Below are 72,089 nucleotides of genomic sequence, written 5' to 3' on the forward strand. Positions count from 1 at the left end.
CTTCTTTCTCCTGTTTTTTCTTTAGCAGATTTAAGCAGTTGGAACAGAATTGAACCCCTAACCCTGCCCTCTAACCCATGGTGTCCATGTCTTAAGTGGGCTGTTCTTCAGCTCCTATTCTGGGCTGAACTTGATTATGCAACATAACGCAGACCTCGCTCCAAGCGCTCTTCTGAACTCAGCAGCAGAGCTCTAGCTGGTAGTTGTACTGCTGATATGCAGCTCACATGGGTCGTAACAAGAAACTTTAAAGGGAGGTCGGGATGCGTAGAAGCCTGTGCTGTCGATCACTGAGCTGAGCCACCTCTGAACTCACTTTCACAAGGAACACAAACTTGTGTGGCGACGTCTTAATTGAGGGGCAGTTTGTGATCAATGGAACACGATTTTTACAATCCTTACATGTCCCTTTGCAAACAAAACACATTTTGCTTTTGTGATGCTGTTCTTGTCAGCCATTGGAGTTACTGTTGTTGTTGTCATTTCAAAAGCTAGTAACGAGAGCAAAATGTGACACACCTGACCTTTCTCAGTATGATAACTGAGACAGATGTGCACGCTTCCTGTGAGCTGAGTGCATGCCATGAACAGGGCAAATTGTTGTTTGGTCTGTACACTGCAAAAAATATCCATCTCTGCAAAGTCACTGAATTTGGTTTAGGATTTTGAAATGAAAAATAAAAAGATAAATTATTAGATTAATTATTATTTTTAGTTTTCCATTATTCAGAATCTGAACTAAATTCACTCACTTGTTTGGAGGGATTTTGTTCTTTCTTTGCAGTGCAGAGCAACGCAAAGTTCTCGTTTCTCTTAACATCCCCCCCTGCTTCAACTAAAAAAACCTTAAAAAATATAGTTACTAAGCACATCTTTCTAGAAGAGTATATGCATTTGATTGCAATTTTCTTTTTGTAAACTGTTGATAAAGACATTAAGGACAATGACAAATAATTAAGATAAATCCATGTACATAAATGTATATAATCAAAAAGTGCAGAGTAAATGTAACGGGTGAATTTCTATTTTTAACACTGACTAGATAATGTGAAAAAAATCTTTTGCTTTCTTCTTTCTCTGTTGGTTTGATGAAAATGTGTTTCATCGTGTTGTTTCTTTTTCAAATCTAATAAGACATTTGTTTCGTAGTTTCTTAAAAAAAAGAATTGGTCCCACTTGTGTTGTGCACACTTGTTGCATGGAGAGTAGCCTTCTTGTTTTCTTATAGTGACGTTGGTGAGCATGTCAGTGTGTGTGAGACTGTGGGGTTCCCTTAACATTGAAAAAACACAATTAATAATTAAGGATCCAGTTGTTATCATGACAGAGCTTGATATTTCTGCAGTGGACCTCATCACTAAAAAAAGTCAGTGATTTGTGACATTTAGTTAGGTTTGGGTCAGAAAATATTTTTACACTCAAGCTATAGAAAGTTTCAGGTCAGACAGGGCTAAAAATATAATATGTTTTTGGTTATTTTGGATTTGATTGTCGCTTTTATACTCTCGATATTATGATGATGAAAAGTAACAAAAGTAGTAATTTCACACACAAGAAACCACCTGTGGAATTCCAGTTTCCACATTTAAAATATGCTAATGAGTATTTGATATCCAACCATTGAAGGAGTAAAAGTTTGCCACAGAATGTTCAAAATGTTTGTACTTAATTAGATGGATCCCTCGCCCCTTTAAATCTAAGAACATTCACCCCACTTAGTACATGTTTGTGTCATTATGTACCTGAAAATGATGATCCATAGTTCTACAAGCACACTGATCAGCTCTGGTGACCATTATAGCAGCAGAATTGGTGTTTTATACACAGAAACAAACACACTGAAACCTCCAGTGTCACACTGAGGACAGTCAGTCTTTACACCTCAGAGCCTGTTGACGATGACCCAGACAAAGAGTTGTTGCAGGGAGACTGATGCATGTGTTCATGTTTTTCCTGCTTCCTGTTGTTTTTTTGCGGTTTGTGCGAGCTTGTTTTCCCTCGGTATTCTTCTAAATATTCTGTTCATGTATAAAGCAGGAATGTTCATCAGACGGTGAAACATTTAAAATAATTGTATCCCCCTGTGAGACCTTGGTGGGATGTGGTTCACGTCTGAGGGTGACGTCACTGACTGTGTCCGTCTGCGTGCGAGTGCCTCGACTCACCTCGAATCACTTCCTCTGCAAATCAGAAACTTTAGGTATTTTCTATTGAATGCAGTAACTTATGGGCCAGTACTATATTTACTCAGTGCAATGCAGTTATCATTATAATAATACAATTATTAATAATATTTTTTTCTCTTTTTTGTATTTGTACAGAACAAATGTGTAAAGATCAGTGAGGAAAACGTGAGCTTTTTGATACTGTGACTCATAGTGTTTAAAAGTCAGTTTCTCCCTGTACAGTTGTGATTATTTCCCCCTTCCTCCCTTCTTCTTTTATAGAATAAAAAATGTTTTTGGTGCAATTTAATGCCTGGTGTCTCTGTGTTGTTTATTATGTTGGTGATGTCTCATCCAGAATCCAGTGGTTCATCAGTGTTATGCAAGAAGCCAAATGATTATTTAATAACAAGTAGAAGTAGATGTATTATTATTATTATTATTTGAATATGTGACTTAATCTAAGCATCTTATATTTACAGAAGCAGCAGGGCAAGCAGAATATATGTGATATTATCAAAACATTTTTTAAGGAATATTAACAGGATTATTAAAAACAAAGTCCAGGTTGATTTTTGCTTATATTATGACGATGATTGTCAAGCTGACACATTAATATTTTGTTTTTTATTACACTGATAATACTACATTCTGTGCTGAAGCTTTATCTATTATTTATTTTTTATTAGTATAGGGAGCATTGCTCAGTGCCACACAACATATCATTTATAGCTTTAGCTTATTTGTAACACCCGTCTCTAGATCACAAACTCGACAAAAGGTGAAATAATAGGGCAGAAATCAACAAGAGAGAGCAGAAACAGCAATACAAAACAAATACAATAAACCCCCATAAAACAGGAAGCACAAAATTATTAATGGCATGACTCTGTTCAAAAACTGTTTCAGATTGAGTTTAAATGATCCACTGTTAGAGCGCATACCACTGAGGCTGAGACCTTGTCGACACAGACCCGGGTTTGTATCCGACACAAGGTCCCTTTGCTGCGTGTCTCCCCCTTAGATTTTCTCTTTCACTGTCAATAAAACAAAAAATAAATTAAATAAAAAATCTTAAACTGGATCCTGACGAGGATAATTTCTGCTGCAACTCTCAACTCTTTAAATCAAGACTGAATACTTTTCTGTTTGCCACTGCCTTTCAGTAATTCTGCACTGTAACTTTTACTCCTTTGATATTTTATTTAAAAACAATATTTTATCAGCTCGCTTTCAACTTTGAAATTTTATATTTGAATGTACTTTTATCTGTTCGTTTTTAGTCTCAAATTTTTATATTTGAATGTCATTTTATATATGTCCCTTTTAAACGCTTTTAATGTTTTGTATAAAGCACTTTGAATTGCCCTGTTGTTGAAAGGTGCTATACAAATAAATTTGCCTTGCCTAAGTTCTCTAGGAATTCCACATGTTGATCCCTCCAACAGAAACAGCTGTTTGTCCGAATGAGGAGTTACATAAGGCCACCTTACAACCTTACCTTAGCACCTGGGGACCCCCGATATGTAGGCATAATAATTATTCAATAAAATAAGCTAAATGTAACACAGCACACAGACTACATGTGAGACTGAGGGAGTAAAGTTAGTGTCGTCTGACACATTACACTTATTGCGAAATCTACCACAAGAGGGAGCACAGGAACAGAGAATGGGTTCCACCAGTGACAACTCAGAGCCAAAAACATCCAACTCAGTAGAGAAAGCAGTGTCTGCATGGTTACAGATGCAGCTTGAGTCCTAATAATAGTAATATGAATAATCTAAATTTAAATGAAATAATTAAATGAATAAATAATTAAATTACTGATATTTTAGCACAAGGAAAAGTTTTCATTGGATTCTTCATTTGCAATTCAAACTAAAAGAAATTATTGAGATCAAACTGGGTTAATCAATAAAATAGTTGCAGAATGAAGTGCATGAACAAAGTCATAAAAGCCTCTTATTGTGTGTGTGTGTGTGTGTGTGTGTGTGTGTGTGTGTGTGTGTGTGTGTGTGTGTGTGTGTGTGTGGCCTCTGAATGAAACCCTCTCTTTGCCGTTTGCTCTAAATGGGTTTATTAGCCTCCTGCAGTCATGGTCAGGCCAATCATTAACACACACAGCGCCAGTCATTGCATTCATACAGATGGAGATGGAGACAGACACACAAAACACACAAAAAAACACAAAACTGTTGTTATAATTCATAACCGGTTTGCTGCCATCCTAACTGCCTTGTTCTTTTTTGCCACAAAACCGGTCCAGAAAGTTTAGTGCCTCCCACACAGAGGATCACTCGTTTGCAAGTCAGAGTCTTCATTTGAAATATTAGATGTTCGTAATAGAGTTTAAGAGCAGGATTCATATGATTTCATGAAACTGTGAAATAATTATGGACACACACAGTATATTTAACATGTTTTGCATCAACCAATCAAATCCAACTTTATTACAATAGCTGAATTTGTACAACCACCAATGACAACTCCCTCTAATCCTACAACCCACTCACTGTGACTCAGTGAACGTGAACCCTAACCACACACAGGCTCACTGACAAACTAATAGGTAATGAGAATTAAACTGAATTTTCAAAGTAACGAAACAAGCCTCTGAGCTTTGGAGTCAGAAGTAACTACCTTGAGCTCCACCTTTTAGCCTATGTTGGTTTAAATTCTGAAAAATCATGGTAAATTAGCTACATATTTGCATTGTTATTATTGATACACAGACTGCTATCACTGGATTACTTTTGACACTGAAAAACCTACTTCTCACTTAACAATTAAATTGTCATAATGAGTGCATGGTATAAATCATTTGTTTCAGCCCTTCTTCAATACAGTGTGATGTTCATTTTGTAAATCATGGTCTTGTTTAGATGTTATGATTGAAAGGTCGCTACCACAGTACACCATGTTTTTTCACTGTTGACTAGAACATTTTGGTTCAGTGTTGAATGGAATTGGATTAAGAGACATTGAGGAGTTGTCTGTTCATTTAAACAATATGGTGACAGTCATAAGATAAGATAAAATAAGATTTTCCTTCATTAGTCCCACAACGGGGGTAATTTCAAGTATTACAGTAGCAGAGTGGATAGCAAGATAGAGAGGAGCTTCAATAAAAATAACAATAAATAGTAAACAAGCAATATAAACTAAAAATATAAAAAAAAGTATTGACAATTTAAACAAAAAGAACAGAGTCAACAGTTGAAGATCCAATCATTTGACAGTGAATATTGCCCATATAAATGAAATTAAAAAGTAACCTGAGTCAGAAATATTGTACAGTGTTTAAAGTGCAGTGATTGTCAATGTTACTGAGAACTGTGCTGATTGTAAAGTCTGACTGCTGCAGGAAGGAAGGACCTGCGGTAGCACTCCTTTATACACTTTGGGAGCAGCAATCTGTCGCTGAAGGAGCTCTCCAGTGCTGACAAGATGGCCTGCAGGGGTTGGGGGTTGTTCTCCATCATGGGTGACAGCTTAGCCATCATCCTCCTCCCACCCACCACCTCCACTGAGTCGAGGGGGCATCCCAGGACAGCCTGTATAGTCTCTTCCTGTCCGCAGCACCGCTCCATAAGAATGGCTGATACCATAACAATATCATTAAAGGTCTTCAGGAGTCCCCCCTGCACTCAAATGTGTGCGCCTGCGGAAATCCACCACAAACTCTTTGGTTTCCTGTGCGTTGATCTGGAGTTGGCGTTGATCACTATGATGAGGCCGACGATGGCAACTGCCAAAATGCCAAACTTGAGGCTTCAAAGCAACAGTCCACAAACCAATGGGGGACGCCATGGTAACTACGTCAACTATTATTTTACAGTGTATGGTGTAGACTGGTTGCTGAAGAGGTGCAAGTTTGCTTCATGCACACATGCCGATGTGCAGTGAATGAAGTGCAGTCCCAAAGACACCAAACTGCTTGGGGTGCCATTCTATGACACAGCCCTCTCAAACAGTGGACATCACTGTGATGTCACACATTGGTTTGTGGAGTGCCCATTTGAAACATCTTGAGTTTGGTGTTACAGCTGTCGCCATCTTGCTTTGCATCCATCGGCATCATCGTTTTTTGAAAGAGACCATATTTGGACTGTGAAGGAGCAAGGAGTCATAATATGTCATAATGTCTAATCATACCCTGCTTTATCATTTATTTTCTTCTAAAGGTGACCATTATTTACACAATTAAGCTCATATTGTATTGAAGAAGACTTGAAAATACCAAGTGAAACCATAATCTTGCCACAAGAATTTTTTACTGTACGGTAATAAACCAAGTGAGATAGGATAGATAGGACTGGACATCTTTTGCAGCTGACAGTGTCAACCCCTGCTGGACTTTTAAAAGATTGCAGGCTTAAGGGCACTTCCCCATTTGCTACACTGCTCAGACTGGGAGGTTGCCGCCTGGTAGAGGCCTGTTTTATCACATTGTGCAGTTTGGGCCTGTATGTATGTAAAATTAAACAAGTGATTTTTTTTCCATTCGGGGATTAATAAATGATGCCTTATTTTGATAACATTTTTCCGCAGGTTAATTAACTTGCAAAAAGCTGGGGTCATGGGTGATACTTCTGTCAACATGACAAATAGCCAGTTTAGACAGACAGGAGTTACTCACAAGAAGCTTCTGCGCTGCCTGTGCAGTACAACCGCTATAGACCGGTTGTTTTGAGATCATAATACAATATATACTTTGTGGGTTTGGCGAGTCTTGTCCGAGCAGTTCTTTGCTAAACTGTAGATCCAGGAGAACAATACAGGTGATCTGCATGTCTGACTGACAAGTCACAGTCTGCAGGTGCTGTGGGTTGTTTTGACAGCTATCTTGGCTGGTTTCCCTTTTCCATCGTCTCATATGTCATCTCACGGCACAGCTTTTGTCAGCAACACTGTGTCCTAAATGTAAACGGTTAAACAACGCCTAAGCACAGTAATACCGGTCCAGCCATGTTGACAAAAGGATTCTCACCTTAAATGCACTTTGACATTGCAGAGTTAGCTTGTTGTGCCAGTTCTTCTTCTACTGTTATTTTAAATGTTCTTTCATCGCACGTGTTCCTGAAAAACGTATTGCTACTGCTGTTTGCTCTCATTAATCTTTCTTCTTATTTTTCTCAGCTGAGACCAAAAGTCACGAAAAATGGCATTCCTGTTGCTAGAAAATGTTTTGGCTTTGCACATTTCTGCAAACTACAGATACAATGACGCTAAACTTTTTTCGCCAGTCTTTTGAGAGTGTTACAGTCCACTGAAGGAGAAGGTCAATTTTTATTTACGTCTGTTAAGTTTAAAGTTAACTTGTAAATCAACTTAAGAAATACATCACATTTTAATGTCAGGAAACTTTGATATGTCAATCCGTTTTTGAAATTACACATTTTTTAGACGTGTGTCTTTAAAGGGAAACTTTGCTGTTCACCTGCCTGTACTGCCCATTCTGCAGTGACACAGAGTCGGTTGAAAATCAGCAACATTTTTATTTAATTCACTTTTACATAAATGCTCATAAATCAAAATCCCTTAAGCAATGTACCCAAACTTGCTGAACATGTTCAGATGCCAGCACCACACAAAAAGATTATCACATCAATCCAAAGTCCAAATCTGAAATGAGCTTTCAGTTTTGAAATCGAATCAATGGAAAAAATATTTTTCTTTTCAACAAACAAAAGAATCCTCCTTGTGTACCACATTGTTTAAATTGTATCTTTTGTCTTTGACATTGCTGAAATGAGAAACAAGCATCACAATCTGCTTGGAGCCTTTTTTAATAATTGTTTTGGAAACTTCATTCCCTACTTTTTGTTCTGTGTGTTTGAATGTATATTTCTTTTTCTTTTTTTTAACTTAAAGCAGAGTCCATCTATCCCTCAGTGAACAGCAGGTTGCATATTTGTCTACAGGCAAAAATGTCCTTTAACAACAAATTAAAGTTATTTTTAGAAATAAATTCTTGGAATTACAGACCCAGAACATTATGAAATATTTAAATAAATCACAAAATGGCCAGAATGTGAAAGAAAATTGGCATTTTTCCAAAGTTAAAATTGCTTGAGCTCAGTACAGTAACACAGCTGAATGTATTTTCACATACATTACACATGGTTTGTAACTTAAAAGAGGATTCATTAAAATTATGAAAGACAATTGGATGAACAACCAGTTGAAAGCACACATGTGAAGGCCAGGGGAGAAGAAAGGAGACAGGCTGACTGACACAGACTTATATAGATTTAGTCTCAGTCAGACCAGGTGATCTGAACTCTCTCTGACGACCCTCTCTGCCTGCAGGCTCTTGCAGGGAAGGAATTCTGCCCAAAGTGGGTCAACACAGTCATGTTTATGTAAAACTGGCTTGACAAAGGTTATCTTCCTTTAAATCCCCACTATTTATTCTATCAATCATATTATCAGTCCTGCATCCTCCAGCATGCCACAAATATCCGAGTGATCATCAGTTTGAGTGAATTTTCATCATTTGTTTGGTTTATAGGTTAAATACCTTGCACACACAGGTCTCTAGGTCGTCCTCAGACGAGCCTTCCATCTTTGCTTCCAGTTATCCCGATTCTCCATACATCTGGCCAGTTCGTCGGTACTTTGTGCTCCTGCATCGTCCTTGAGTACGTCCACATATGTTGGTGTGGGACGTCCCACAGACCGGCGCCCGTGCGTTGGTTCCCACAGCACAAGTTTGCTGGCTGACAGTTCTTGGTGCCTTTGGCAGTGTCCTGCTAGTTTCATTCTCCTAGCTGTTATTTTCTGGCTCAACCTTGGAATGCCCTTATATAGAGTCTTGTTGGTAACATGTGTACCCTTACTGCACACACAGGTGCTGTCACTCATTTCAGCTGATTAGATCTCTGCTCAGGTTAAAGTTGGCTAGCGTTATGATGGGAATTACATGAGGTCACTAAACTCTTTGTAAAGATATGTCATAAAGGAATAAAGTCTTGTCCTAACAAAATTAGTAGGACAGTGAGGGAGGTGTTAAATCTGGGCTCTGGGTGTGAAATGTGAAAAAGTTGGCTTATTTGAAAAACAAAAGGATGCAGTAAAAGCTTAAACAAACAAATTGTAATGCACATTACTGTTATTTTAATCACATATAGATGGAGCTACTATAGATATAGCATTCATGTCATGTTGCAACATTTGTATGATTTTTTGACGAAACCTTTTACTAGACAGTTCTTATCTACAAAAAAAAAAAAAAAATCAAAATAAAGGTTGCCGTTTTTAGCATGTACGTAACATTATGATATGAAAGTACTTAAGGTTAAGCAAAATTACAGGGTTAGGCTCAAAATTGTTGAACTACTGGACACTATGTTGGTGACCTAAACCAAAATTTCCAGTGAGACACCAAACCATAAACACTGATCTCCTCAGTCAAAGCCCTGGGTCTGTGCCATTCAACCTGCAGTTGGGGAGAGGACATGTGTTTTTGGGAAACTTACGAAATTCAGTAAGTCTTTACGTTCTTCAGTCCCAGCTCCCCAGAAAGATATTTACTTCCTCAGAGAGGGTTGCAGGCAGTTCTGCAGAATCAGTCAGGCAAGTTTTAACAGGAGTTGTACTGCTGCGACTGTGGAATGAGATGCGAGCCGGGCAGCCAGCTTCACCAGCCCCTCAGGTGAATTTTCAGGAGACTGAGGCCAAAGAAATGTACCTCAGCAGCAGATGAAATAAACACCTTATTGTAGATATACGGATGACTCATTCTCCTGCAGGGAACAGCCTGTCACACTGCTGTTGCAGGTCAGGCATGTCATCAGGACAGGTTGCTAAATTCTTTCGCAATCCATGTAGATATTGTGACATTTCTCTGGATAAGTGAACTCACTCTGTACTGTAGATTCACAGGAACTAGCACCAAACATATTTCTCAGTGATTCACATGTATAGATAACAGAGACTAACCCTTGCATGCACATTACGGGTTAACATTAGGGGCGTTGTCCCAGATGAAGAAGCTCCCTGCTTAAAGCATCTTGGCACAAACATAATGATTACTTTCCCTGCCAGCAAAATACAGTGGTGGACTCCACCCTCTCCACCTTTATACTTTTATTCTTCTTGCTTAATTGTTGACTCGTTTTCTCCTGTCAAACCAGCAGGTTCTTTTGTGTCACGCAGCCTCAGCAGAGCCGCACGCCGGCAAGGTTACCTTTCACCCGCCACGTCATGCAAACACAATCAGGTATCTTCAACCTGCTGAGCCATAACTGATCAGAGGAGTTCACCATGCAGGGGAATCATTAACTCTGTTTCCTCTATGTTTTTGTCAAAATTTTCAATGTTTTCTTTTTAATGTTTGACCCAAACTATTATCTCCTCACAGATATGTGAGGATTGCATGTTATCGCAATCGTGCAAATAAATCACGAGTCTGCAAGAAAATCTTATCTTTGGAAGGGTTTTTGCAGCCAAGACATATAGTGGTCAGGAGATAATTCCCTGTAGATTGCTATCTATGAGTATATTTCGATGAAGCCAGAGTGATTGTTAACCAAGACAATGTTGGCTATTTTGTTTCTATCAAGTTTGAATGAAGTGTGTCTTATGAACAGTTGTAATGTTATGTGTAAAGAGGATTTTCTCTCACCAAAAACTCTCTCTGATTTTGACCTAAAACTTAGGAAAAAAGCTTTATAAACAGTATTAAAAGTTGGAAACTAAATTTGCTCAAAGACCAAAAAAAGTAAGAAAACAATCTGCTATTATTTTATGAATCTTTTTATTATTATTTCATTGCAGCATCTGCACAAACAAAAAACAAAAATACACCATTGTTGTTCTTATCAATTTGTTTTTACATAAACTGATAAACTCTCTTATACTCAAGTATCAAAACTAAATTAAACAAGCATTCACATACAACCGATCTAAAATCCCATTAGTTAAAAAAATATTAATATTATAATAGGAAATAAAACCAAACAAATATTTACAAAGGCTTCTGTTGAGTCTAAAACTACAGTTATGTACACAGTGGGTGGTCAGCGCTCCCTCCTTGAGAGAGAGAGGAGAACTTGAATCTTAAAAAAGTAAAGTAAAAAAAAAATCATAGTGTAGAAATAAGAGGATGTGTTTCTGCCAAATGAATCAATCAATGCTTCACACATGATTTTATGGAGCAGGTGGGTGGAGCCTACAGCCTCAGCACAAGAACAACAGGGTCAGGCCTGTCAGCCCAAGCAGCGCCACCAATAGCCAATAAAACTAACAGTAGCAGTTTAACACTACAAATGTAGACATGGCTGCCCAACCTGCAGGCAAAGAGTTCTGCAACTGTAGTTCTTTCTTTAAACAGCTAGTGTTTTTGAGGTTGTATATATTACATTTTAATAATTAAAGAAAGGCCGAAAGATGCAGAGGTTGATGTTAAATTATTATTTGGTGCAATTTCAGCTTTGACTTTTTTGCCTGTAGGGGGGAAACTGACATGTCTACATCTGCAGGTCTAATGTGCTGCTGCTGTACGGTTCTTTTCCTAAACAGGTGTAGAACGATTACTATGAAAAAAATCCCTTTTGGAAATATGGCATGATAAACATTAAATCAGATTTTTTTTGAATTAGTTATCAGCTACTTGTTTCAAGGCAATGACACATTTTCTGCTCTTAAAGTCTATTGGAGCGGCTAAAAATGACAAGACATGACATTCCTAACACACACAGTTTTGTTCCTTTACATGGATCTCTGTACGCATCACTGGGGTGACAGATCTTGTGTTTTCCTGCTATTCTGACTCACAAAGTGCTAGAAACAGTAAGAAAGGGTGAGATCAGGTGTGGGTAAAAACTGATAAAATGGTTTAGAATCAAATATTAAACCACATTTAATTGCCAAGTATTTCACTGCTTCTGAATGGTGCAGACATTTCTGTAGACTGCATGTCATTGATCACTACACAAGCTCCACTGGAAGACATTTAAATTTCAGTTATTGCCCTGAGAAACTGGAAAATTTAAATTTGTTGTAAGTATACAGAGAAGCAGCTCACTTTGTTTAACAAGGAATCTCATACGGGGAACGTTTAGATTTACTAATCAACCTTTTAAGTGTTTGTTTGTTCTGATTATTCCAGTAATTCTATTTAAAAGTGAACAGGTAACTGAGGATGTTCAGGAAGAACAAAGATTGTGAAATTGACTGTTTCAGTTAATGGAAACTTGATTTGTACTGTGCAGCATTGTGAGCACGTACTTCATGCCCTTGGCAAGCGTACAAGCTATGCCATAGCACAAAAATGTGGGGGCATCCTGAGCTGGCAGAAAATCCTTCCTTTTTTTTTTTTTAAAGCCCCAAGCCAGAGCTGACAATTAATGTCACGCAATCAAGTGAATGTCAACCTGTCGTTCATGCAGTCAACAGGACTGACTCTGCAATCCTTGAGAGTGTGATTTAGCAGCCGCACCGTACATTAAAAACAATCAGGAGTGATTACATAACAGGTATATCCACCCATCTGTCTTTCTCCAGTTGAAGTGTTGAACAAATACAGAAGAAGAAAAAAAAACTGCAGAACTGCAAGCAAACCGCAAACTATCGTCAGAGGAGATTGGTCGCCCCGGCAACGGGTAATGTCATGGATACAAACATTGGCAAATTGCTCCTCTCTCTGAGCTCGACAGGTATTACCTGTGCTGAAACGAGCATAACTAGGCGATTATTAACTTTTTCCATGGAGAGTTCTATGATTGTGTCTGTTGATTATTTGTTTACTCTTTTTTTCTTTAAGGCCCTTAAAGGGAGATTATAACAAAAGGAGGTTTCAACATGGAATATTACTCATATTAAGATTTGATGTAAAAAAAAGAAGAAGAAAAGCTTGTCAAGTATAAATTTCAATACATTCGTTGTATTCTCACATATGCACACATATATAAACAAGTATTTACAAAGGCAGGACAGAGGGATATATATCACCTCTCCTTTAAAGTTCATACCTCAAAATGATAACAAAAAAAATGTTGACAGTGATGATGACAGCAGGAATACAAATAGTTCTTTTGTTGTCGTTTCAAAGAAGAAAGCGTTTCCATGATGTAATCGTAAGGAGTCCCAAATGCTTTGAAGGAGCCTGACACAACAGTTCATATGACTGTTACAATTGCAGTAATCAATGCATGTCAAGTGTGTGAGAATGTGGCTATTTATAGTTGGACGAGTGCATGTTTTATCAACACACCTCATCTGTTCAGTGATGAGAACAGATACCAAAATCATCTCTGAGTCCCTGGTAGATCATTGGCTCTGGTGTTGAGACTTCAGCAAATACGGTGTTAACTGACAGCAGATGACGGGTATTATCTCTGAAATATTGCATGTTATAGCCATGACAGCTCTGTTGCAACTGAATGGATCTACATTGTTTCAATAAGAAGTGAAACCAAATGTGCACAACAAATATTCTTATAAGATCATTCAAAACCTTGCCTTCAACTTCTCTATTCCCTTCTAATTCCCACTATTGAGTGCACTCCCTGTTGGCTTATGAGGGGTACACCACAGGTGATCCTCTGAGTCTGCCTCTTTTCACCTGCCACAAAGGAGTTCCTCCAGGACATCATAAAATAACTAAGACAGCTCACTCTATCTCCCTCAGACCCATCCATTGGACAGGAGCCCTGACCAACCAGTTGAGCAACATGGAAGTGATCATCACCACTATACCTGTGTTTGTGCCTACGATCATTCAAAGCACATCAGCACTGAACACCACGAGAAACTCAGTGCACAGAGATGATTTTGGTACTGAAACTGTTAGCTTTCATGCATGGATGCTGCTGTATTTGGGTCTGATGATGTGATGGATGTATATACAGGCATGTCTGTGTTAGTTCTGGTGACGCTTCATGTGCAGGGCCAGGTGGTCAGAGCGTGAGAAGCAGCGGCTGCAGGCAATGCACTTGAAGGGTTTGGCTCCGGTGTGTTTCCGGTAGTGTCTGGTGAGCTCATCCGATCGGGCGAAACGCCAGTCGCAGTTCTCCCATGTACAACGGTACGGCTTCTCGCCTGCAACAGAGAGGAGGTAAGAAGAAGGAGTTAGCAATTTACAAAAAACAGCAATACCCTGATTCATTCGGACAATTCTGCTATAGTGTTCTGTTGCTGGTCAGTGAGAAGCCTCACTACAGTAATTGTTTCTGCTCAAACACACCTCAACAACAGTTTATTAGATCCAGAAACCAAAGCAAGCTAACACCACAATGGATATGAAAGACGGAACAGTTTGGCAGGATCTTACTACAAAATGCAGATATAGTGATGCAAGCCTATCTCCAGATCTCAATAGTGACACTGTTGATAAAAATGTCCTTTCACAATAAAACCTTAATGTTGACAAACCTGAAAGTGTTCGTGAGAAAGTGTGTCTGTTACACAATGTGTGCAGCTGTATTTCAATCATATTTTAGACATTTTAAATGGCAGTTAGGAGTGTGGGCAAAGGAGTATACGCTTGTGGTTTTCACTGGTTCCTCCTGTAAAAGCATTCATTTCCATGAAGCTGAAAAGCGAGATAAAAATCATATGGAGCAACGTTGGAGACATTGGGCTCACCTATTGTGTCAGGTGCCACACACACACACACACACACACACACACACACACACACACACACACACACACACACACACACACACACTCATGTAACAAGCTGTCGTGGTTGTTTTGCTCAGTTAATATGTACAGTAACATAGTGATATGACATTAGAGAAAAATAATCAAAAATGTCTCAAAAGAGGACTAGGTAGCTTTGTTACAAAATTGCAGATATTGCAGAATAACGGTTTTTTTTTAATGCACCAAACACACAATGTTAATTTGTAAAAAAATAATTCTTAATTGTTAAATTCCTGAGAAGTGCAGTTCATGAGGGGTTGACAGCATTAACCACTGTCTCGCCATCACAGCTCAGTCATGGGGCGTGACTGCCTTTTCGTTTTTGTTGTTAATACCCCAAACAGAGACACATTTTTTTGACCTATGCAGTGACTGTTTGTGTTTTAATTGTGTGTGTGTGTGTGTGTGTGTGTGTTTGTGTGTGTGTGTGTGTGTGACTGACATATCTTGTTTGTGTGGTTATTAATTCATCATCAATGCCATCTGCATTTTCTCAAGAAGCAGCTATCTGACAAACTAAAATGTTATTTGAATTTATGACTCATGCATAACTGCCAATACGCTCGGGGTATTTCTTCTGTAACTACTGGAAAACTGCCTGTATGTTAGAAAATGCTGAGCTGAGCTCAGTGGAAACTTGGTAAAATCAGGATATGATTAAGACACACAGGACCTGGACCAACAAGTCCAACCAAATGGGTTGTTTACAAAGTCAGACTGTTTGAATGTTGATTTGGAAGCCACACTGATTAGATAAAGACACACCAAGAGTAATCGTTTCAGGTTTTGGCTTCATTAAAAGAACGCAGAATGCAGAAGGAAATGCATTAAAAAATAAAGCATATAATTTTGCTTTATAATGATAAGGTAGTGCTGGATTGGAAGAAAACAACCTGCGAAATGGAAATCCATCGCATTGAAAAATAACAAGCCAAGTAAATCTAACACGACACTTATCCTACCGCACCCAAACATTGACATTTCTCTGCTATGCCACAGCGTACTATTGCCAAACAGTGAGCTAATCATCAACAAAGAGAAAAGGCTCTGTTGAATAGGGTGGTATGCACACAACAGGAAAAAATGTCATCTTTCATAGCCGAGGTGGAAATTAATGTCTGAGAATCAATGCATGGCATGAGCACAAACAAAGCTGAAAAGAAGATAACTAATAATAAAACTCTGCTCAAGCCAAATTCCTTAAAATGTTTGGCACTTTTCAGACCAAATCAAATGTCATCTTAAAGTTAATAATTTCAGGATATAAAGGATTCAGTTTGTGTTTATCGTTTACGAATAAAATGTTATTTTTAATATTTTTTTTGTCTTGTAATGTATTTTATTGTAACTCAGTGTTCTCCATCTTTTTAAAGAAGCATGTTATATGTTGTTGCAACCTCTCTTTTGTCAGATGTTATCCCATAGATGTTTAATGCCATAAAATGTCGTTTCTAAATTGCGTCCTTGGCTGAGAATCCTAGAGGAAACTCTTTTACTTTATCAGCCAGTGTTGAGGGAGTGTGGCACTCTTTGGCTGTTTGGGTCATCAAGTGCTCATTACCAGCATGGGCCTCATTAGAGCTGATTAGATAGCCTTTGCAAATGACCATCAATCACTCAGTGTCAGCGACATCAGCGGAGCGAGGGGGTCCAAAGAGCACAGAGGGGTCAGGTGATAGATAGAAAGAAATATAAGTACTACAAGAACTATACAAGCATATAAGTACAACATAAAGTGAATTTAATACATTTTTTTAATTAAACGGCCTATTTCTGAATATCCCATCCTTAATAGTCCAACAACCATTAAAAACATGTAAAATGGATCTCCTTTATCCCAACACGATTAAACCTGAGAAGCCTTTTTTTCCCCTTTTAAATCCAACAAGCACCTAAACCCCACATCAGAGGCTCAGAGCACTCCAGTCTCCTATCAGAACAATATCCTGTTTCTAGAGTTAACCGCTCTTGATGTGTGTGTAGAGGTGGAGTACAAATGTCTCCATATAAAAGGCTGAGGCTCTCGAGCCGCAGGTGTGTTTGGTTTTGCTCTATAGCTGCACTGTCGGGGTCAAAAGCACAGCCGCCTCTCTTAGACTATTATCCCCGAGGGCTAGCAAACAAGCTGGTGAAATACGACACATACACACACAGAACAAACACTCTTGAGTGGTATATATTCCTAAACAAGCTGCCAAAAGGTCAGGTGAAAACCTACCCCTCTACCCATACATACTTTCCTTCAGTCTAAGGGAGAGAAATGGGTTTTGGAAAGATTTACCTGTTGGACAACTTATTACCTGTGAAGTGATAAGAACACTGAGAGAAGCATTGTGTTTGTGTTTGTGTGTGTGTGTGCGTGTGTGTGTGTGTGTGTGTGTGTGTGTGTGTGTGTGTGTGAGTGTGTTAAACACCAAAATCCTGTGTGAAATGTAGCTTTTTTTGCTCAATTTCAATCCTCATAAAACTGTAGATTTTGACCATAATTAAACTGTTTTTGGTCAGAAACTGTCTCTAAGACAGATGCATTTGATAATAGCTCCCTTGTGCTGTGACATGAAGGGAAAAAAACTAAGCTTTAATCATTTTTATCATGTGGTAAAATTGACAATATCTTTCTGATTGTCAGCAGTGTTGAAATTAAATGTAATGCTTATTTTCATTAAAATAAAATCTTGAATAAATTCATTTTTTAAGGAAAGGTGTAAAAAGGTTTATTTCTGACAACGGTATTGCACTCTTCACTCTGCACTCCCTTTTTTTCTTTTGAGCTTTGCACACTTTCTCTCAGTCTCAGTCATATTAATGATACTGGCGTCCTACTCGTCTAAAACTAAAAGGCATCAGCACTCAAAAGCCTATACAGGCATTCATACACAACAGACAGCAGCTGTTTGATCAGGTGGCTGATTAAAAATGGACAAACTATTATCTCTCTCTCTCTTTTCCTCAGACACACACAAACAGTAATGAGTACACGTATGAATACGTCATAAACCATAATGGACAAACACACAGTCTCTCAAACACAACAAAACATACACTCAGAAATGTACAGGCAGTGTAATAACACATCAGTCACTCAGGGACAAAAAAGCTCTTGTCACATGCTGATATGTTCTTTGTGAGGAACATATATATTGACTCTATAGGTAGCTTCGAGACTCTCGGACACCCTGAGCCTGCTTCATGAAAAAACTTAGTAAGTCATCAGTTATAACATTAGAATGAGGAGAAAATGAAGTTCAAATTAAGTGTGTATATAGAGAATCCATGCAGAAAAGTTGAATATAATACTAAAAAGATAATAAAAGGTACAAGTGAACACTAGTTTTCTATGTTTTTGTCCATATTTAATCACTTGCAGCTATTTGCTATGATATGGCACATTTAATCTATTTACAACTTTTAAAAGGAGTTGTTCTTACTCAAACTGCCTCAAAAACAAGTCAAACATTAAACATGATTTAATTTCCAAAATTTAACCATCTACGTCAAACCATTCATGACCTCAATGACTATAGACAGTCTTGTATAAAAAACAGGAGTATGATAATAACATTTTATAACCATCTTTACCTGGTTTTACTGAGTCAAAGAGCAAACACCTTCTGGCTCTCCATGGACGCCCATAAACTCTTTGTGGACCTCATAGCTTTATCAGCTCAGTTAGTGTTTGTAAAGAGGGCTGGAGGGTTCCCTAATCAGGCTGATAGCACTTTACTCTTTACACATACATGTACACACACACATACGCACACAAACACAATTACAAAAGTCAGCGTGCAGAGATCAAATGGCTGCTGAGGCCACGGTCAAGGTTGGACCCCCGTACCGGTGGGAGGAGCAGATTGAACTGTCAGTGACCGCAGATAGTGATACACTCCAACAACATGCACTTCAACAGATTCCAGGTAGTTAATGCCTTGATCAAAGAAACCTTGGCAATGGCTGCGCTTTTCCTTGACAACATCAAAGCTGATTCCTAGATTTAAATCAGTTTTTGGATGAAATGTTCAGATCCTTAACTTTGTAAAGCTAGAAATACAGTAACCTTAAAATACTTAAATAGCCTAAAAGTATAGTTACCTAAACATACACATGTATATTACCAAAATGTAATAAAAGGAAAAGTATCCATTGTGCAAAACATTTATCTTTGAGTGATTTGTAATTAATTGTGTTGTTGGATATTTGAATTAAATGCTGCAATTTGTCTGTTTATACATGAAAAGTACTTTATCTTACTTTATAAGCTCCTTATATGTTATCAATGTAAAATGTTAATCTGAAAAGCAATTATTGGCTTCACTACAGAGTGAAGAAGAGGCATGAAGTAAAATGAATCTGTAAAGTGAATGTTCTTAGTTACCCCCCCCTATGGATACTAACAGTGTCATAACAGCAACTATCTCCATCCTAATAATCAAGCTCTAACCTGTGTGTCATGCAGGCTGAGCATCAGCAATGATCCAGCATGCACCGTGTGGGATGCAGGGTACACATAGACAAGTCATGGTGCTAACACACAGATAAAGACATTTATATCAATCTCACGGTTTTAGTTTCCCTAACCGGTCTGTCTTTGACCTCTGGGAGGAAGTTGCAGCACCCTGGAGAAACTCAGGTTTTGAGAGGCTGATGAACATAAAAACCAGACACAGAAAGGTTTTCGATGAACCATCATCTCATCTCACTCTAAGCCACATAACAATTCCTAATTTGAGGCATAAATATCTACAATTGGAGTGAAACACCTACTGATCCTATGAAAAACCAGGTTGTGATCAAACATTATCAACTTTCGAAAACTAGGTTACTGTTAGTGAAAAATAATGAAAGTGATACTTACTGAAACACCCACACACCCACACCCACAACTTCCTGATACTATTGCCTTAAGGTAAAAAAAAAAAAAGTCATAGCTCACTTCCAGTGAGTTGAAACAAATAAATGAGGAATGATGTTTTACCACATTATAGAGTGTGGATTCAGCATGTAGATTATTACAAATTGACAGAATGACTATGGATTTAGAAATGCTCGACTGTTCAACAGGAACGTACACACACACACACACACACACACACACACACACACACACACAGACAGACAGGCATGTGCATGCTAGAGTGAAAATGATTAGTCATTTAATTGATCTACAGATTTTTTTTCTTTTTTTTAAAAGGACAGATTCACTGTTTTCCACTTTTCAAATGTGAAGATTTTCTGTTATAAAAATTTTTAACTGATGGTCTGACATAACAATTTCTATGTCAATTTGAGCTTTGGAATATAGTCATACGTATTATTATTCTGATATTTAAAAGACCAAATGATTAATTGAGTTGAGAAAAGCTATGTTAAGAATCTATGTGATGAATAATGATTAAAAAAAACATTATGTCTGGAGCCAGGCAATAAGAAAAGTTTTAATTTTAGTGTTATCTCTTATATTTGCTGTGGATAGAATACTGGCTGCAGCCTTCTGTATGAGTTGAAGGTGTGACCAGGCTTTACCACTCAAGTATGCAAACAGAGAGCTGCGTTAATCAATTCTGGAAAAGATAAAGCATGAATGACTTTCTTCAAGTCAGAGAATGAAAAATAAGCAAACACCTACATTTTAAAATGATTTGAAGTTGATGCAGGACAGGACTACTTAAATAATGCAGTTCCCTAGGTGTAAGTTTAGAGTCAAGGACTACGTTCAATGTAGGCTGCCGGTTACCAAATTCATCATAAATATAATATTAATTATGTGAGCAGAAAACCTCTATCTTCTTTGAGTTGGAGGAGAAATGTTATGGATACAGATGATTTGTCCTTAAGGAAGAACATTTGAAATTAAAGAGGGGACCTAGGACAGAGCCTTGAGGGACTCCACATTTAAGAGAATGCAGAATAACCCTTACACTTATGACAGTGAGCCGTCTCTGAGATAAGGAATAACCATGTTTAGACTAACAGTGAGAACAGCTGAATATCAATCCAAATCAGGTTTGTGCAGGCTATTTATTGACCGTAATGTGAGAAAAGCTAGTATATGACAGAAAATCTATGGCATGTCCACACACTGGTTAGTGTTTTGTTGATTTAGCTTGATTTGCCTGACGGTTTAGGACAGTGAGCTCAATGTTTCTTGCTCATGAGTCATCATCAACATAATGCAAAACAAGACTAGGCAAACCTGGTCTCAAGTGAAGCTTGATTCACTGAGTGACCAGAATGCGTAAACAAGCGCGTCTACTTTTCACACTAGCCCCTCACACTGCAGTCTGTTACATCTTTAAGTCAGGCTGCTGTGCATTTACCTAAACAAGGTGTCATTATCTACTGTGAGTCTTGTTGGAAACAATGGGATCTTCTTGAAACTGTTGCACATGTTCATTTCAATAATTTACACGCCATTTACATGGTAGTTTACATTTTCATTTAATTTGTCAGCATCATACTTGTAAAATGTCTCTACTCTCTGACTGCTTCATTGTATTGTTTTGTTTACTATTCTCACTGCATATTTTACAGCCTATTTGTCTTTTGTGGTGCTGTATCCTGCTGCAACAACCCAACTTCCCCACTGGGATCCATAAAGTGTCACCTTATCTTTTTATGACCGTAGAGAGATCTGTTTCTATTTGCACATTCATTCACATGTTCACTCTTTCTCTCCGTCGCTGTTTTCATGCTGGAGGATCTCTCCAGCTTTTATCGTTTGGAGTAAATCTCCAAAATCTGAGGCTGCTGGGAATCCACAGGTCTCATCTTACAGAAGGGAAACACATCGAAACCAGCCTTCCCCCATTCTGCAACCCCCCCACCTTCCTCCTCCTCCATCCTCTGAAAGGGGACTGAAAAGCAGGAGTAACTGGTTTGGCCGTAGTTTTAACAGCGTGTCTTCCCTATTTTTTTTCTCTTTCCTTCATCCTCCCCTCCTCCCTCCCTTCTTTGTTCTCTCTCTCTGGGGAAGCTCAGAGGACAGGTATGAGCATGTATAAACATGGTGGAGAATAAAACAAAAACTCTTGAGCAAACTAATGTTGTTTCTATGTTTATCTTCCTCTTCATTGTGTTCTTAACCTTTACCTTAATCTATTATAGTTACTGGGTGTATCGAAACTGGCAATGTGACAAAATATGCAACATACAAATAAATTAGCTGAAACTAACTGAACTCTGAGCTTGATGGATAAAGTTGTAAGATTGTGACATGATGGTCGCTGCTTTGACTCCCAGAGTTAGTTTGGAGATCAGGGCAGAAAGAGTGAATAATGTGATTTCACAGGGCAGCACACAAGTGTGAATTTGTCCAAGGTTGAACATAATCGGCATAATCATACAATTTGATTTCCTGGTCTATATTTTTACTCTGTGGAGCACACACACTTTGGCCAAATCACAACTTCAAATGCGAGCTTCTGTTTTGTTTTTTTAATCCTAGACGATATCCAGACTTTTTAAAAATCTGGAATGTACTTTTTTACTATTTCAAATCAGACAGCCATTGGTTAGTGACTGAACCTCTAATCAGTAACTCCAGTCACCTGTTCTAATTACTGGTGTAGGTGAATAAGGCCTAAAATCATCAAATGAGAACCAGTTCTAAATTGTCTGAACTGTACGCATCCAAGCGTCCTTTTATCAAAGCTGGCATTGGTTTTGTGACAGTTGCACATTACAAATGAGTTCAAACTCATGCATCTACTCTGCTAAAGTATTGCAACAACAAGGTGTCATGGTAGTGAGTAAGAAGCAAGAGAGGACGACTGAGCTGCTTATTGTCTGTAAAATTATAATTTCAAGCAAGTGTGGACACACCAGTAATATTGTGAAACAATGTTCTAGACAACATGTATTTGAGACTCCAACCAAGGGGAACATCCATTGCTGAGGGTAAATATCCTGTTATAACAAGATTAGCAGGCAGATTTTCCCTTAAGACTAAGAAAACCTAAATGAACATGAGTGCTGTGCAAACATTGTCTCATTTCAACTCCACTGTGTTCACACTCAGACATAATAAAATAATTACATTGATGGTGAAGACATGTGTGGGCCTTCCTTTTGTCCATATAGAAAATTAAACAGGTATCAATGTAATCGATAAAGATACAAAGTAATAAACATAATTCATAATGGGATTGACATGTTATCTATCTATTCCTTACTCGACTAATTCACATCAGCCGCTTTCATTTCTGCTTTGCCATCCAATCATACCAATTTTGCTAAAAATAGTCACTTTACTGAAGTATCTCTGACTGAATATGCAGGTATGCAGATAAAGAAGGTAGTCAAAGTTACCATTAGGCTGATAGTGACCAGTGATGTGTAATTATATGTCAACAACAAAGAAACAGTAGGATTTAGCAACATCTATTTCAAGTTCATCTACAGACAAGTGCTTTCTTACCTGTGTGTGTTCTTTGGTGTGCCTTCAGATGAGAGCTCTTTGTGTAAACTTTGGAGCAGCCTGAAAAGAAATCACAGAGAGAGATCATGAGCCAGGCTGACAGCTGCAATGTGCTCACCTGATGCAAAGATTATCTTGGCCATAAAGCTGTTATGCAAGGAGAAAATATGCTGTTTCTTGAGTTGTTTTTCAACTGTGACCCCTGAGAATGACATACCAGAGGCCAAACACAGGTACAACTCATTCACATATTCAGCAAATCAGGATCTTCCGTAAGATAACACAAATAGACCATTCCAAACAAGTAGTCTCGTACACTCCCAGTTAATTCAAATCTGGAAGGCTGAATATGAGATCAATGTTTTTGCAGTGTGATATCAAGTGTGCTAGCAACCTGGGAGAGAGGCAGTGTTTTACTGACAGATTTGCATTTGTGCATTTGCTTTGGGAGTGGAGTTTATTTTCACAACAGTGACATTAGTATAAAGCAATATGAACCAACTTGTTGGAGTGGTTATGTCGAAACTTGTTTTTCATTTGTTATTTTTGTAGCAAACTGTTAATAAAGCCCAAGAAATCTTGCAGTGCTCAAGTTTCTGATTGTGTTTGTGTTAAAAATGGAAGTCTACAGAAGTAGCGCTGCAGTATTTACTGCAGTATATGTATACTGCAGAGGCAAAGTGTAGCGATACCAATCTGGCAATGGCAATGGCTCCAATTTATGTTCTTCAGTTTGAGAGCTTAGAACCAGACAAACAAGAAGAGTTTTGTGTGCATGAAACACCCTTATCATCCATCATGGACACCTCATCAGCTGCACATTGAAAGGTCACAAGGTTTGTCTTCACAAGGGGGTTCTGCTCCTGATCATGCATAAAGTGTACATTTGTTACTGGGCCTGATGATACACTGTGTAAATGAAAGATGTTGCCAATAGAGTCAGTTACCTTAATTTCCGTGACACTGAATATCTGTTTAGTTTGTCACCAAAACCCTTGACACAAGTAGATTTATTAGATATATTTGAAGTTAGGCGGATATAAAACACAGACCTTGGTAATCACAGAAGTGGATCCTCCTCTTCTCAAGCTCTGGGTTGTTCCGCCTGTTGTATTTGGGACCCGTCAGGACACCCTGGCCATGTGTCATCAGCATGGCATGTGGGGACAACCCCGTCAACTTTATCCCTCCAAGACGCTGCTGGTATGGAGCCAGAAGTTGGGCGCTGAGCAGCTCTGCCTGACCGTCTGGGCTCCCTGGCTGAGAGTTTGGGGGTGAGGGTGGCAGGCTGTGGGGCGCTGTGTGGTGAGACGAGTTGCTCGGAGATGCTTGGTAGTAACCATGGTGCTGTTGTAGTTGGTGCTCTGCAATCATGTAGTTGTTGTTGCTTGTCTGCAATGCAACGTTGCCGAGGTTCAGCATGGTCCTGCCACTCGTGGAGGCATGTGCCGACGGACTGGTGTGGGACAGAGTCATGGTGAGGTCTGCACAGCTGGTGGTGGGCATGTGGTAGACCTGTGGCTGGGGGGCCGGGGGTCCAATGTGAAGCTCTGTGTCCAGATTTGGCTGCTGCTGCTGCTGCTGCTGGGACCCTGCAGACACATGGCTGACACATGAGCTCATGTCTGGTTTGATAAAAGCATTGTTGACCACAGGCGGCACACTGAAGACAGAGGTGAAATCTGGCAGGGCCTGGGTGGTGGTGGTGATGGGGATGGAGCAGGGCACCTCCAGCCCGGGCTCTATCTTGATCTGATGCGCTGTGAGAGTCTTGTTGTTCGGCCGATAGAGGCCTGTGCGGAGGTGAGTGGTGCTGGGAAGGATGACGTTGATGTTGAGACTGTAAGGGGCACTAGGTTTGTCCTCTGAGAAGTACTCATCGACTGTAGAGGCACTATCTCGTCTGTATTTCTTGTCCACTGTGTCAATCAGGTTACTCAAGAGGGGACTGTTGACATGGGGGAGGTATTTGTCCAACTCTAGTCGAATCTGTAAAGAAACAAATGAGAGACAAGGTTAAAGTAGGAGTTTGACATATCATTCTGTGAATCCCTGGAGACTAGGTGTATAACTAACTTGTAAAACCTGGTCTTCACTAAGTGAGGTCCCAAATATCTCACCAAGTATGAAGCCCTTCTCAGTCAGAAGGGAGCACACTGCCATGTAAACAGAACAACGAAGCCAACCAGTTCAAAAACACTGAGTTGTTCCAAGATTTCCGGCTGTTCAAACTCACAAATCCTAATGTATTTTATGTCACTGTGTGTATGATTTTTTTGCTGATTGGTGCAAAATGGCAACCTAAGAGAACTCTCGCCAAGGTTTAATGTACTTTCCACACCAAAGCATTGCATGTTAACATCCTGCTACACAGTACATCACTTTGGGTAAAAACATGTTAATACCAACCGATTTATTCATTTTAGGGTTTGAAAATTGAGTATTTGTTGAAGTGCTGTAATTATTTTGTGAGATTAATGTGCTGCAGATGGTGATGAGGTGGCTGTGACATGGCTCAGTTTCACTCAATGCACAGATATATATTAATATATATGTATATATAACTGAGGGGCAGGATAGAAGCAAGGACGGAGGGAAAGCAGGAGAGGAATTACAAAGCGAATGAAATTGCTTAAGAAAGTACTCAATAAAAGAAGTTCTAGAGAAGTTGGAACCAAAACTTCCTCCTCCATCCCTTCATTATTCTCCCCTCTCTCATACTTCACATTCCTGTTTCCCAGTGGAGCTCAATGCCCTGACAAAAAGCCAAAACCAGCATTAGAAGACAGACAGCTTAAGAGGGATTTCACCTTCATCCAGATGCACGGTTTGCATCAGTTCCTCATTTCTAAGTCTGGTTGCAGCTGAAAGTTGGAGCTGGGAATGACCCAAGTTAACCCTGGTATATTCCAGTACAATTTGGAAAACCATTATTTCACGGGCTGGGGGAAGTGGGGTTTGCTTTAGCCACTGTTAGTATGTTGTTATCAAGTGGTATTGCTATGTGATATTATGTGCATACAAACACCGTGGTAATATATCCACAGAAGTTGGACAGTACTGTGTGTATGAGTGATTTGATGAGACACAAATAAGACAGAAGTCGTAATAAGCGGTATAATACTACAATTTTCACTACTGTATGTATGGAGCAGCCATTTTGGATTTTCACATAGAATGTTAATAAAGACGGATGCAACACTCTGTTGGTCTTGTTAAAAACCAAAAACAGTCCAATCTCCTTTCAAACATCAAAATGGTTCAGATTTTTTTAAACTATAAATTTGTCAAGGGTTGAATTTAGTGGTTTAACCACCTTGCCAATTTAAAGTTATTTAAACCTGTCCAGTAACTTTAGACCTTTTTAAAATATGTTACTGCAACTTCATGAAGGCTGTATTTTCAGACATTAAACCAAACAGAATTGAAAACCATAAGAATCATGTTTTCTTATGTTACGGGAGATGCACCTGTCAAATAAATTTGACCTGATCTATTTCTGTGACAGGTGATAAACGTATGAAAACAGTGCATTTGTGGAAATATAGAGAAAAGTTTTTTTAAGCAACGAGACTGGACAGATGGAGGAGTGTAGAAGAAAATAAACTGCAGGTATTTTTCCGCTGTTTAAGCAGAAGGCATTATCTGATCTTAACTGGTGTGTGTGTCTGTGTATTTGTGTGGGTGTCATTCAGAGTCTGTGAAGCAGGGAGTCACTCCTTTAGAGGTGCATGAGGCATTACCCAAAGAAATGTGCTTCAGACCACACACACACACAGAAGTTCATACAAATGCATGTGCAACAAAAATGCACAAAAATACACAGACATGCATACGCACTTACACACTAACTTACTGACACATTCAGCTACACACAAGCACACAAAGTGCTTGTGTGTAGCTGAAGAGAGTTCCCTTCATGGGTGTGGCTGATGGAAGTGGTTTGATGCGTGAAGAAGACAAAGAAAAAAAGCAATCGGCCAAGCCAAAACAAAGGCTGAAGGCATGAAAAAGATGCAGCGAAACTTAAATACTGTCAGGTAAAAATAGACCTGCCAGACAAATCTGATCCTCACAGTGTCAACAGATACACAGCACTGGAGAGAGGTTTAAGGGTGGAAGGAGAGAAAGCAAAAAAACAGAACATAAGTGCTAAAATTTGAATTTTTAAATTGTGTGTATCACCAGCAACCCCCCCAAACCTAATAAACTATTCCACATATTCATTCTGCACTGGTTTTTCTGTGGTGAATAAAGCTATCTAATTACTGCTTTTTCATATTTTGCATTGATGTCTATTGTGTGTCTCTTTCGGGTTCTAAGTTTGTGTTGTCTCAGTGGAAGCTGAACTGTATGAACTGCACCAACTACAGAAACCATAACCCAGAGTGTACAATGGAGTCCCAGACTGAATCAAATGATTTGGGACAAATGACCTAATGAGGTGCTGATGTGCTCGAGGTCGAGTCCAGCAACGGAACAGGAGGCACAAAGCAGCAGAGAAGGTCTGTTTCATCACTATTATTCTGCAGTACTGCTTCAAGTGCCAAAACATGAACACACACACACACACACACACACGCACGCACGCACGCACGCACGCACGCACGCACGCACGCACGCACGCACGCACGCACGCACGCACGCACGCACGCACGCACGCATGCACGCCAGCCTCAAGGGTCTGCTCTTCATATGTTTTGTTTTGCGTTTGTGTGAAATAATATGTAAATGTTTTTTTGTAAGTGCATATTTATGTGCAGCATATGTCATGTGTTTTAATGTGTTTTTGATATTTTTGTGTCTCCTGTCATTGTTGGCTCAATAATTTTAAAGAGTTCTATTAATGTTCAGTCTGTAGGGCAGCCTGTTTGGAACAGGTATGATATTGGTTATCAATATTTGCAATACATACAGTTATGTAAATACTATGCAACAAATCTTTTTTTTAATCAGTTTTTAAGTTCAGTAGGAAAAAAAAAAGATAATTTGCACTTTTTTGTGATATTGCACATGCATGTGTCTCTGTCTGCACATTGTGTCTGCTTCAGTGTCTGTAAGTATTTGTGTGTGTGCTTATTTAGTTGTGCTGGTAGAATACGATAGATGTCCATCGCTCGTCGCTGGTGAACTCACACCACCTTGACATCAGTGCAATCTGAGTGCTTGGTGAAATTAAAGTCTTGGCTATTTACTGAGGAAAAAAAGAAAACAAAAACAGCCTCTCTGTTTCCTTCCCATTGAGGGCTCCTGTTTGTGTCCTTTCAGGACGGGACACAAACAGGCCCTGTGCTGCTGGGCTGCTGAGAGCTCTAAACCTTGGATGCCCTTGGTCACTTCCCCTGCCGGCCTGCTGCTGATCCCTCTTGCTGTCAACCTCTGGTCTCTGATTCGCTTGTATCGTTTCTCCCTATTGACATCTCCCTATTTAGCCTTTTTTCTATGCCGTACATGCAAAGAGGATATTGTGCAGAGAAACAGCCATTTTATCAACTCCATCGCATCGGTAATTGTGAATTTTAGAGCTAAAAGGGCAACAAAAAATAAAGTTATTGATCATTTAAAATTAGTCACTGCAAGTACCTCATTTTCCTTTTTCTTTCCAGAGAGAGAAACTAAAGTCTTTGGTCAGGACTTGCAGTCCAAGAAAAGCCTTGTAAGTGGTGTTACAATCTTTAAGACATTACACAAGAGGCACGGCAACCTCAAACGAAACTAGTTGATGAACTACAATTCAAAATGTCTTTGTATCCTATTATGTGCTGAAGAAGTAGAATATCTTTGAGCCAAGGCTTAGTTAATAATTGGAGAACAAGTACAACTGCTCCACTATGAATCCTTCTGCCTGATAACAAACAGTCTCTTATCAGTTCTGTTCAGGTTTATGGGATGGAGTGGGAGTTTCCACACGTCCAGTCAATATCACATCCATCCTTACAGAACCTTCATAGGTGTTAGCCTCACTTACTGCACAGCGAATTCAAAATCATATCCACTCATATCAGTGATTTAGATCTTTAAATTATGTTTTTTGCCCCTCATAATCCGTAATCTGTTTGCAGAGACTCTTATATGAGTCAATAATCAACAACATGGAGCATCTCGTCTGCTTTTGCGAACAAAGTTATATTATTGTTGACTGCAACTTATTTAAAAAAGACTGCACTTTGTTATACCACAACAGCATGAATTGAAAAAAACTCACAATGTTCAGTGGCTCCATAACTAAGTGAAATTTATTCACAAAGGTTCAACTGCATCTCCATAATTCCTGATACTTGTCACTTCTCCATGCTGTCAACAAACCTGTCTAACTAATAAGGGCTAAATAGATAGACTGGTGGATCTATACATATAAAAATTAAGTTTTTAAAATCTGTCAATAATAAATTGTCCTCGTGATTCAGTGAATTATCCATCTGCACTCTTTACAGCCTAACTTCTCTTCTTCTGTCTCTTCTGTCTGCCTTAATTGCAAAAAACCTTGTTCATATGACATATGTAATACAAATATTGATATTATTAACAATTTAGCATACAGAGAAGTCTAGAAAATACTCAACAGGTGGTTAAATCACGTTTACTCATACTAGCCCCATACTGATAAAGTCATCTTGACCCCTCTCCGCTTCTTCGGACTCAAAAGCCTTCAAGCTACAAGGTCTGCCATCTTCATCAGACCCCATTCACCTGCTAATTGCAAAACAACTGGCTGCGTCTGCACACTCATTTGCCTTTATTGCTCTTTGGAATGCAGAGAAACTGCTCGCCTTTGGATCTCCATAAAAAAACACAACAACAGAACTGATAGCAGCGGGGCCTCGCGGTCTGTGAATCAACAGAGCAGAAATCATGACAGGGTCATCAGAGCAAAACAAAACCTTTGAGACTGTGGTGATGTTTTATGGCCGCTGATTGAAACTGAGATTTGGAGGCATTGGCTTCTCAGGGCAGCGATGAGTAAAGACGAAAGCTAACTGCCGGGTGGCCAAAATGTACTTCAGCTCCTGTGGGATAGTCTGGTAAACTGAAAAGACACAAGTATATATTTTCATAACTTTTTCTAATACTTTGATGTGAAACATGTATTCACTTCCTACTTTTAATAAACTTGAGTACAAAGGCCAAACACTACATATAAATGAGGCCTTCAAGCTTTGTTGTCTTTAAATTTACTGGCTGGTGTTAAAGTTAAATATACACTGTTGCCCATAAAGTTGGAATAATTTTGATTTCAGACACAATCATTTGTTTATTCTTATTTAAATGCACCAGAAATCACTTTGAAGAGATTGATTAATACATTTTTGAGAAGATATACACTCTATCTGTCAAGAATAAATCACATTGTCACAATCATTTCATAGAAAGAGGTAAAAAAAATATTTCATTCCAACTTTATGAGCAACCATGTATAAGAGTTTGATGCTCATCAGGTGGCTGATTCTGTAGGCTGATAAAAAACAGATTTAAATGACTATATATCTATATATATATGTACATTTGCAGCCATTGGATCCCAACAATATGTATGCATTAAATCTCCATATATGTACACATACTGAATATGATTTATGTATGGGAACTGAGTTGGCTGATAGTGGACAGACATTTGTTGGTGTTCACCGTTTATTGGGTTGATGACTTTATGGAGCACGTTAGTTTCAGCTCTGTTACTTAATGAGCTGTAACATGAAATAACACCTCAGTCTACAAAGTGCCATTAATTACAGAATAGACACAAATCATTTTGGGACAGAATTCTTTGGAACTGAACTGCGACATCGTTATATTCAGGTTAACAGTTTGTCCAAACAATAACCTCTCTCACGTGTCATCCTATTTCTGTCTCTTATTTCTTGTCACTCTTTGTCCCATATTGTCCCACAAAACAGAAAAGGTCCTTCTCAAATTTAGCTTCAAGTAAGAGGGGGGTGGAGTGTCTGGGGGCATGTGTGGTCCTGGATCCAGAGTTCATCTTTTCTGATTTTAAATATCACAAGATAGCAAAGAAGGAGATATATATATATATATATGTATATATATATATATATATATATATATAAAGAGAGTGGAATAAAGACAAGGTGGGACTTCGTCTATCCGTTTAGAGATACTGAAAGTTTTTTTGTCTCCCCATAAAATGATTTCACCTTTTGTTTTTATTCAACAGAAAATTTTTCATTGTTTTTCCAGACGAATGAAAGGTAAACAGCGGTAGTCATTAAAGAGATTATGCAGCTGCCATAGATGAGTTTGCAGACCACAGGAATTAGGAAACAGTAGAATAAGACTGTCTGCGGGTGTCATGTGTTGTCTGGTACAAAACACAGCCGGGCATGATGGGTATGGATGACATCAGCAGACCAAACAATTTAAGCAGAGAACAGCATGAGTCAAGTGATGAATCTCTGCTCAGTTTCTGACTGATCTGCTTCTGAACTGACACTCAGCAGGAGGCTCAGATTGATCTATGGGTCTGCATATGCAACAAGCTGATATATATATACAAAGATGCCTGTTTATTAGCCAGAAGCCATTTAATGATGGAGGATCAACACAGCTGAACAAAACCTGAACAAAGATTTCATGTGCACAAAAGTCTTGTTTTTAACTAAAGGTGTTTACATGGTCCTGGGATTATATGACTTACTTAATAGTCAGGTAGGTTCATGTCTGGAGGGTTGTGAGGTAATCTGCACCACATAACTGAATAAAATAAAATAAAAACTTTGTTGCTCTTTACTGTTTTTAAGTATTGTCAGACAGCTTTAAGCTATTTTTTAAAGATACCAAATCAATGTTATCAGCAAAAAGAGAGACCAACACACAAACCTACGATTAAGAACTGTAAGTCTCCTTTTGCAACCTGATGATCAATAAATAAAGACAAGCTATTCTAAATAAGCTCTATCTTCCCAAATGTTTGACCCTAAGAACAAACAACAGAAATTATTCCTGTTTCATCCCATCACACTTTACCTATCCCTAACCAGGGTGGGATTGTGCGAGCTCAGACTTGTTGTCAGCAGACACTTGCTTAGATGCAAAGCAGCTGCGTGTGTTGTTCTGGAAGTCAAATCATTAGTCAAACCAAAACCATTTCAGCCTTCAGCAGCCTGAAAAATGTCTATTGGTAACAACATGAAAAACATAAGGGCATGTACAACAATTCACTAATGGAAGAAGGTCAGTCCGGTTATAACCATGACATCAGAGGCATAAACTCAAACAAAGTGAGGCCCCAGTACAATCCAAGCAAGTAAAAACATCTTGAAAACCAATCTAAACCATATCTGGGTATTGATCTTTAGGAATCATTAGGCATGACCGGCAACACGCTCTTGATCTGTACGCCATGAAGTTACTCTGTAACTTCCCCTGTCTATGCCCAGTCTAACAAGGAACCTTTTGGTGATTTAACAACAAAAGAATCTGGAAATAGGTTTCATATTAGTTACTTATTCTGCCATTACTGCTGAGGTACATGAGCAGTTTAAGTCCAATATAAAACATGCAAAGTTTTGACGAGCAATAAAACTTCAGTCATTGGCTGACAAATAGTTGAATAATCACTGTGGTCTCTAAACTCGTCAGGCACATTTTTTTTTTATACTATAAGTGGTTGAAGGCCACTGCTATGCTCATTAAAAAAAGGGTGTGTTTGCTTGCTGTGCTACATAACACACACAGAATAACTGAAAACACTTTCCAGATCAATGTCCTGTAACCAGAATTTTTTTAACTGGGCTACTGTACCTCACCCGTAAGTGACAAAAGGTCATTGCTCCACTGACTCAGAAGAAGCGTCTATCTACAATTACTGTTTTAAAGCTGCACTACAGCTGATATGTTTAAATTAACATCGGACAAATGTGTGATGCAAAAGGGGTTGCTCATAGTGAGTATTATTATCTGACTTTGCAGTTCCTCTCAACTCTACAGATGTTTTAGCATCTTTCAGCTCATTGTTTTGGTTAAGCAGCCAGCAACTTTAATGACAATTGACAGCTGATACAATACCCGCCCAGCACCAAATTGCAGACATAAAACTTAGTTACTAGCTGGTCAAAATTGTGGAGCATTCAGGAGCTAAAGAGTCAGATATTTGCTTTAAGAGTTGGTGGAGACCATAACAGAGCTAAACGAAGGTGATAATGTCAATACTGAGTTTATCGCTTGGTTTAAAAGAAACAAAAACACTTCACTCTTAAGGAAAGAAGCTGTGGAAACATCATAGGTGAAACAGATGTAACCAAAAGATCAGTGAGTTCATTCACTGACAGTTTTTTTTTACAAATTACTCAGCAGCAAAATAAACCTTTTGCACACACAAACACTGATTAAAAGGGTAAAGATAACAATACTGGAATGAACCAAAGGCCTACATGTGTTTGGGGCCTTTCACTGCTACTGTGACTTTCTCATGAGGTCGGTCTTTATCATCCTCCCCATTGCCTCGAGGCAGCCTATGGAGATGCGGGCCCTGCTCAGACAGGTCGGGCAACATACTGCTGTCACGACACCAGCTTAGTTAAGCGCTCTTTAAAACACCAACACAATGACACAAAGACATGTCTCAGAGGGGGAAAAAAGAAAGCGAAAAAAGACAAGAAGCAGCTTTTTTTTTTTTTTACCAGCAACTTTCTGTTGTGCTTAGCTTAAGTGCGAAACTCTGTGTTTTAAATAAATTTATAGTCAGGAAAAGAAAGAGGATGAAATAGACAGTAAGGTAGACAGAAAAAAGACAGACAGAGCAACCTGAGCGGTCTGTGAGCAATGTGTTTGAGAAACCATCTTAATGCACATTCATAGTAAATCAAGAGCACATAAGGTAAACCCTCTCTGGCTGCGGTTGGCTTTAATTTGCCTGAGGGGTAACTATTTCGCTTAACCTGACTTCTTTGTTCTTGACAAAGTCACGTTTTGCATAACATCAAGCACAGCGTGTTACAGCAATGAGAAACACGAGTAAAAGCAGTTGAATGTTGACTATTTTTTAAGCAAAATCTCAGATCAAAAGTGACATAAAGCATGTTGTTGCAGAGAGGCATTATCATGTGATGTTTTCATGTTTAAGTATTTACTTGTATATGGTGACAACTTGCTTTATGTGAAGCAACATGCTGACTATCAGAGGATTGTCATGCAACAAGACAACGTCTTTTTCTTATGATGCTTATGTCAATGATTGATAACTAAAACCTGAGCTGCTGTGTTTAGGCTTTCAGCTGCATTACATCGTGATTCATTGAAGCCCACAAGTGCACAAACCAGTTCATTTAGGCTATAAAATGCTTCTCCCCTGTTTATAACATGTCATTGTAGCCTACATTTATCTGCAAGGTACACTGTTTTGCATCACACAAAAGACAAAGGATGGAAACTAGAAGACAGAATCACTAAAACAGCAGAAGGACACGGATAATAGGCTGTGGCATTGTTGTACCAGTTTCAGCTTACTGTTTTAAAATGTAGGCACATATGTGCATTTATTTTCTACGGAGCACCCCAGGGGACACGGGGGGGAAAAAAAAGATGGGTGAAAAAAAAAAAAAAAAGATGGGTGAAAAAAAAAAAAAAAGATGGGTGAAAAAAAAAAGGACGGACTTTTGCGAGATCCCGAGATACTTTTGCGAGATCCCGAGATACTTTTGCGAGATCCCGAGATACTTTTGCGAGATCCCGAGATACTTTTGCGAGATCCTGAGATACTTTTGCGAGATCCCGAGATACTGATGAAAGAAGAGGAGCAATGGAGGAGGACTTGGAGAGCTTTTTGACTTCAAGATCGGTCCCAAAAGAGGACATAACTCGCATGAAGAGAGACAAGGTGAGCATAGTAATAGGCTAATATTATATAAATATTCATTCATATTCTTTAAAAATGAATTAATCAATGTAGCAACGCAGACCCCGAGTCAGTGACAGCTAGGGCTAATGTTTAAGATAATGCTCGCGCTCATTACTTCCCTGCTCTAACCAGTATGTATATTGTAGGCCTGGGCCGATAATCAATAAATCAATTAATCGCACGATAAATTAAATGAACTCAATAATTTTGCCGGCCTCGATATATCGCCATGCGCATGCGTGTTTGTTTTCCTCGTCTGTTGCCTCCAAGCAGGCTGGATGACAAGAGGGTTCACTCTGTGCTCGATCTCAGCACCTGGGCGCTTTTGTTCCATAGCAGAATGAGCGGAGTGAACCCTCCTGTCAGTCATCCAGTCTCTTTGTCTCTGTGGGGAAGGCTGGGCCGCTAGCATTGGCTACACACAGAGTGCAGCAGGTGAGCCTCGTGCGGAGCAACGCGAGGAAAAAAGATGATTGCAAAGCCAAATGCCACAGCCCCGGTGTGGGAATATGTCGGTTTCAAACCGAATGAAAACGGTGAGCCCATCAACACACGGACGAGCCTGTATGCCGAATTTGTTCAAAAGTGGTGGCAATTAATGTGCGATTAATTGATTTATTGATTATCGGCCCAGGCCTACAATATACATACTGGTTAGAGCAGGGAAGTAATGAGCGCGAGCATTATCTTAAACATTAGCCCTAGCTGTCACGGACTCGGGGTCTGCGTTGCTACATTGATTAATTAATTTTGAATGAATATGAATGAATATTTATATAATATTAGCCTAATACTATGCTCACCTTGTCTCTCTTCATGCGAGTTATGTCCTCTTTTGGGACCGATCTTGAAGTCAAAAAGCTCTCCAAGTCCTCCTCCATTGCTCCTCTTCTTTCGTCAGTATCTCGGGATCTCGCAAAAGTATCTCAGGATCTCGCAAAAGTATCTCGGGATCTCGCAAAAGTATCTCAGGATCTCGCAAAAGTATCTCGGGATCTCGCAAAAGTATCTCAGGATCTCGCAAAAGTCCATCCTTTTTTTTTCCTCACCCATCATTTTTTTTTTTCACCCATCTTTTTTTTTTCCCCGTGTCCCCTGGGGGGCTCCGTAATTTTCCTTTAACTGAAAACTAAAAAAATTTGAATCCAATTAAATGGAATTATAATCTATCATATAATCAGAATTTCTACAAAAGTGAATGGCATGGAAAAACAAGACATAAAGAAGTAACAATACTACTGGTTTGACTGCTGTATGATGAAGTGACGACAACAGAGATCAAAAGTAAGGATTGTCCAACTGTCCTGAGCATGAAAAATTCTACTTTGGGTGAGCAAATCAAGCAACTCACTTGCCTGATCGGGCAAATAAGAAAAAATGTATAATGGAAGTAACCACAACTGAGCCATTTCGTTTCCTTCTCTCTGTTGAGAGTTGCATGTGTAGTACCGACCAGGCACTTGTGAGAAAAAATAGCAGGATAGACAAAATTTATGAGACAAGCATTCCAGTTATCCTGGAAACAGGAGTTTAGTTGTGTGACGTTAGAGGATGTGGGCGAACCTCCAACAATGTATTTCACAGTTGCTGCAATTGTGAGAGCAAGGAGGATGAAACAGGATGGGTTATCAAAGACGAGTCAAGTACCTGGAACAAAAAAAGGCCATCTATGACACACTGTGTCCATGTCCTTGATTTTTACTTCTTTTTCCAATTTTTTTTTTTTACTTTAGAAGAGTAAACAATTAACTTTAGGCTTTGTTGTTATTTGATAAAACCTAGAAAATAAAACAATTTGTAAAGGTGCAAGTAAAAAGCGACTACGGGCAAGTAGATTTGTGACCCATATGCTCGACAAAGTGCAAATAGAGAAGACAACACATTTACACTAAACCCTGAAAACAAAGGAGAACACAAGACAAGATAAACTGCTGTTTCAATAGGTTAATAGCTTTGACTTCCGCATGATGCTTTGTGTGGAACATATCATAGGAGAAAACACATCATATCCACATTCACACTACCAGAATAGAAAAGCCAAAATAAAAAAGCTATGGAGCAGCAGATCAGCGTTAGCCTTCGGTCTCAGGGTCTGCCGCCTGTTTACCATAACACCTGGCAGGAGGCCAGACTCAGCACCATACTATGGCCTCTGGTTTCTGTTCATGCTCTGTTGTGACCATGCAGGGCCGACGTACAATTCACAGCCATTTAACTTTAATGCAGCTTTCATGCCTCTGCTGTGATCAGTGTTCATGTTTAACAAAGAAGATGGTCTTAAATCGCTGTTTATCCTTTCGTATTACCAATTTTTTGTTATTAATTCGGCACAATCCTCTCCTAAAACATGACACAAGCTACTTCCTGAAAAATCTCCAGGCACATGTCCGACATCAGAGCAACACGTATCCACTGATTATCAAATGAGGAATGCAGTAATGGATGGAGAAGAGGCCATTTTGCACAGTAGTCTAAAATTCCACCAGCTTCTTCACCATGTGATCAAATCCCATGACTGTAAAGCTTCCTCAGGCAGGGACGAACATCATAATGAGAGGAAACACACAGGAAAGCACATGTCCTCAGCTACTCTTAGACCAAACTTAATGTGTGTCTAATACTAATAAGAAAGACCACAATGGAATTACCTTCACAATGCATTAATATCAACACTGCAGGTATACAATGTGTGCTGGCGAATAAACTTCAAGAATTAACAAAGACAAAAAGCTTGTTGTTCTCATATACATGTTAACAGTGATAGAATCTATCAATTCAATAGCACAGCATTAAGAATAAATTAATCAATAAGTGTTTTTGTGAGTGTGACTAGCATATGAGTAGCTAAATCCTCAAGGACAACATAGTTACTTCAAACTAAATACACTAAAATCTATATTCCTCACATCATAGAACTACACGAGTTCTTCTACGAGTAGAAAATTAAAAAATATTCACATCTAGAAAATTGTGTATTGCAGATGTACCACTAGTTTCTTCAAACATTGTTTCCAGATGAACTTTACCTGCGTTTTCTAACATGTCAGGTGTCTGTGACGGACTTTAACCCTCTTGCCTGTACAGGTGAGCTGCTTCCTTTTACAGGTAAAAGCAGCCTTGTAGAAAAAAGTGCACAGCATGCAGCTCAGAGGTAATTCAATGGTTATAATGGCTTTGTGTACCCTTAAATTGACATATTATTTTGACTGAAGCAGCACCTGCAGCCACAATGTCTGTAAAAACAAAGTGAAGGTAGAAAATAGTGAACAGTGATTAAAACACCCAGGAAGGCCGGACCTCCGCTCTATACCGGGAGTCCGCCCGTCCTCAGCGGGTCAGCGCAGATTCTCACCCCGGGTTTGACGTCCTCAAACACGGATGCGTCCTCAGCGCCGTCCGCCCCCGGCATCCTGACCGGCTTCAGCTGCGTGAAAACCGCTCTTTCTTCCGTCGAATGCGGCGGATTCATGGCCAGTCCTACCCTCGCTGCCATTATAATTATACAAATATATCTTCTTGTGAATTTGGGTTATAAGTGCATAAAGAGTTACTGTTCAATGCGCCTCAATGAAGCTGGAAGCTACGTGGTTATTCCAAAGCCCTCCCCTCTCTTCTAGCGCACAGGTAGGTTTTTACCTGAGCTCAAGTATGGACCTGCTACCTGCAGGCGGCAGTCGACACAGAGGACAGCCAATAAAAACACAGGATGAGTGTTGTGGTCCAATCAGCTGCGTAAGGGAGGCGGGACTCACCTGAGAGACTCCAGGAAAGAAGGAAAACAACTAGAGGGCATCAGGCTCAGTTCTCTCTCTCTCTCTCTCTCTCTCTCTCTCTCTCTCTCTCTCTCTCTCTCTCTCTCTCTCTCTCTCTCTTATGTTATTTCTATGGTAATCACTGGCCAAATGATTTTGCTTTGGTCATATTTCTTTGGGATTTTTGCAATAGTGACATAAATTAGCCATTTTGATCGAGTTTACCTGAGGCCATGCGCACAGTTAAAACCCATTTAATTAAACAATAGGCTGTTGAAATAGTGGAATTAGCAGGTAAAATTGCAGCCCTATGTCCATATATTCCAATACAACAAATTCTAAATTACGGTTTGCGGAAAATTTATATTCTTCAAGATTATATTTGTTATGCCGTAAAAGGGGAGGATGTGGTGGATAAATGAGTCAGTCAAACATAGGGCATAGAAACCCACTGTTCATGTCCCACGTGAAACCAAACGTCAACGTTCAATAATATTAATTTAGGTATGTAATTTCAGTTACATAACAAACAAGCTTATTTTTACACAGACTATGATATTTTTGTAGTTTCTTAGTCTTGTGTCAATTCACACTGGTGACAACTTGTTTAAGATTGTGACTGTAATCCAAGAGAAAATAGAATGCAGTTCTGTTGTATAGGAACATAACTCTTAGAAGACAGTGTTTAAAATTCAGAACATAACTCTTAGAAGACAGTGTTTAAAATTCAGAAAATATCAGCCAATATATCCTGATGAACAGTGGATGTATTCCATTTTTCAAATCTGTATACTGTTGTAAATCCTAAGTAATTAAGTTTGATAATCACGTGTACTCATGGACACAGGAAACAATAAAAGGTTGCCAAAACTGCATTTAATTGCATGCTACAGCAGGTTCAGTAAATGATAAAGCTTTAGTCATGGTGAGTAACAGTAGCACACAGGAATTGTTTGATAGAAGTTTAATTAAAAAAAAATCCTGACACGTGTCATCAGAAAATTGTGTGTATTGTTTATGGCACATGCCACAAAGGCAGTCAAATAAACTTGTTTTTGAGGTGTGTAATATATGTCTAATATGTTTTTCAACGAGTCAATGCTTCCATAAGAGAGGTAAGAAAACATCTACTAAGCCATAAGGTTTTAATCACTGAGCCAGATCAATTTAATTTCCTTCATGGACTTTTTAAGAACAACTTTTTATTTTTATGATTTTACAGGATCAGTTGTCTGGGCAACTGCTCCTATGTGACCTAACACTAATGCGACAGGAGTTTCAGAGGCTTGGATCCAACTTAATGCAACAGGATCATTTTGAAGAAAATTACTGGGTTCATTAATGTGTGTCTGCCTTTTATTGTCTCCAGAACAATTTGTACATGCTTATTTATTTGACACAGTAATTAATTGTATTCTTCATTAAGCATTATTATTATTGTTTTGAAAAAAGACAACACGCCTTTATATGGGAAACAGAAAATGACTATTTGCGCACATATAGACTATAAGAGATATAAGAGATAAGAGGCACCTTCTTCAGTCAGCACTGACAGATGACACTTGCTTCAGCTGTTTCTGCCCTCTTCTCTTTCATCTTAAATATAAATTGATTAGGATTTATTCCTGACTAAATGTGTGGACTTAATTTACCAGTCTGCAGTCAGTCTGGAAGACTATAATGTAATCTTGCAAAGTTCCCTGCACTTTGGGTCAGTAAGGTAACCCTGAAAAATAGATATAGTTATTACATAGTTTTGTTTTGCATCTAAGAGTTTCCACATAACAAGGACATTATTTGTCAGGCTTATAAAAGGTGGTGATGGGTGTGTTAAACATGCTTGGAACATTTTGTCATTGCACGAGTAAAAACACCACTTAGGCGTTATCGACTGACCGTGTCGGTTTACTGCTGTCAAACCCGAGGCCAGTGTGTGATTATAAAGCGTGAGAAAATTCAGTACTGATGTGGACTATGTTTATACTGAATATAATAACATGATCTTTATGTGATCTGGTCTAGTTTGTCCCACTGGTTGGCCCGCATATTTGCAGAGTATTATTAAGCCACAGTAGAATGTCGCAAGCTTTGATAAAAGAGCTGCCACAATATCCTGTGCACGTTGAACAACTGTCAATGAGAGGAATTGCAGGAGGGCTAGTAGGCTTTTTAAAATAACAGCCAAGTATTACACAATAACCCATCAGGATATTCAACCCAGCAGGGGGATCCTGGCCTGTCTGCTCAGGCTGATGTTATTCTTTATTTTGCATACTGTCAATAAATCCCATGAAAAAACCAAAACCAACAATGTGTTAGTTCTACTGTCAATACTTTCTGACTTCTTACTGACTTCTGTGGTGCCTCAAGACTTTTGGTCCCTACCTCCCTTATTTATTTATTTCTAAACAAGACTAAAAGTTTACAGCCATGTTAGCAGCTTTGTGAGGCAGGTATTATTTTCTTATTAGCATTAAACACAAAGTATTAATAATTGGAACATTTTTAAATGCTCAACTTTATGTTGGCACTAAAGGAAAACCCAAGATGTAGGTTCCATCCTGGCCTGCAAATCTGTTGATTTGTTATTTAAGTCTCTTGAAAATAGCCGTTGACAACCGACAAATATTGTTTTAACCATGCAGCTGCAAGGGCTAAAAAGGCTAAATAATTGTCTTAGAATACTGGAGACAGGCACATAGTTAAATGTAGTGTGTTTTCAAAACAAAAGACAAAAGTTTAACAAGAGCTCGACAACATTGATTTGTCTTTTGTCTTTCAGGGAGAAGACAGGCTGGAGCCATAGAGCCAGATCTGCAGCTACATTTTCAATGATTAAGATATAATTGCAGGTCTTAAAATTGGTCGCAAAGCAAACATAATGACCAATGACTTTAACATGACACTCCACCCACAGTCTTTGAATATAAAGCACTCTCTAATGTTGCTGCAAGAATTTTATGTTTTTTATAAAAAGCTTAATCTACTTCTTCACTGTCCAACCATATTTACTGTATGCCCAGTGGAGACAAACCCAAAAGCGTCTTTCACTTGTTTATTAACTGATGAACATTCTGCTGTTTTAAATCAGCCGACTCCCAACTTGGCCTAAATCCAATCTTCAATGGAGAATTAACCGCAAACATATTTCATGTCATACAGACAGTACGTTCTATAACCACAGGGTGACACAGGTTTTAATAAGTGGTTCCAACTGACAAGATTATAATGACTAAAATATCAGACAGTCACTGTTACTTTGTTATGAATACATCTTAACAATTGACTGTATTCAGGATTTTTTTTTTAAATTCTAGTGGAGATCCCAAAGTTTCCAAAAGACCAAAGATATCAAACTGAATTTGAGTGAGATGTGTGCAAAATGATGCACAAATCATCTAGAATATTTATATTTGATGCAAATTAAATGAAAACAATAATTCTGATGAAGATGATGATGATGACGGAGAGGGTGAAATTATACAAACACACATGAGCCTTTTGTTCATGCAAATAACAATACTATTTTATCAACATACTCAAGGGGGGAATGGGTATTTAATTAAAAAGTGCACATGCACTTCGACATGTATACATGCACACAAGCGTTGCAAAGGTGGAATGTATTTATTGCTGCTGATGATTCTGCAAATTATTTGGAGTATTGCATCTTGAAGACAAGTAACCCATAAACCTGTCATGACAAACCCTGGAAGTATACAAACTCTTCCTTCAGGCGTGTTCTTCTGAGTTTCATGAAAAGATTTCTTCACTCTGTCCTGTATCACTCTATGATTAGCATTGATACAAAAAACATGCTTCCTAAATTATAGGAATTATATATATATATATTATATATATTATATGTCTCTGATGTACTGGACTAGAAACCTTATGTGTTATATATATATATATATATATATATATATATATATATATATGTACTCATTTGATTTTTAACGCCTTTTTACCTAATTGGAGGGGAAGTCATCTGAGGATGAAAGAGAAGACACTGGATACACTGCATTCCTCTCTGACTCTGTTTTTTTTAGAAGTGGCGTGTTGTTATTAGGCAGAGGGCAGATGAGGACACCGTTTCACACTCAGCGTTAACGCCCTCCAGATCTCGCTCACAAGACTTTAAATTAAAGAGAAACATGTAGGGTTTTTCCTGCCCCCTAATCCACACATCTGCAAGCAGCTGATATCGTTGTTGATGAATACAAACAACTAATGGATTGGCTTCAAATCTCACTTTTCAACAGAGCGGTTAAGATGCAGACAAAAATAAAAAACTATTAGAGAATCAAGCAGATGATCTCTTAAAATACATTCTAGGGAAATATAAGCAGCCTTTATTAATGCTTCAAACATTAAAAATCAGTTCCAGTGAATAAGAGCTGAAGTGAAGGTTGCATAAGGAGCACTTATGTTATTGTTTGATGGTTATCGATCAAAGGAGGAAGTTCCACTTGATGGTACACTGGATAAAAATGCATCGAGGTTCTGAAGAATTGTCTAAATTTCCTATTAGCTCATGCTGGTCACATGTGCTGCTGACACAAAATGTGTCAGGGTTTCTTTGGACAATGACTTACACGTTTCTCAACACATTCTTATTTGATCAATTCATTTTGTCCTGTAAGTATTTGGCATTTTTGCCACGCTGTAGAGACATGATTAGCATCTTAATGTGGCAGTCGTGGAGCTAATTAACTAGCCAAGGAGGTTATTCTGCTCAATTTTAAAAGTGTTAAAAGCTTGAATGATAGACTTTTGGTTGACTTCCCTGAATTGTAGGTTAGGTTAACTGGTGGCTCTTAATCACCACTGTGAATGTGAGTGACTAGTTGTGTGGCTGATTGGCAACCTGTCCATGGTGTGCTCAGCCTCTCACATAATGCGAGCCTGTGAGTAGAGGTGTGAATCACCAGCAGCCCCACGATACAATTTTATCCTGATACCCGAGTCACGATTTGATAATATTGCCATTTTAAGCATTTTGCGATACGATGACTATTGCGATACAATATATTGCGATTTACCTGTTTAACTTAATTTTGTGTCCACAAAATTAAATTTAATCCTGTATTGTTTTGTCAAATAAGAGAAAATTCTATCTATTCATCTCACTTCAGTCGTCAAACCCACAGACTGGCCAACAAAGTATTATCTGACATCAAACATGTATGGACAACAACAATTGCAGCATTTTCTTAAACTTTCCTCAACTTTAAGCTTCACTGCTCTGTATAGCTTCAATATGGCTGTGTCTGTGAAATAATGCCGCGACGAAGTCACATATCTAGGTTCCAGTGTCTTCTTTTTGTAGTTAAAACTCTTTCTAAAAGTCTTTGCAAGTTAAGAAAGTAATCAATTTTGTTATTTTCTTTGCACGTTCTGAATCGGGAGGCAGCCATGTATGTAAAGAGGAGACTTGTGGGAACCCAGAGAGCCTGTATTCATTGAGATAGCATGATGTCAGAGGTCACATGACCGCTTTGAAAATCACCATGAAACAAAAATAGCCTAACTTTGCAGTGTTATTTCGACAACTTCCCATCACAACATTCTCCAATATATTACTAAAAGTTAGCCCGCTATGGCCTCCGGAAAAAAATAAAAACGAAATACTGACATTCAAACGTTAAATATCGATACTTGGCGGCCATGAATCGGAATAATATTGCCACGAAAAATATGCTGTACTGATTTGCTGTATGCTGTATCGATTTTTTCCCCCACCTCTACTGGGAAAGTTCCAGTCTCTCACAACCATGCACAGGATAAATGGAAAGAATATGCATGATTTATGGAGTTAGATTCCACCATTGCTGACTTGTTACGTCGGTAGGCAACTGCCTGTTGGCTGCAGTCAGAATGTTTAAACTTTCCAGAAAAGACAGCATTAGGCCACGTGAATGAGTTTTGATGGCACAAATTGCATCAGAAAGTAAAATATTGGAACTGTCTGACAATTTCATACCAGCTGATTGTACCTCGACAGCATAACCACAGTGTAAACACAAGCCTTCAGGTGATTGACTACTCTAATGCTACATACTATAGTGTCTTTAACTCTAATACCAGCAGACAGGCCACACACCTTGAAAGTCCTTGTGCAACACACAGTGGCTCGCAGAGTGTTGTATGAATTGCTGTTGTGAAATTAGATCCACATTTATTTTCTCAGGGAAAGCCCTCAATCACGTGTGTCTTGTGTAGAGTACATTACTTAGCCACTGTCACACATCATTGCAAATAGATGATAGAGCAGATGAAAGGGACTGAATTTGTCATATCAAATCATATGCCGTTTTCACGAAGTGGAACGTTTTGAGAGCTTTCCAGAAAAAGGCTGTCAGACCTTAAAGCTACAAGACTTGTCCCTTTCCTAAATGTACAGGGAAAATGTGAGAGACGACAATAAGGAGAAAGAAATTAAACATAAAAGAACAGAACAGCAGTCAAATATCTGCATATTTAGAAGACACAATATTTACAATTAAAATGTGAAATTTGACATAAAATATGTTTCTTAAAACAGAAACAGGACCTATTTAATGCTACAAAAATAAAGAAATGTGTAATACATAAGTGGAGGGGCTTGAGAGGCTGGATTTATAGCATTTTACAACAAAATCCTTCTGGGGGTTCTGAGTTTCAGACAGTGGTCAGTCTTTTTTTTGGCTCCTGTTTGCTGAAGAGGAACCGCTGACTGATGCTATCTGCCTGTCTAGACATCACAGAGCCACCAGTATTAACCCCTACTGTGGGGACGTCTTCAGAGCCGTCCACAGATCAACTCTCTTATCTCCGTCTTTCTAACCATCGAGTGACAGCTCCTGAACATCTTCCACAGTGAAATGCTAACAATCTAACAGCTTCTTAGCATTAATTGTATAATGTCTGAAACAGAACTAACACCACCCTGACCACCTGCATCTTGATAGCAGTGGTAAAACAAATGACAGGTTTATTATTATTATTATTATTTTTTGTAAAAGTATTACAAGAAGATGCAGAGTGTGCAACAATTAGCCTCAGGTGTATGTAGACCCTCAATTACATCTCTGCTGTTGGACTTCAAAGACTGAGTGCAGACAGTGGGGGGAGAGAGTTACAGCTCACCATTAGACAAACTACATGTTTTCAGATGGGAGGACAAAAGTCTATAATGTTTTTGAGTGTGTTGTTGTGGCCACAGTTTAATGCTTAATTTAGGCCTGAAAGCTACAAAGATATTTCAGTCTGAAGCTGGGAGCCTATTTTAACCACCTGAGTTTTCTTCAATTTTCTTTTTTCCTTTGAGGCATTTTTCTTCCTTTTTTTGAGAGAGCTTAGTCTGAGGGACAGGGCTTTAGAATATAGTAATGGAGCGTAAAGGCAGACTGTCAGGCTTTCTGCAGTTTCTGAAAGTTAAATGTATCTGGCAGAGATTAAAAATAAAAAGAAATAACAAAAGTACCATCAAGAGCACATAAAGATTTAGATTTTTTCCCCTGAATGTCCTTAAGTTAGTACAGTTGAGTTAAAAAAAAAGCTGCAAAAGTACTCATTTAACTCAATCACCTGATGGAACTAATAATGGATGAAGGACAAAATACCAGATTATGTTTTATTTTTTTACCATCCATTTCCAGCATATAATACAGAATATGTATTTCTATTCATAGCAGTTAAGGTTAGGAAATGCTTGTGCTTATGTCAAATACACTATAGTGAGGATTAGGAACCTAAAACACCCAGTTAAGGTTGTGTCAAGATGCAAACTCTATGCTACATACACACCTAGCAAAGCTTTTCTTTGCATTGGCACTAAGCATATACCATACCCTTCAGAATAATCTGGTACATCAAAGAACTGGTAACCTGTTAAGAAATAAATGTGAACCAGCCCTTTTCCAATTAAGCGTATTTGTTTTGAGTAATGTTTGTCTAGTTGGTTTTTCATTTGTATGTTTTTTTTAATCATTCATGGGAAAAAGATATTGACTGGATTATCAGAGATTTCACAAAGGTAAGGAAATGAATCATGATGGTAATGGTCGTGTGTACAAGATAATCCTAGGTTTGTAAAAGTCACACAAGATGGTTAAGATTAGGATAGGTTGCCAGGCAGTGAGTCTATAGAGTTTTCATCACTTTTCCCAAATCACTGGTTACCCTCTCAACACTACTGAAAAAAATGTCAGTAAAGATGATGATGTCATTGTTAAGATAATGATGATTGTGATAATGATGATTATAGTAATGAGCAAATGGCTCTTTCCATTGCAGCAGTGTGTGGGTGGGTGTGATGAAACCAAATCTTCAGATTGGCTGTTTGGACTCAGAGGCCTCTTATTGACTGAGGGAGGAACCTGTGAACAGCCTCCGATTGTTCTAAGGAATGACGCCTCCAATACGGGCCTGTTTACCTTTCTTTAAGGTAAGAGCTTAAGCATTGATCCGAGTAAACTCAAAACTGCGATACTTCATTACGTCAGTTATCAGCAGTATGTACAGAGGTAAGACATTGTCAAGTTCAAGGTGGTGGGAGGAGGAGACGTGACAAAAGGAGGCACTGGAGGAGTTTTTTTCACAGGCAGAAGAAGAGAGGCCGGCGGAGATGTGAAACACAAACATATGAACATACAACAATGTTTGGAGCTTGTTCTACTACTACTACTACTACTACTGCTACTGCACATAACATTATTTTATTATTTCATAACAAGGTATGGTCTAAGACTGTGTTCCCCCCAAAAACAACCGCATGTGTCATTTGTACAACAGCTTAAAATTACCCATATTTATGATGAAAAAGGCCGTAGCAATTATGAAGTGGCCAAGGCAGACATGAGGCTATGGAGTGGAAAAGCAAAGGCAAAAGTGATGAAACAGAGTTTAAAGAACGACAAGATCCACTTAAACTGGTTGGGTCAAACCAGGACTTTTCCTCAGAAGACCTGCGTTCATGTCCTGTGTGAAACCAAAAGTCAACGTTTTTTGAAGTCACACAATTTTACTTCTACATGTAGCCCATCACATATGTAATTAGCTCACTGCTGGTAGTCCATTCATTTTACTTTACTATAATTGCCTTTTGGTAAGCCTAACCATGTACTTTTTCTTGCCCTTACTTACTTTAAGAAAGATGTCTTGTTGCCTAAACCTAACCAGTTGTGTTCTAACTGGGGCAGTTTCACAACATTAACAACATGTTTAAAACGGTGATCAGTTTGTTTATGTATGACGACATGTTGATCTCCTGCCTCCTGATCTCCCGTAAGGGCGTTTATTTAGGAAAATACTCCAGTAGATCGTACTTGAGGATAGGAACAATTAACGTCTGTGGTCTAATGGTCTGGAGAACTTGTTGTATAATATTAGTGTAATCTGGCTCACTACCAGGTTATTATACGCTGATGACACCTCACTTCCTGTGACGGCAAAGCGGGATTAGTCATTTTAGAGCTCTTATCTGGCGAGACACGGCAGTTCACTGATCACTGCTGCAATCGTTTTTATTGAATATGTTAACAGGAAAGTCAGACGGTTTATAGCCGTTATCATATCTGTCATAGTCTACTATACAACATTCTGTGGTGCCACTGGTGCCACATTACTCAGCATTGTGAAATAAATAAAATACCAGTGATCAATCAGTGATATCTAAAGCTTGAATATTATGATTATTATTATTATCTATGGCTACACAATATACCGAGTGGCAAACACAAACGGTGCCTGTTATATGAATTAATTTATTATAAACCCAAAAATGTTGTTTTTTCTCCTATACTGTCAATATACACAATGGTAATAACAGTGCTACATTTTGAATGAGTTATTGTAGAAAACTTACTAACTAATTTAAAAGCTGGATGTCTTTGCTTAGACATTACACTAAATTTATTTTATGAGCAGTTTGTAGTCTGGGGTGAAAAGTATGTAAGTTATGCTGTTAGCATTCAGTCAGCCTGTGAACTTGAAACACCATTATAACCATTTTCCAACATAAAGAGCACAGATACTTGCATTTCACTGACACTGATATGTCTTATCAGAAAGGGAAGTAAAGACTTTTATGGCCATGTATCACTGTAACTATGAGACTCATATATGTCAGCTATACATTGTATAATATGGGGAGGTGTGGGGAACATTGCTGGCACTGCAATTAACAACTAGCAATACTTTTTAGGACAAACTGTATCTAGAAAAATTTCAGCAGGTCTGTCCATATGATCCTACAGAAAATTGAGGCCAATTTCAGAAATTGACATGTAACAATGTGTGTTACAAAGGCAAAGTTGAGCAATTGTCACTGCTGTAAGACGATGTAAGTGAACATCTGAAAATGTGACTCCAGATTGAATATTTTGTGAAAAATCCACAGAAAAGTCTCCAAGAAAAATTTGGCAAAAGATAAAGGTTCCTATTTTATGGCTAAATATTTGCACACCACACTTAGTATAACCTATCATCATATCCCTCTTGCCAAACGCTTCAAGCAGCAAGAGAGAAAGCAAGAAATGTGTTTCGCAACCGCCAAGTTGCTGATAAATCTACAGGATGTGTTACCATATTTGGGTATCAGGAAGTCCTGGAATTCCTTCAGGTGAGATACCAGTGAGTTGATGACATCATCATGCAGAGGGAAGGAGGGGGTAAAGCAAACACTGAATGCTGTGTTATTTGTTTCCTGTAGTTTATAATCTGCTGAGGCAACCCACATCGTTCCAACACACTGTGTGATCGTGAAAGTATCGGCAATAGATTAATCACTCCAGTTAACCCCCTGAATACAGAAAGCTATATCATGTTACCCCTCTAACTGTCTGAGAGGGAGAAACCAAGAAACCAGCAGAGAGAGGTGGGCTGAGGTATTATTCAGTCTTTATTGTTGGTGTGTAGAGTGGAAAAATTCCACACAGGTTCATAAGACTTCCAACCCACTGAAATGTACTGCTTTTGTCTCTTGCTTTGTCCTATTTCTATGTGTCGTCCAATCAGTCATCTGGTTCTCTCAGCAACCCTAATTCACCACAAGTATGTGCAACAGGTTGGGGAAAGGCTTTCTGTGTGCCCCAATTTCTTATTTTGTGCAAGCAGTTAGTTTTTATGACATCATATTTACAACAGGAAAAATATAAGACGAGGTACAAGTTGACATTATCACTTTCACAATGTTAACGATAGTGAAAATAATTTCTGGATCTGTCCCTAGTGATTTGAATCCACTCCAAAATGTACTGGGCTCTTCCTTGGCCTTTGCTACAACTTTCCACCAAGTTTCATCCAAACTAGCAGAGTAGTCATTCAGTGCTGCTGCTCTCAGGCGTACAAACCCACTGAACCAAAATCTCAACCTTTTTTTAATTCCTTGGAATCATTTTGTAGTGTCATAAATGTAGTGAATCTTGTAAATATCAGTATCACCAGCTTCACAATACCTTAATTCCCAGTAGGGTTTATCACATATTTAAGATAATGAGGGAAGTAGATGGAGATACTGTAAATGATCTGAGTGGGCGCTTCAAGATGATAAGAGTCATAGAATATCTCCAAAGTAAAGCTTCCTCCTTCATAAAAATGGTATAAACCTGTTAACTGGTAATGAGTGTCAGTCATTCTGAATATGACTTGCTCTCAGGGATGTAGTGTCTGATTCCGGTCAGCCTGGGTATATATGTTACCTTTTCATGTTATAACAGCTCCTACACCCACATAATATTTACATTTACATTTGGTTATTAAGCAGACACTTTAATTCAAAGCAACTTACAGAAAAAACGGAAACAATCAAGGGGTAGTGCGATAAGAGCCATTAGTGCAGCAATAAGTGCTAGTGACGATTCTTTAAGGAATAGAATTGTTGTTTGGTGCTAGGAGAGAAGGTATTCTCTGAAGAGCTGGGTCTTCAGGAGTTTTTTTAAAGGTAGAGAGGGACGCCCCTGCTTTGGTAGGAACTGGTAGTGTTTTCCACCAGCAGTGAACAAGAAACGCACAGAATTTGGATTGCCTTGAACGAACGGGTGGCAGAGCCAGGCGCCGTTCATTGGAAGAGCGTAACGGTCGTGAAGTAGCATATGCTTGTATCAGGGCGTTCAAGGAGGTAATTGCGACATGTGACCTTTTTGGCTGGTTGGAGACCAGGTGCGGTTCAGGATCATCTGATGCAGGCTGGCAGGCACATCAGAAGGGCATTACAGTAGTCAAGTTTTGAGAAGGCGACAGCTTGTGTCAGGAGTTGAGTCACATGTTGAGTTAGATAAGGTCTGATTTTTCTGATGTTGCAAAGTGCAAAGTCACTATGTATATAATACAGTCACTATGGCTGCTATGAATGGGCAGAGCTGCAATACAGGGTAGAATATGTGATTCCATTTGCAAACAGTCCAATTTGTGTCATACATTCATAAGTTTGAACACTGCACGGTCGCATTAATGAGACAGGATTTCACATTCAGGAAAAGCCTACACACAAGTCTGTGTGTGACTGACTGACTGACTGACTGACATGAGCAGCACGTATGAGGATTCTATGATGCAATCCACACAATGTTGCGTTAAGTGAAGTGTAATCTGCATAGATAGCTGTTTAAATCACACAAATACCCTGCTGTATATGTTTTTAACTTATAAGCCTGCATGTTAATTGATAATCAAGACTTCCTGTCCGTCTGTGAGCTCCCCCTCACTCACTACAGTGGTGGTTGGTGAGAAAAGCCCAAAAATAGTAAAGCCTGTCAGAATTGACAAAAGACAACACAAGAGAACACAAAATATTTTTTTTGAAGAACAAAACTATAGTTTGTTTGAGTGAGGATTAATACAGATAATATAATGTATTTCCAAATAGTCTGTTCGGTTGTTGCTAACTGCACTGGCACAAAGTCTGAAAATACTTGCTTTACATTGCTTCTTTTTAAATTATCCTTCAGTAGTCTGCCAGATTCTGCATTTCACCCAAATTTTATAATTTACTACAGCACAGATGTACGGACCCACAAAATTGTTATGCATCTCTAAGTCTCTATCATTGCAAATTTTTTTTCGACCGTGTGTGTGTGTGTGTGTGTGTTCATTCATTCAGTGCTGTGATCAGATGTGTCCTCATTTCTCAAAAGCTGTTATTCATATTGGGTAACACAATACCAAATGTGACATTACTCAATACAAAAAATTTCAAACAAGTTTTTAGTGAGTGAACACAAGGGCCAACTGTAAAACACAATGTAAATATAGGTAAAACAGTAGAAGGTTTCCTGATTTGAGTCACAGACTGGCAGGAAACTTCTGGAGGAAAAGTAATGGAGGTGAATGATTCACCTTGAAACAAACACCATAAAATGCTTTTTGGCACGCATGCCCATTCATTGTAATGTTGGAGACAACTGGACATCTTCACAATCAGTTTCAGTTATATCATCACACACACACACACACACACACACACACGCACACGCACTTTACAGTGCTCCTGATCTCTCAGCATCGGGTTCGCAGTGTCAGGGTGTCACGGCAGTGTAACTTCACCCTGTCGTGACACTCTCAGTGTTTCAACAGGAGCACCACGGACCACAATGCAACAGTAAAACGATGCGCCATTGAATGGGTGACAGCCAAGTGGTGCTTCATTTACTGGCAGGCAAATCCCCGGAGACATGAGACGATCTGTGTGTGTGATAGAGGTTTGTGTTTGCAAAGAGACTAAGGAGGCAAAAGAACCCCACTCAGATTGTGCATTGTAGAAAAAGTTTGTGATGTGATTATCACACTGTGAGATCCTGTTGGTGCAGTCAGACAATGTTTCATCTCTGTGTGGAATTACAGATTGCTTTGTGTTTCGCAGGGTTCATTCTCAGCTCTTTCCATAGATGTGATGACTCTCTGGGTGGCCAAAGGGTTAAAGAAGCTAAAAGGTCACAAGGTTGGCTCCCAAACCACTCCAACCACCATGTTGTCTGCCAACAGGACCTTCAGTTGAGTTTTAAAAAGTGAAAAATAGGGGTCTGTTCAAACTGGCTGATCAAGCTGACCAATCCCACAAAAGTTCTGAGTGTGTGTTTCTTTAGAACCCATAAGTCATACAATAGCATTCTCATCCCAACTTGTCGGATATTTGATGTTTTTTCATGACCCTAGGTGTGTGATTCCAATGTATAGGGAATCCATTTGCTTTGGTTTTGAATGTATGGGAGGGTGTGTCACTTTCGCTAGTTACATGCATAGTGGCTTTCCAAAATAATCTTAAATCTTCACGGAATGGTTAACCTTAGGCAATAAAACCACTTGACTAAGGTTAGGGTAAAAGAACAAGGTTGGGCTTAAAAACAACGACTTCTAGACTAAACTACCAAATTAAGTTACGCAGGTTGACTCCGAATAACAACACTGACACAACACAAACACCAGTCTCCTGGGCCACAGTCCAGGGTTTGTTATATTACGTCATTTACTCAAATACATTCATTCTAATTGTGCTGTGGACAGGTTTACATTACAATCAATGGAAAGCCCAGTGTGTCTTTTACACATGACATGACAAAGTAAATGGTAAATGGTAACTTATATAGCACTTTTATCCAAAGCGCTTTACACTACACACTACGCTCATTCACCCCTTCACACACACATTCACCAAGGCCAAGAACGCAGCATCGGGAGCAATTTGGGGTTCAGTATCTTGCTTGACATGTAGGCTGCCATGGTCAGGGATCGAACCACCGACCTTTCAATCAGTAGGTGACCACTCTACCAACTGAACCACAGCCACCCCGCCCCAAAGTGTCAATATCTGATGGGTTAGGAGCGACACAAGGCTTTCATATCAACATTTCAGATCCAAGTTAGAGGGTCAAACATGAAAACCTCATCAGTTGTGTTTTCCCTGCTTAAGCCACATAGCGATTTCTTTTGGATACAACATTATTTTCCCCATGTCAAGTTAGTTGGAGGAGTGACAAGTGCCAATTTCGAAAGGCTCTAAAAATGCTTTAAACAAGCCGGTGGTGTGGATGGCCTTTAAGCTAATAATGGGTGACACATCATATGTCTTGCAAGCTGATTACCTACAGCAGTGTTTTGTGTTATATGATAAATTAACAGCCATTAATAATGAGTGAGATAATACGTTATGCTTGGTTGACTGTGAAACGGACACCAGACTCCCTGAACCTGCTGACAGACACATGTAGGTCACACCAATGAACAGAGACCCATTAAATAAACAGGAGGATATTTTTTCTGCAACACACACATACACACACACACACACAAATATATATTTATAGCATTATCTAAAGGTGAATGTAATGAAACTTTTTGAATCCCATCAGATAAATTTGTTGCACCTTATTGCCGTTTCAATCCAATATTTCTACAATAATGGAATTGGTAAAAAAAGTTATTTCATTATCTCTACAACCATGATCCAGGTTGCATTGTCTTTTAAAACTGACAGCCCTGAAGCTACACTTTTAAACAGACAATCCTGTGTCGCTCAACAGCTACTGTATTAAGGCGTTCATCCCAAAAAAAGTGTCATGGGATTGTAAAAAGATGAAATACAAAACTCTGATCGAATGATTCAGTTTAGTGCTGGGTGGAAACCACTGAGGGTCAAAGACAATCACAACTGTACAAGGGTTCCATTGGGACACAAAGTTCATTTAAGGACAACCACCGGAGGGAAACTGACGTCAAGTCTCATCCAGTCATTCATCCAATTCTGTTTTACATCATGGAGACAGGATGAAAAACAGAATGGTGCTATAAACAAACCACGTAAATGCCTCAGTATTGTATGTTACTCTGATAATTACCTATCATTTAATTATTATTTGCATATAAATGTAGGAGTTGCCTGAAGGAAGAGCCGAGTCGGAGACAATGCGGTTGCATGTTAGAACAAATGCTAGCGAAGAAAAAATTGGCTCAACACGTACCATCAGCAGCAAGCAGAGCACTTCCTCCATCTGCACCACAAACAGCATTCCAAGCTTTACTGCAGAATCCTGATTGGTTGAAGGACAGTCAGGTGATTGAATCAAACTATCAAACTGTTGATGTGTCTTGGCAACCGCAGCACAACCATGATCAAGTACAATAGCTGCAGGGCAGCGAGAAGATTTCAGAGAAATGTTTACATCCAGATGTGAATCTGTACTGTCAGAGTTTATCAATTAATTTAGAAATACAGATTGTAAGCACTGGATTCAACAAGTGGGCAACATAAAGCTGTGTAAAAAATACAGAATATAGATAATCATTAAAAAAAAAAAAAAAAGCAGAATCAACTGTGAGCAAAACATATTAGCCTCTTTCCTGATTAGGATTTGCTGTTTCCTTAGATTATGAAGTAGGCTACGCATGTTGAATTAATGGTAAGATTTGAGCCACAGCACAAATATATCAATGTTTGAGGACCAACAAGTCGCAGGAGATGTTGCTGTTCCAATAGCGGATAATATAAGCATATATGCCAGACGGGGGAGGTTTTGGTGGTTGATGGTAACTTTCTAACCTCCCCAGCAAACTCTCCTTTCATGGCTCTGCCTGCTGCAATTACATCTCTCGCCAAACTGCTCCAAGAAATTGGGAGTGGTTAAAGCATGACACACTGAGCCTTTGGGCAGAAAACAGACATCCATCTATATTTGCTCATGGGACAGGGTGTTCCTGCTAACTGGACGAGATACTATTTTGAGATTTATAAAAGCTGGCTTCTAAAAAGTAAATGGCATCACCAATTCAAAGGGGATATCAAGTTTTTAAAAAATTACAAGTTTGCAAGCAACGAGGTTGATGTTTAATCTCTCATATTATTTTGTCCTTTTTTGCTGAGCTGTCAGTGTCTGTTCAATGGCCAACATCATGTTGGGCTGATAATGACAAATACATTGACAAAATATTATATATAATATAATAGTCAATCAGTTTTCATATTCACCAGGAGAGTAGAGAGACAATAAGGATTTGCAATGTGCTATGCAGAGTAGAAATCCTCAGACCAGGAGCATGTTTGAAGACCTCACCTCACTTTTGCATGTACTGGTAGATAAGAGCAGCCAATCAAAGAAAGAGGAAACTGCCCAGAAAAAATGTGCAGTTAATACTACTTTCTACAACAGAATTCATTTCCTTCAACTTCATGTCTCATTTGCCTTTATTTAATGGATTCTGACAGCAGGCAGCTGCGCTCTTCCATCTCCCTTTTTGAGGCAGAGCAATCAGGCTGAGATTGTTCACAGGTGCTTCAACACACAGGTGAAAACAAGAGGTTTCATTTACAAAATACATAACAATGAAGCTAAACTCCTGCAATAAGGCAACAGACTTAAAAATAGAAATCTGTGAGTGAAGAATAGATTTCAATTTTCCACAGAAAATGGGGCCAATTTAGAGAAATAAATAATTCCAATACGCAGCAGGCATTAAGGTTATTTTGAGAGCATGAATTGACCGCTGTGTATCATTGAACTATTTTTCTCACCATGTGTCTTAACACCAAAAATAAGTAAATGTTAAGCTCATGAATATCACAAAAACAAACACAGATAGAAAACAGCATAAAATACTTTTGTATTACCTTTATTGTATTTTGTGTTTGTCCTGCTTTTTTATTATTTTTTATTTTTTACAAATGATATCCATCTCTTTTATTCTCTTTTAACTTTAAGCATATGTTCACTTATTTAATGCACTTAAAATTAAGAAATGTAATGACAAAAAAACTATGCATGATGCAGGGAAGAACAGACTAATAAAAAAAGAAAACCCAGCGCTGTTTTTATTAGATCCAATAGTACATTTTATTTACACATAGAAGATTTGAAATGTAAAGCATATCCAATCAAAAACCAAACTTGGAGCCTTGCCTTTAAAGATATCAGATTTTCACCTGAGGGAGATAATATAATTGGAAAAAACTATTGGAGTTTTATGGTATTTAGTACTGTTCTCAGATTTCAGACATGAGACGGAAAAGCAGTCTGTCAGCAAGTTTCAGTCACGTAGTGCTGCTGTAGGAGCAGAGTTTGACTGTTGCAGGATGTCAGAGAGGAGTTTTCCACTCACCCTTGTTCTTACTCAGGCAACATTCTTCTTTACGTCCGTTTAGTGGGCGTCAGATTGACTTCATCACTGACGTGGGGCAGCCTTTGAAACCATGCTGACTCACTCAGTAACGTGCTCACACGCGCCAGGAAACAATGCACATTTAATAGATCTGTATGGTTACGCATGTGGAGGAAATAACAGTGAGAGGAAGCAGGACAGAGAGAGAGAGACAAAAAAGATGAACATTTCCAAAAACTGACAAGACCAAATTCTAAAAGTCCCATTTTCTAAAACACAGAAACATACAGTTAAGCCATAAATGGAATGGAAAAAGAATGGAAAAGAAAACCCTTTGAATGCATTAAAGTGATGCTTCATTACTACATTCCATTTTTTAGTTGTTAGCCACAAGTAGCATTTTGTGATACATCCAACGGAAATGTCTAATTCAATTTAGGGATTTCGAAATGTTAGACATGTTGCTGCAGTTACAGGTAGTAAGATTAAATCAATCCAGGAGGCAGTTTGAGCACAGGGATTTTCAACAGTGTGAGACGCAGTTTTACATATTAGTAATCATGGAATCATTTATAGTGGGGCGGATTAGCTGAACAATCGTTCACTTTGTGATAAAAGCATGAAATTTGGTAGATGTGTTGGTGAATATGTTTCAAACAAATCTGGATATTGGGCCACCTCAAAAGCGCCCCCTAGTGGCCGTGGCAGGCATTTGTTATACAAATAAATCAATGATGAATAAAAACTGCCCTTTTAATAATACCAACTGGTGATGAATTGTATATTGTTGGAAAGCCTGATTAGTCACCTTTACAACGAGGTACAGCTTGTAAGGATCGTGCATTCATGGAATGAGCAACGGGGCTAAACGTGTGGGTAGCACCCCCCAAAAATGTGCATCCCCTGTGGGGCGGATTAGCTCAATAAATCACAAGAATTGTTTATTTTGTGATAGAAGCACACAATTTGGTGGATGTGTTGGTGGATATGTTTCAAACAAATCTGTATATTAGGCCACCGCAAATTCGCCCCCTAGTGGCCATAGCAGTCATTTTCTTCATTAAAATTACAAAAAATATTTAAATTATTTCTTAAAATATTTTAAAAATTTAAACTAAATATACAAATGTAAATTAAAAAATGTAAATACACATATTAAATTAACAAAAATCCAGTTAGACACTCTTTCAGTTATTTTTCCTGCCCCACCACAATCCGGCTAGCCATCGAGCTAGCTAGCAAATGAGCTAGCTAGCATTTGCTTTCTGGGACAAGCAGTGCAGTGGACTGTCCATCAGGGTATGTCTAAATATTTTATTTCACCTGTTATAATTATGAATAAAATATGCTATGAACATCATAAAGGCTAAAGAGTAAAACAATCATCATGGGCCTTGGCGGAAAAGTAAATTAGCAAGATAGCAAAAATAGGTACTTAAGCTAGCTAGTTAGCTTGGAACATGTATCAGTGGCTGTTGGGTGTGAAAGCTTAATAAGACACTGTTAAATGATGTCCTGTGGAATGTGGACATCCCTCTCTGCACACACACACACACACACACACACACACACACACTATATGTAATGTCTCCTTTGCCCATGTGGTTCTTTTTTTCTTTTTTTAAATGTATTTTATAACTCCATCACAGTTAGTCAGGCGGCTTAGGACCAGATTTGAGAAGAAAGGGGACACGCAAAAGCACCAAAATTTTTCCACATGCTCTCTATCACCAAAGGTTTCAACTTTTGGTAGGAGCCACTTCATCAAGATTGCAGATAGGAGACGGCAGCCATATAAGCCATAAGCCATAAGTCTATGAGAACCAAAATATAAAAGTCAAAAGTCAAAATATACATTTTCTGGGTCAAAGAATAATTTAAAGCTATTGAGAATATCACTGGATGACTCACTGTAAATAATTTCTTGATCAAGATCTGACATGAGATGAAAGCGTACCCTTTATTTTTTTGAGCAGTGTACATGGCAGCTAATCCACACTCTCCCGTGAACACTGATTCCAAACAGTTTCAACTCAGGATACCCTGCTGCAGCACTTGAAGCGAGTTGCCCAGTCTGAGTGAAAATGAACATATTTGATCAAATAATCATCTAGTGATATTCTCAATAGCTTTAAATGATTCCTGGACCCAGAAAATGTATATTTTGACACCAAGATTGACCTTCTAAGTGGCTTGGAAGATATAGCATTTCTCATAGACTTTATATGGCTGCCATCACCGCAATCTTGATGAAGTGGCTCCTACTAAAAATTGAAACCTATAATGATAGAGAGTATGTGGAAAAAATGTGGTGCTCTTGTCCGGCGTGTCCCCTTTATTTGGCTAAGCCGCCTGACTAAGTCACACACCTCAGTACAAGGATTTTGCCAGAAAGAGTAACCTGCTACAAGTAACCCTAGTAGAATTTTTAAAATGTATGATTTTTTTCTCTGTCTAAATGTGCTTTGTTTTTATTGTTGCAGGTCATACAATATATATATTTTTTTCTTTTTAAGGAGCAACAGAAGAATACAAGCCAAAGAGGAGGCCGTAGCCTGTGAATGGGAATATCAAGACCTAATAAAATGTTATACAAAGTTAATGTTCTTTTCTATTAGACTGTAATAAAGTTTTTGTCACTTTAACATGTCTCTAAATTATATTTGTGGTGCTGAAAACATGAAACAGCAGCTGTAGGGTAGGCAAAGCATTCCTCGCCAGTAACCACCGGCGGCCATTTTTAAAAATGGGCGCTTTTAAATGGCCATTTTTAAAAATGGCCGCCACAGCCATCAGAATTTTTTTTGCGATGGCCCAATATCCAGATTCATTAAACATGTATTCAGCAATGAGTGTACCAAATTTGATGCTTTTATCACAAAATGAACGATTGTTCAGCTAATCGGCCCCACTACACAGGGGATGCACATTTTTGGGGGTTGCTACCCACACGTTTAGCCCCGTTGCTCATTCCATGAATGCATGATCCTTCCAAGCTGTACCTCGTTGTAAAGGTGACTAATCAGGCTTTCCAACAATATACAATTCATCACCAGTTGGTATTATTAAAAGGGCAGTTTTTATTCATCATTGATTTATTTGTATAACAAATGCCTGCCACGGCCACTAGGGGGCGCTTTTGAGGTGGCCCAATATCCAGATTTGTTCGAAATATATTCACCAACACATCTACCAAATTTCATGCTTTTATCACAAAGTGAACGATTGTTGTAAAATATTGAGCTAATCCGCCCCACTATTATTCTTTGCTGTTAATGCTGTTTAAAGAAAATTACCAGGAATGGCTAAAAGCTTTAAAAATCATGAATGCACGCTCGCAGTGTTGTATTTCAAAGCAGCAAAAAAATGTAGGTGTCAAAGTTAAGGTAATAATAACAGATTCCTTTTACTGCCAAATAGACCAAAGTTATTTGCAGTTAGTGTCGATGTGAGCTATCACCAGAGTACATCTAGTCTTAAATACCATTTTCTAGCCAAACACACAGCTAATGCAGACAGTCTTGTTAGCGACGAAACATTTTTAGCAGCTCTACCAGTTGACACTGTGGAGGATGAGGGTTCGTGTAAAATAACCACTAAAGGATCAGAGATACACTACATGTATAAATCCTGCGCAAGTAGAGGAGGATGTAACTCAGCAATCACATCGTTACATCGTTGCTGGCTGTAACTCCAGTTCCATGAACACAGGCTCTATAAATGTTATTAGTTCATTTCCAATAATAAATCTACATACATTTTCATAAAGCAATCTTATATATAGCCTACCTGATGATATACTTGAAAAATCTCCCTTAAACAGATGAAACACATGTGATTGGACAACCGTAACAGAAATGCTTTTAGCAGTACTTTGATTGATGATACGTATGTGTGTGTGTGTGTGTGTGTGTGTGTGTGTGGGCTGTCTGCTTTGTCATTGCTGAGTTTCGTGTGTTTTCTCTGAGATTACAGCAACAAAAGCTCCGATATGGTGCAACCTTTGACCAGGTTCATTCTGACAGTTACTGTATGACACTGTGATGGATGGACGCTAAAGCTAACTGACTGTCCAAACAGGGACATTAACATCGATACACTCGATCATACCAACACACAAAAACACACAAAACCTTTTTTTCGTCACTTGTGAAAACACTGGGCCTCATTCACCAATATCTTCTTAAGAATCTTCTTAGATTCTTTCTTAAGTCCTTCTTAAAAAGATTTCTAAGAAGACCCTACGTCAGATTCATCAACGTGTTCTTAAGCCGCTGAATTGTTCTCAGCCGTGTTCTTAAATTGATGAATGCCATCTCCTCGTAAATTGAGCGCACGTGCCAGGTGAGTCTAATTAACATAGGATTAGCATAGGTAGCCGCCCATTAATGCCCATAAAAGTGCCCATAAGAAGGACTGCAGGGCCGTGTGTAGACGCCACACAGAGGAAACACCAACAGAATGCCTTAAGCAAAGCGTAAATCCGTTGGAGCACAGGTAAAAAGAAAAAAAAAACTTTAGCAGTTCAGAACTAGAAGTTCTGCTGCAGGAGAACACTCAGAGGAAGAAAGTTATATTTAGCAGCCTTAGTGGAGGTTGCACCAACACAAACAAAAAGGAGGCCTGGGAGGCAGTTACGCATGCAGTGGATGCATTAAAATGAACAAGACATTGAAGAAAACTATGTTCTAATAATTTTTTCCAGAACTGTATATACACTGCTCAAAAAAATAAAGGGAACACTTAAACAACACAATGTACAGTGTCCTTGAATGTGTGGGATCACTAATTGACGGCATGATTTCCAATTTGCTTGATTCATGTTAAAGCGTTGGCACATTTAATTTAATTAAAATGAAAAAAAAATGAAATGAATAAATAAATACATACATATGACGGAAATTTCACTGTAATGTATTTTATTGAACTTTACAAAAGAAGACAACACAACCATGCCAACATGTCAGCACTGAAATGTGCTTAAGAGTACTCCTGAGTGTTCGTAGGATTTGTCAGAGTTCAGTCACTTTAAATCTGGCTTGAATCTTTTCTGTAAGCAAACTGTCAAACATTCAGACTTTTTGAGTTCATACTACTTAGAAGACAATATAATCCGTCACATGTTGACAAAATAGATTACAGCGACATGTGCTTGTCATGTGTGAACACAGCCTGTAGGTTTGAACTGCTGTTCAGAGGCCTGCTCATCTCCTGTGAGTGGCTCACATCTCCCTCTGCTGATTGGAATAGATAATTTTGTTATAAAGAGACAGTACCACCTTTCTGAAAACAACAAATAGACAAAACTTTAAATGCAACAATATAACTGAAACATAAATGGGTAAAGGGGTTTAATTTCTTTGAAAATTAAGCATCTCCGAATCCAAAAGGATAAAGTACAACTGATAAAGGGATTGTTGATAAATTGATAACATTTATGTAAATTAAGGACCATTTTCAGAAATGTGGACTTGAGTAATTTTGACTTGAACTTGAGTAGAATCAAGTCACTGTTTTGATGACTTGCAACTTGACTTGGACTTGGAAGCTAAAGATTCACTTGACTTGACTTAAAACGTGATGATTACAAAGACTTGTCTGTTCATTTTATGTTTTCAGTGTCATATGAAATATTGAAAATTGTTGATAGCACAAGTATCTGTGTGACATTACCTGTTACTACAACAAATTTCTCAAGAATTGTCTGTGAGGGCTGTTGTTAACCAGATACAATCTGTTCTTTCACAACTCCGTAGCTAGCTCACGTAGGCGTGATTACAATTGATATCACCAATAAACACAATAAAAAGAATAAAAGGTTGGTATTGTAACACTATGTTTTGCAAACCACAATTATGTGAAAACCAATATCTAATTTATGATACGTTTCAGGGTCGCATCTTAAAATGTGAGTATTTAATGCTGCTTAAAATGGTTGTTATCTGTTCAATAATTATGTTTTATGTTGTGACTTGATTTGGGACTTGACTAGCATTAACTAAGGATTCAAACTGACTTGGCTTGACATTACCTGGAACTTGACTTGTCTTGTCCAAAACAAAATGACTTGTGACTTGCCTGTGACTTCGACTTTGATATTGTGCTCTGTAGATTATCCAGAGTAACACTATTGTTGGAGAGGGATGTTGCTTATCAATTCTAATGAAAATAATTTTTCAGATCTCTCAGATTCCTTCTTCAGATAATTTTCATCCAGGGTGAATAATGCAGATTGGAAAGCGAGATTTAGAGGAAGCAGTGCTCTCCCTCTCTCTATGTCTATATCTCTCTCTTGCTCTGTGTGTGTGTGTGTGTGTGTGTGTGTGTGTGTGTGTGCTTGAAATATATGTGGTTAAGAGATTGTACTGTTCTGATTCCACATACTGACGTTGCATTACTACGTCAGTCTGGGTTGGTCTGATTATTCTATTCTGTCATTGTTGTTTGGCCACATGAATGCATATTAATGATCACTACACACACAAACGCACATGCACACACACACACACACACACACACACTTCACAGGTTGAAGTGATGAGGTGTCAGATTTCCTCCTGCAACAAGGTCCTATGGTAAACAGATGTGAGCCGACCAAGATAGATCAATGCATGTGCGTGTTTTGTGTGAGTGTGTGTTTGCGTGTTTGTGTGTGTCAGCCGGATCAGAGATAATCAGAGCTGTCTAATGACCCCTCTGGAGAGACGTCAGTTAATCCCCTGCACCTCTGGGACACACTCACTCACTCACACACACACACACACACACACACACACACACACACACACACACACACACACACACACACACACACACTGTGCTTCCACACTTCCAGCCAGCTCTCATGGGTGTGTGTGTGGTTCTGGCCTGGGTGGGGTTATGAGAGTAGAGTGCTGATGCTGGTCAAAGGAGCTTCAGAGGAGATGAGTGTATGGAGGGGTGAGGGGAGAGGGGTGTGTGTGTGTGTGTGTGTGTGTCTTTGTAGATGCATTCACTGCCAAACAATTTTTCAAGGTTTTTCAAATTGATTTCTAATCTTTCAAGGAGATCGGTTTCAGTTCATGTCGGTCTTGTGGGAAAAACTATTTTCAGAGACACTGATTGATTGATTGAAAAGAGGAATCTATTAAAGAAGACATTTTGTCCCCTTTATATTTTTGTTGTTTAAGATAAGTGATTGTTGCATGGTACTTCATCTGTTGTGTTCGGGGACCTGCTGACATGTGATATTTGAGAATTAGCTAGTGAACAGTAATTGAAGGCAAAAGATAAACAATTGTTAAATCATCGTTTTCGCCCTGTCTAGGCTTGCTTATTATTGGTCCTCAACAGTAGGTTTACATTTTCAACAACATATGCAATGTTGTTCTTATCTTATGAGTGTTCTTGAATGCACCACAGTCAAAACTTACACAGCATGCAGACATCATCAGAAACCAGTGGCTGCCTTGGAGGATGGAAATCAATCCCATAAAACACTTAAATAACAAACAAAGTTCTGCTCTAGTCACTCCTGCTCATTGCATCAGATCTGGGATGTAATCCATGAGGTAGCGCTTTCTTTTTATATGCAACACTGAATTCAAAATGACCAAGTCAACAACCAAATGTCCATATAATTTTGATCATTAGACATCATGACATGAGGCATAATCACATGCATTTCCACTGTGTGTGTGTGTGTAAGTGATCTGATGAGGTGATGATTACATGAGTGACCCTCAGGGCTGCTCTGTGAAGCAAGGAAAGGCTGAGAGGCTTAGTGGCTTTAAAAGTGTGTGTGTGTGTGTGTGTGTGTGTGTGTGTGTGTGTGTGTGTGTGTGTGTGTGTGTGTGATTGAATGTATGTAACTCTATGTTGAATTATTGAATTGCACATTAAATGTGTCTTATTCTAGTACTTTCTACAGATGCAGTGCCACCAATAATACGGTAGCCTTTAATCCTGAATCAAAATCTCTCTCTAAATGCGTGTGTGTGTGTGTGTGTGTGTGTGTGTGTATTTACCCCCTAATCCTGTCCTCACCCCTTAACCTCTGCTGAGGCTCATATCCTGACAAAAGAGTGGATTTGAATTTTAGATGCAGTACATGGACCCTGTTGAATGAATGAATGACTAAAGGAGCCCATAGAGCCCATATGCTCTTGATAACAAGAGGTAATAACTACTACTCAAACAAAGAAAAGATAAAATAAAAATACATTTTGTATATATTGGTAGGTATTTTAAAGCTCCAGCCTTGGCACAGTCCCTTGCCTTATATTACTCAACCATGTATAATACCATAAAAAATGTCATACATATACGGTCTTTTTAGAGGCAAGATTTGGATCCACTGTATAAACAATGTTGTTGAACAATCAGTCCATAAATTGTTGATAAAAAATAAGGAATCATCACAATCTCCTAGAGTCCTTAAAATTGCTTATTTTGTCCATAGACATAACACCCAAATTATTAACTTTAAAATGATTTAAAAACAGATAATATAATCAAATCAATACATTTTAAAAGTTTCAACTTGAGAACATTTTGCTTTATAAAGCTGAGCTCTAATACTTCAGTCCAGTCTCAGTTTCGAACCCGAACTCTTCGAAGAGACTTGGTCTTGTGTCTTGTTTGACTCTGAATTGTTTTCTTTTCAGTTTTGGTTATTGAGAAGTCGAGCTGTTCCCTGCTGCTGATATGGGATCAGTTGTACAGAATGTTGTCTGATCGGCTGAACATTCATATATTCTGACTGAATGTAGAATTTGAATTAAGCGTTCAATAATCCAGCAAGCAGTTTATCAACATTTGGGTAAATTGAATCTATATGAGGAAGTCTGGACATGTTACATATGTGTTAAAATGTTAAAATAGGAACAGCAGCTGTGATGAAAGAGTTCAGTTTCAGGTCAGTGTTTGATCTCTACACGGCTTCACTTCTTCAATCGGCTTCTGTCGGTGCAGATGAAAGGAAAGATGGTGTTTTTAGGACATTGTGTTTGGACAAAGTCTGCAACTCTATGTCAAGAAGGTGATTCTGACAACAGGTATATGTTACATTTGTAGTCTGCCTTTTCCCAAATGTGCCTTTACTCTGCTAAAAGAAACAAGAAAAGAAGTAATTCTGTTTCTAACAGAAGCTCTTTCTCATTCACGCTCATCCCTCTCAGGCTGCTGTGGAAGAAAAGTGTTTCATCGTCTGGCATCGCTGACATGATCAGCCATAACATCACCTTAGGCTAACATCAGCTTCAATGTAGATCACCTGCCAGCAGAGAGCAGAGGTGGGCTGCTCATGGAGGGAGAAACTCACTTGAATGTGTGAGGGGCCCAACTCACCACCAGGTGGCAGTAGAAGCCAGAGTTCATCGTTGTCTCCTGGTTGCCAGTCAACACAGTTTCTACTTGGCAGAGAGCCATATTTATATTAGGGACAAGTTATTCTGAGCTAATTGGCACCTGATGTTCACTTAATGAAGACAGAGATAGACAGACTGAAGGGCCCTGAGAGAGCAGCGGAGGCAAATCTCCTGACATGGCGAAGAAATGATACCACCTCCCAGTAATTAAGACGCAAGCATTTGCACTGAAACACACATGTGCAGACACATGCACGCACGCACACACACACACACACACACACACACACACACACACACACACACACACACACACACACATACATACATGTATACATACAAACAAGCCGTTAATGAGCTCAACAACCTGTTCTGATCAAAACATCATCAAGCTAATTAACAGGAGAATCTGTCACTTGGAAATGCCTTCAGGTTTTATTGTGATATCACTTGCTGACTGACTGGGCTTGGTACTTTTCTAGTATTTTTATTTGCCTAAATCAAGCGTTCATGTCAGGCAAACTTAATTCACACAATGCGTTAAAGACAGGTTTGTCATGTTAAGTAGGATTGGAGAGAAAGTCAAACAGACAGAGGACTTTCATCCAGAAGAAAAAAGTAAACAATGCTATTTTAAGTAACAGTACTTCTGCATGCTGCACTTTACATCAGTCACTTCTGGGAGTTACACACATTTATTTTACTTTTTTCGTGATGCCTAACCATGATCTTGCCAAAACCTGCAAAACTGCATCCAAGTGTTGATCTCCTGCCATGGGTAAGGTTGCCAATTTGGGAGTGGTACTGTGGGTCATATTTGACGAGAAGAGGAACAAATTACATATTTGGTTGTTTATTTTTGATGACTTGTTGAGATCAAGATAACCTCATATATAGATTAGGGAAGCTCTGTTACTGTCATTTTTTGTTGGTGAAAGTGGAACCAGTGTTTTGTTCCCAAATGGTAGGTTACACATGCCAGCAAACACACACATGCACACATATTACTCTTCCCTATATGGATGCTTGTGATTCAGTGTTAACTGCAGTTTAACTAATAACTAATAATTTACTCTACAACATTTCGATTATGAAGAGATACCAGTTAGCATTTTCAAATCCACAGTCAGAGTAAACTGACCTCAGCTTAAGCAGTTTCACCTCAGTCCTCCACTTTTTCTTTTCTTAATGTAATACACACTCATAATTTCATGAAGGCCATACTCTGACAGAAGCAAATGCAATCTAAATGCAAAGTGCATTGTGTACTGCCCTACAAAGCCTAACTGCAGTAACTACGGAAAAGGTAAAACTGTGAAAAACTGCTTTAAAGTTTTTTAATGTTTTTTTAACTGGCCAGCCAAATGAGTTATAGGTAGGTAAGTGATATAACACTTATTTCTTCATGTATTGATGATGTCATTTTTACGCTCAAAAATCTGTAAAAAGTACTAATAGTAATGCAAAAACAGAGTGCAGTAAGTACAATGTTGTTGTCTTCTTTCAGCTTTTATATTTTGTTTTCAGTGAATAAACATGTTCAGATTGATTTTGTTGTGAATGTATTTAAAAGTATTTGACAACTCTATTCAAAGATTTAATATTATAAAGAAATGTTTTATTTTAGTCTTAATATCATTTATCTCACTTTTTTTTTTTACTTCGATCACTATCTAGATAATAATTTCCCTTTCAAATAAACTCATAATTTCTATTATTTTTATGTATAAAGTAGTATATATATCCAAAACAGACTGTGGTAAATGCAATTACTGCTTTGGTTTTGAATTGGATTTTTTAGTTACTGCAATTTTTATATAATTATTTCTCTCCAATAAAACAAAATTGAAATCTAAAACATAGTCACAAGATAAAACAGACATCAAAGAGTTTTTTTTTTTTTTATAACTCAATTTCGACCAAAACTGTAGTTACTGCAGGTAGGCTTTATAGGGTAGTGTAGATCAGATAAGTGACAGGATTTCTGCTCAGACTTGTGTACTTGGCGATAAAAACACCTCAGTTAGATTTCAGTTTGTTTAAATGTCCCACACCTGATGTAACAGGAGATAAACAGTTCTGCTTGTTTCAACAACTACTGTTACAGTTCTACAGCAGTTGCTGCCTAAAGTGCCAACCAGACCATTAACTATATTTATAAGCATGTGAGCATCAACACTATACAAAATACTGTTAAATATTGGCAGCTGAGGTGCCACACAGTTGTTGTTGTTGTGCTGCTACTGTGCGCCTTTCAGTTCACTTTATTATTCTATAGACTTTGAACGTTAGGTGCTGTATGTTCGGTTAGATTTTGATGACGTCATTATTTTTATCATTCATGAAATCACTCTGAAAGTGATCTCAACAATATCATTCACTGCTGTCATAACCATTATAGTTATAGTGTGGACTTCGCCATCTACAATAACACATTTTAATGCATGAGATGGCTACCTAAAGAACCCATCTTCATTCATGTATCTTGAAGTCAAAGGTCAGAAGGCTACTTTGAAATTGCCATGTCCTTTTTTTCCTTGCTACAAAATTGCCTGACTTTGGAGCCATGGCATGGCTGGTACCAGTGAATTCATTAGATCTTTCAGTTACATATGACATCAATACCTTGTCTTTAGCCTTAAAATTGACAGCCTCCAAAAGAAAAAAACGGCAAAACGCTCAAAGGCCTGCGAATCCAGACATCCGTGACTTAAATACTTCATCCAGTTGAAAAACAGAGTTAAAAAAGACCAAGATCTTAAAATACATCATAAAATATAGCTTAAAACTGGATAAAAAGTCAATTTATGACAACTTTTGGCAGGCAACCACACCACTGATGCAAAAAAAAAATCCATTGTTTTGGAGGAATTCATGTTGTACGTTGAACCTGATAACTGATCGATGATCAGATAATTGCACCACACAATTGTAAGCAGACCCACCGCTGCAGCTAATAATACCAGAATGATCCAGATCTGCTGTAAGTGCAGTCAAATATAATGTTTCCAAACTCGCCCTCAGTGTTTCTGCCCTGCAGTGTGAATAAGCCGCCCTAACTGACTCTGTGGTTCATTAGTATAAAGGTTTATGAAAAGGCTTCATTAAAATTGCATCCAGCATTTCAGTGCCTGTAATGAAAGTAAGTGTGAGTGTCAAAACCCCTTCTGTTAACCAAACTCGCCCAGCGCTGCACTGCTGCAGACTCATGCACCATGTGGTCTGAACTCTGGACTTGCTGCTCAGACCTCATAACCTTCTACGTTTACAGTATATTAGTGTCACAGTATCCCGAGTCGGTCGGCTTTTGGCTAACATTCTATCAAAATGTCACATTAGCTACTAATATAATGATCAAGTTATGTTTCTAATTAATTAAATAGTGTGAAACTAGAGTCTAACTTGTTATCGTTCAAGCTGTGTATCATTTTATCCATGTACATTAGCTTTGAGATGCTAATGTCAGTGAATGAGCCCTACAACATTTTTGTCACGGATCGGTCACTTGCATTTTCTTGCTGTAAAAAAATATTTTTGAGGGGGAAATTGGATTTTTCTGGGTAAGCAAAATAACTATCATGGTAATCAACCATAGTTATCAACAAACTTGTATCGTCCTTCACAATAAAATACAATACAGTGAAAATATAGATACACTGTCGCCTGAGTGTCGGCTAAGCCTTCTTACTGTATCAGTTACTTTTGTACTCTGATTAGACATGTAAATCTTCATGTACATAAATTAAATTTCACACATAGATTGTTAAATATGTGCGGATCAATTCTACATACACTGGTGGTGGCAATCAAAAACCTGAAAAGTGCGACATTGCGGATGTGACCAGATAGAGCCAAAAGTGCTATACAGAGGCAGACCGATGAAATAGTTACTATATTGTTTAACAGCTTGTGCAGGTACTCATGTTGAAGCACTTTGATTTTGTCCTCTGCTTTAAATAGATACTAATATTTGGTAAATTGTTGCCTTGAAAAAAAATATTAGGTTTAGTATAATTTAGTTCATGCTTTGCTGGACCTGATTCGGTATAAATTCAAACGACTGATGAAGTGTCCCTTTCAGATGAATGGCCACTAAGCTTGCTCCAAAACTTTGCATTGAAGTAAATGAGAATACCTCAAACTTTTTTTCGTACAGATACAAATCAAATACATTTTCCACAAGTGGTCTTATAACAAGAGTGGTGAACCCGAACACACACACAAAATATATAACATTGCAGTTTTCGACATGTAACATTCTCTTCAGTTAACATCAAACACATCATCACTCACAGCATGAAGTTCTTTCTGTTTGTGTCCACTAGAATCTCTATGTTAAGGGCTGGAGGAATCTTCCACGCTCCTAAAATGTTTTACCTTTTAAATTGAAAAATCACTAGATGTCCAGTGTAGATGATGGCCTGTATGCACTGCGTTCATTAGTTCAGGGGTCTGAGTGGTAGCAGTCACTCCTGGTCCATCATCACCAATCCTCGCTCCTTCTCTTTCCTGTTCTAATTGCCCAAATAGTCGTACTGCTGCCACCCATTAGTATAATATCCATTAGTCTGCCTTTCCTTCCCCCAGACCACCACTCCCTGCCTTTACTACACCTCTGAGACACACACACACACTTATAGGCAAAGCAAAACATAGACATGAACAGAGCCTTGTAATAAACATGTACAAGAACAGCAACAAGAGCAGTTTTTTCCTCTTCATATTCATGGTTTTTTCTTTTTAATTCATCACCAACTGGCTCTTATTTTAATTCCTTCAGCACAGCCTTGATCTGTTTGTTGCCATCTCAGCCTCGACTTCACACTTTTCCACACACAAACAAGCATATGAGCATCCTGCGATTCCTCCTCCCCAGAAATAACGAGCTAATGTCGTGTTCCTCTGCGAGCCTCTGGGTAAGAGCTGATCTCTCTGCCAGCATGCTTTTATGAGAGTGGAGAAATGGAAAATGGGCTAATTATTTATCTCACTATACCCTTCAGGAGTGTATTAAAATCTTACCTTTTACTTAGCAACAGAATCGTTCTCTGACACTTTCCAAAATAAGCCCATAATGCAAAGTAGGAAAATTCTTTCTTGCAAAGAGCCTAAATAGATTCAGACCCTCGAGAGATTAATGAAAGAAGTCTGAACTTTCTCCAGAGTGATGTGTCTGCTCATTTTCTCATTAACTTCCACTACACTGTCCATGAATGCTTTATAATTTGTTGTTTTTACTGCAAATGCGCAGGGTGTCATTCACAAATGTTTTCTTATTTGCTGTTTCTTTTAACACTTGTGTTGTAGGAACTCAAACAACATCTTTGGTACAGAAAGTTAAAAAAATACCATAGTCCCTTCCCCAAAAGATTATAGACAATGCAGTTAAGTCACATGAGAGCGTAGTTTTTAGGAGATCCAACACGTTCTTATCCCTTTGTCACAGACCTCGCTTGTGATACCGACAAACTTCGAGCCCCTTTGTGTCGGAGACGGTCACTTTCTGCTACTTACATAGTGGCTTTTCCAAATTAACTCTAATCTTGGTTAGCTTTAGGCAACAAAACCATGTGACTAAAGTTAGGGGAAAAAGGGCAGGTTTGGGCCCAAAATAATTACTTAATTTCTTGCACAAACCATGAGTTAACTGGTGCTCACTGGTAGAGTGCAAACCACTAAGGCTTATTCCTTTCCATTTATTTACTGTTTGAACTGTCTTTTATAACGCCTTACCAGACGCTTTTTGGCAATAAACCTAAGGTCAGTGGTTTTACAACATAAATTCACAGAAACTGCAGCCTTTTTTTACAACAGTGGACCGACGTGTGTGCA

General features: G+C 38.6%; 1 protein-coding gene across 1 annotated transcript; it reads right to left on the minus strand.

The window, feature by feature from the left end:
- Nucleotides 1-10,960: 10,960 nt before the first annotated feature.
- Nucleotides 10,961-38,582, minus strand: klf5l (Kruppel like factor 5 like). Its single transcript, XM_059351820.1, has 4 exons — nucleotides 38,442-38,582; nucleotides 24,288-25,224; nucleotides 23,236-23,295; nucleotides 10,961-14,213 (listed from the first exon to the last, which is right to left on the minus strand). Exons 1-4 carry the CDS (start codon nucleotides 38,580-38,582, stop codon nucleotides 14,035-14,037), a joined length of 1,317 nt encoding a protein of 438 aa, XP_059207803.1. The 3' UTR covers nucleotides 10,961-14,034.
- Nucleotides 38,583-72,089: the final 33,507 nt, after the last annotated feature.

The sequence above is a fragment of the Centropristis striata genome, chromosome 15, assembly GCF_030273125.1.
Source record: "Centropristis striata isolate RG_2023a ecotype Rhode Island chromosome 15, C.striata_1.0, whole genome shotgun sequence".
NCBI lineage: Eukaryota > Metazoa > Chordata > Actinopteri > Perciformes > Serranidae > Centropristis > Centropristis striata.

What these genes read in the sequence shown, in the direction of transcription:
- klf5l (XM_059351820.1), bottom strand. Translation starts at nt 38,582, where the DNA reads ATGGCAGCGAGGGTAGGACTGGCCATGAATCCGCCGCATTCGACGGAA. An exon ending in CCACTTCTGTGATTACCAAG is followed by an intron (nt 23,296 to 24,287) that starts GTCTGTGTTTTA and finishes ATTTCTTTTCAG; the next exon opens with GCTGCTCCAAAGTTTACACA. An exon ending in ACACCAAAGAACACACACAG is followed by an intron (nt 14,214 to 23,235) that starts GTAAGAAAGCAC and finishes TCTCTGTTGCAG; the next exon opens with GCGAGAAGCCGTACCGTTGT.